Raw genomic sequence first — 63,066 nt, forward strand, 5'->3', positions numbered from 1 at the left:
AAATGTAAGAACTGGTTTTAAATTTGATATGAGAATATTATATATAATTAAATAAGATTTTAAGTTAGTATTTTATTAATAGTTGATAATTAGAAAATAAAACAAGGATATAAATACATTTTTTTTTGAATTTTATATGTTTGATTTAAGGTAAATAAATATATTAAATTAATTAATAATTTATTTAAAATATTAAAATTTAATTTATAAGTATGTAATAAATAAATATTTATAATTTTATAAATTATATTGTCATTATAAATTAAAAAATTTTAAAAAATTAAATTATAATTTTAAATCGAAATAAGTAGATGTTAATTATAAAAGTAAGTACATATAAATAAAGAATAACTAAATATATTATTATTATTATTATTGTTATTATTTGTAATATAAAATTATTATATATTATTATTATAGTACAAATATGAGATTGTATATTTGATGATGACTTAAATGAATTAATTTGTACAAGTTATACTGACAACATACATATACATTTCGGTAACTTACTCATCAGAACTTCACAGTTAAGCGTGCTTGACCTGGAGTAGTATAGGGATGGGTGACCTTCTGGGAAGTTTCCTAGAAATTGCACAAGTAAGGATAAAACATGCTAAACAGTGAAATATCGTGAAATAAAATCCTTGAAAGGCCAAATATGAGGATTGTTACATTAATAAATTTATTAAAATAAAAAAAAATTATAATTTCTGACAGGTAAAAAAAGGGTTGTAATATTAATTTAGAGGCAGTTGGTGCGACAGTTGATGAAAGGGTCGCAATGTTAATATAGAGGCATTTGGTGCGACAGTTGATGAAACGGTCGCAATTCCAATTTTGCGACGGTTTGTGCAACGGTTCTGATAACCGTCACAAAATTGCCTGGTGACGGACGATTCTGCGACGGTTCCCAAACCGTCGCAATGTTGTCTTTGCGGCAGTTCTAACCGTCGCAATGTAGGCCATATAACCGTCGCAAAATCGTCATTTTCTTGTAGTATTATAACCCCCTCATATATATATATATATATATATATATATATATGTGTGTGTGTGTGTGTGTGTGTGTGTATATATATATATATTAAATGTGACTTTTACTAAGTATTACACTTCTCAATAACTTTATATTAAATGTGAATTTGGTAAATCCAACTGTTAGATTAAAAGTTCATATCTCTTATAGATTATATCTGCTCAATAACTTTATATTAAATGTGAATTTGGTAAATCCAACTGTTAGATTGAAAGTTCATATCTCTTATAGATTATATATACAAAAATTTATATTAATCCACGATGATTTGATACTTCATTTTTATAAAATAAAATTGATGTAATATATTCATTTCAAAATACACTAAAATATGAACACTTTGATTACCTTCCGGTTGTTGTTCAATTTTAACAAAATTTGATATACACGTATAAAGTGATATGAACTTTCAATTTAACGGTTGGATTTACAAAATTCACATTTAATATAAAGTTATTGAGCGGCATAATACTTAGTAAAAGTTACACCGGTATAATTATAACCCTCTATATTATATATATATATATATATATATATATATATATATATATATGTATGTATATACACACACACACATATATATATATAGGGACGGATGCACGTTTGGAATAGTGGGACACTTGCCCCCACTACTATTTGACATATACATAATTTTTTATCTAAAAAAATAATATATTTTAAAAAATAAAAATTATATTCTAATAAAATAAATATATATATTCAGAAAAAATGTTTATTTATTTGATATCTGTCAAATTTTTGAAGGAAATTAATTCTCATGTGATAAAAAAAATTCTTAATAATGAATTAATTTTTTAAAAAAGTTTAATTATAATATATATTTATACCTTTAAAAGATATATAAAATTTTTAATACTACAAATATATATAAGAAATTAAAAATAAGAAATTAAAAATAAGAAATTAAAAATAAGAAATTAAAAATAAGAAATTAAAATAAGAAATTAAAAATAAGAATTAAAAATAAGAATTTCTGACGGATTTATATTTTCGTCAGAAATTTCTGATGGAAATATAAATTCGTCGAAAATTTCTGACGAAATTTTCCATCAAAAATTTTCCGTCAAAAATTTCTGACGGATTTATTTTTTTTCCGTCGGAAATTTTTGACGGAAAATTCTGTCAAAAATTTCTAATGGAAATATCTGTCGAAAATTTACATTTTTCTTGTAGTGTAAATCCCTTTTGAACTTCAAGTTTGTAGAAGTAGGAGGGCAAACTACATTGCTCTTTTCCATTTGGAATCTATTCAAAATCTCTAGAACATACTTCTTTTATGACACAAAAATTCTAGTTGTTGATTGTACTACCTTAATGTTAAGAAAATAACACATCAAACCCAAGTTTTCTATAACATTATACATTTTTATTAATTGATGTTCATTATGTTGAATTATATGTTGTGGTGTTTATCGTTATAAATTCTTGAGGAGTTTTAGGCATTAGGGGTTTCTTTGAACAAAGGTCTAGTTTGATCCCGAGGAAAAGGTATATTAGGTTTCTTTTAAGACTTGAGTTTCATAAGTTCATTCTTAAGAAATTTAGAGAGATAGTCTATAAAGAAGTGCTTTGGAGCTAGTGAGATTTCTCTTTGTGTTATTGACTTCTTTGAGCATTAGATCCTTCCCCAGAGTGTGACTATCTTGCTGTGTTTAGATTCAGTGTTGGATAAACTATAACTGAGATGTGAGGACCACGGTGTGGAGTTGCCTCATTGGATTTCTTTTCTTCCTTTTTTTCAGAGTGATCCTGAGGCAAGGGAAGCTAGAACTGAATCTTGGTTGGTTGTTGATGTTATATGTTGTTTGATTGCATCCAAATCATGGTTGTGTTGATGATTAAATGATGAATTTTGTGTGTTGTGGGGTTTTGAATGTTTGAAGAGGTATTAGGGAGATTTTGGGTAAATCTTCATTGATTCTTGGTTGCATATAATTGTTTTGGTGAGAAATGAAATGCTTATATTGTGTAGTGTTTATTTTTCCTTTGTATGCTTGGAATTTTTTAGTTTTAAGTGAATTTGAGTTAATTCATGAATTTGTTGACTGCAGATTTCTCCATCGCACTGGATGCAACTTCAAAGCTCTTTGCCTCACTCTTATTGAGCACAGGATTGGTAGCACTGGACGTGAGGTTGAGGGGAGTTCTTTAATTTGGTCATGTCAGGCATTGATTGAATGGTATCAGGCGTGATATGAGAGACAAGAACCTTTGACTTGGTGATGACAAGCCTAAGTTGAGTGGCACCCAATATGATTAAGATAGAAACTCTCTGCCTAAATATTGATTTCGAGCGTCAATGGAGTGACACCGAGCATAAGTCAAGCAAATGATCTCTACTTGAAATGAGGGCAGACATGGGTTTAACCACGCTAGGCGTGATTGCCATAAAGGCTCTCTACCTCATTCACACTAGGCACAAGTAGATTGGTGTTGGGCGTAAGCGAGCCCAATAGCTCTCTACCTCATTGATGTCAAGCATGGGGAGGATGGCATCATGATGGGATGCCTTTTGAAAATGTGTTGTTTTGTTGATAAAATGGTGAACATGTATAGGTTAGTTGAATCTAATACATGTTATAAGTTTATGTATATATGTTGTTAGTTCTTTATATATTGATGTGGGTTAATGTATATAGATGATTAGATTTTTGATAGTTGAATGTTGATAATTTGATGATTGGAAGAAGTTTTATTTGAATAAATATTTTATTCATTCGAATAAATAACATATTTATTTGAATAAAAATAATTTCTTAAACATTGTTTTATTCGAATAAAAGAACAATCATATTCAAATAAAACGAATATATAATAAAAAGAACAAAAACCATTCAAATAAAAGAGTCCCTATTTGAATATAAAACTCGTACATTCAGTCCCTATTCATTTCTATCGCCGAATCGTAGACTTTCAATTTTATTAATGACCACACACAACACATTTTGGCCAAAACACAATCAACAAATTTTGGTTTGACATTTTGATGAGATTCTTTTTCAAATAACACTCTTTGATATATTTGTATATTCATATGAAAGAGTTTTCGGAGATAGAAATATTAAAAAAAATTTAAATAATTTCACTCTCTCTTCCTTATTTCTCCTCATATTTGTGAAGAAATTTACAAACTGAACCTCACGTTCATAAATTTTTTTCATGAGCCATATCTTCTTAAACAAATGATAAAAAAAAAATCACCAAATATTTCTTCTCTCTCCACTCTAATTCTTTGGTGTTTTTCTTTTTAAACAAACACCATGTAAAATACATAAATAAATAAACATATATATATATATATATATATATTGATTTTTTAGTGTAATTAGAGTAGTATAAAAAATGTGTTAGATTTAAAATTTGTTGTCATCATTATAATATTTTTTTTATTGATAAGAATACTAATTTTTAAACATTAAAGTTAAGATAATGATAAGTTTCTCTTTTTCTAAAAAAAAAAAAAAAAAAAAAAAAAAAAAGAAAAATGATAAGCTCCTTTCACAAAAATATTGTTTGAGATTGAGACGCATGGAAATCAAATTTGGTACATGTATTGTGCCCGATATTGGGAGAATGGTGAGTGGGAAAAGGTAGAGACAAGAAAAGTAAAGAAGTGACCCTACATGGCAAACCCAAATTACAGTCCTTCATCCGTCTACATCTACTGTTACACTGTGGCGTGAGTCAATTCCCCAATATTTGGAGGTGAATATTTCAACTAGAATTCTACTTGTCATCCCTTTCAAATTGCACCTCATCATTTTGTTATTGAATTTAGATGATCCCAAGTGATGATTAACTTGGAATTTCTAGTGCACATCCAATACAGAAAGTGATGTCGACTGGACTGTTGTCAAAAAAAGTCTAGATTTCTTTAACTCAAACATTCTACATATATGCTCTTTCATTGTTGTTATCCTAGTTGATGTGAGCTTTATTATTTCTCTAACACTTTTTTCTTCTCAAATTCAATTAGGTTGGTTTATTTAATAAGATTTATTTGGGTAATTTAAAAAAAATTAGGAGCTAAAAAGAAAAAATAAAATATTTCATAAATAAATTAATTTATAAAAAAAATTATAAGCTTTTCCAAAATTTTAATTTTAACTTATAAAAAAATATTTTAATTTTTCCTTTTATAAATGTTTTTGAAAAAATTACCCAAACAAACTTATAATCTAATTGTAACTTGTGTAGTCTTTAGTCCATTTGTGTGGCCTACAAATTTGCTATTCTTTTTAATTCGGATGGGCTCTAATATGAGTTATTAGAGTCTAATATCAAGTTATAATTTTTCATATATGCTCAATTTAGAAAGAGGATGATGTGGTTTAACTATTTGAGTTACCATATATATATTGTCTTTAGAGAGGGGTGATAACGGTACATTTTGTAACACATTTTCTTTTTCGTAATTGATGCAATATTATTAGTTAAAATTAATTTAAAAATTACAAAAATCATAAAAAAAAAACTCACAAAAATAATAGTGAGATGTAAAACTATGTAATATTTAACAATTTTTTTTTGCAAATAATATAAATATATTCAAAATAATGCATTAAAAAAATGCGTGGTTAATATTTCTCTCACTAAGAATGTCTAAACATTTTGTATTCGGTCATCACACTTTGTATACCATTTATAGTTGTTATCCCTGTGGACGTGAGACTTACTTCAACTTAAATTTCCATTCCTCACTGCAAAGATATTAGTTGATACTACAAAACCGTGATTTTCCTTATCCTTGATTGATAGACATAAGTAACTTTTGAGAGTTATAAGTGATGTACGTAAGGAGAGTTTCATAGGGTTAGAGTGATAAAGAGAAATTTATTCTTTGGGTTAATATAACTTACTAACTACTAATATAAAAAAGTACTGGGTAGGAGAATTCTTAGACAAAAGATCTTACATTAGATTGGATAATAATAAAAACTTGAAAGACACTACAACATAAATGGACCATGATCTTTTTTTCAACGATTCAACACAACAAATCACAGTTAAAAGCAAATTATGGTGGACCTACACTAGTATCATTATTTGGAGTCAAGGGTGCACCACTTCTTGTGACCAGGAACCCAGTGTGGGCATTTTGGACTGAAGTAATTAGAAACGGTCTTGGAGTCAAGAAGCTCAACAATTGGAGCATATTTGACACAACGAGGTGTCTTATACTGGTTTATGGAGGCACCCTGGCTAAGAGCAAAGTCCATAACCTTGTCAAATGTTCCACTCTCCACTATCTTGAGTTCCAATGGTCCAATGATCTCTGACACCCTTCCTTGTCGATACACACTGTTGAGAGACCCTTCAATTGCAAAGCAACACTCCTCAAAAACAGAAGCGGGAATTGGGGTCTGAATTTGATCATTCTTATTGTTCATGCTAATTTCCCAGTATAGTACATAGTGGCCAGGGATAGTGGACGTGTCGGTGCAGCTTGTGTATTCGGTGAGTGATGCACCGAATTGTGCCAGATGGTTGGCTCCATTCTTCACAGCGTTTTGTAGCTCAACCTCGTCGGTCTTGTCGGAATCAATGCTCAAAACCACGTTCTTTCGGCACACGAAGTTGAATTGAGGAGCCTTGTTCTTGAATCCTGCCACACGGAGTATGTCACCAACGCGGTACCTATAAAGTCCTGCGTGTGGATCGATCGTGTATCATATATTATAGCATTAGAATTAAGCTAATTAATTTAATCAAACACAATAAAAACTTCATACATAAAAAAAATTGCAATGCTAATTTGTGGGAATATTTTTCTTGAAAAGTGTCGGGAAACAATCTTTAACCAATCAAGACAGTGACGGGCATATAAGTGGAGAGAAAAAAAGTTATTTTTGTCAAAAATTTCACTTTGGAGTGTGTTTGACAAAGGAAAATGTTGCATGGAAAGTATACTGTTACTCTACCCCCATAGAGAAAAAGAAATTTGAGAGAAATAATGAGTAATGATAGAATACACTTTTACTCTAGGTTTGTTTAGAGAAATTTCTTATAAAGTAATTTTAAAAAATATAGGGAGAAAAATTGAAATTATTTTTTTGTTATAAAATTAATTTATGTATATGAGTTAAAAAAATTTTAAAGAAGTTAATAGGAAAATTTTATTTTATTTTTCTTTCTAGTTTTCTCTCTTAAAAATGCTTATGAAACTTTTTTTCAAAAATACTTGTAATATTATATCTCTATTAATATTAATTACTTTTATTTTTATTACATCATATCACATATAAAATCTATAATTGTTTTCTCTCTCTCTGTTAATAGATATATATTTATATCTACTAATTTTTTAAGTGGTAAATATAATGAGTGGTATATGATGCAAGAAAAAAAAAAGTTTAAATATCTTTTTATTCATCTTCTTCAACTTTAACTTTCAATTTCTATAGTTCAAAATATTTCATCTTAGTTATAATAGATATTAGTTAATTTTGTTTTCTTTCAATTTTTATAATCTATTATCATAGAGGCTAAAATGTAAAAATTATAAAATTATATATAGAAACTTAAAAAAATGATATATATATATATAGAGAGATAAAATTAAATATTTTTAATTATACAAACAAAAAGGTTATAAAATTCATAAATCTATTCCAACCAAAATAAAGTTTAAAAGAAAGAAATGAGTGTTTCACATTTCACTCTTCACATAAAACTTTTTCCACAATAAACATTTTCTTAAAATGAAAAACTTTTTTTTTTCCTGAAATTGATGTGAATTGGAACTTTACCTGCATAGGTGGTGACCACAAGCTCATACTCTTGACCCAACTCAACATCCACAAGATCAACCAAACATTCCTTTGTCTTATCAAGCGGCAAGAACTCAAAGTATGCCATGGTGGGAAGGAGCGTGTAAGACACCTGAGTGGGTTGACACAAAGGGTTCAAGTTGAGGCCAAAGTAACACTCAGACGAAGCATACATGGTGCAAACAAGAGGCAAGCCACCGCTATAGTAATCCAACACCGAAATATACTGAGACATGGTCCCAGTAACAATAACATCAACATACTTAGTATTCGGCCACAACCTAGTAATGATCCCCTTCCACCACCCCTTCTTGCACTCACCCTCTACGAAATCCGCAAGCTCGGGGTTGGGTTTAAGAATCTTCATAACAGCCTCTCTAACTGAGGAGTCGGTGATTTCAGGGTCTATGGTCCCATGTCTTATGTCGTGGCACAACCTGAGCCAATGCCTCTCGAGGAACTTGATGGCACGGATGAAACCGGAGGCGAAAACTGCGCCAACGCGAAGAACTTGGTGGTTTAAAAAAAGTCCACATAGCATTTGAGAGTACATGCTTTGGTAAGAGTCTAGGCAGAGAATGGTTTCAATGGGGCTAGTGTAGTTTGTGTAGGGGTCGTGTGAGTGTGTTTTGGTGTTGTTGAAGTGTGAGCTTTTGTAGTAGCTGGTTAGAACTGGACGAGCCAGGAGTCCACCAGGGGTTTTGGATTCGGATTTTATGAACAGAAAGTACATTCCTTTGCCTTTGTCCAAACCAGGAACGAATTGAGACATCACTGGCATCAAGAGGCTGTAGAGCAGTGATCTCCTCTCTAGTTCGTCTTCTATGGTTGGCATCAACTTTCTCTCCCCACCAGAAGTTCCAGAGCTAAATTCAATCAATGGAATATAATGTTATTTCACTCACCCTTCTTAATAATATTTTTTCATCTTTATTTGTTGTCTTACTTGGGACATCTCTTTTATCTCTTCTTATTATTTATTTGGAAAAAACATATTTCAACACTCAAGATATTATAAAAAGATGAAAAATAAGTAATATAAGAATAAAACTTTGATATAATAAAAAGATGGTTCATGTTATTTTTTAAATTAGAATTATTGTTTTATTTTGTTAATATGTAAAAATGTATATTATTAAAATTAAAATAAATATAAATACATATTATTAAAGTAAAATTTTAATTTTTTAATTGAAAAATATAGTGCAAAACATTATATATAATATTGTAGTTTAAGTTTTGTCTTTAATGATCGAAGTGTGTGACAAAAAAAGAGAAAGAAAAGTTAGGAGTGAGTGGTGATAATGGAATGTTTTGTTGATTGAAGTGTCTAAAGATCACTATAAAACTTCTTGTTATATTACATAATTATTCAAATAATATGGATAATTACAAATTTATTTCATACATTTCATTCTCTTAAAATTTTCTTTTCTCTCAATTTTTTTTTCTTTGTCTCTCACCTCCCTATTCTCAAGTTGAACATTATTCAATAAATATTCATCACGAATTTTTATTTTCCCAACAAAAAATATCTGTGGACACATTATATAGTATTTGATAAAATAAAAAAAATAAGTATGCTAGAAGATATAATGAACGTGATAAAGAAAAGAGAAATAAAAAAATAATGGATGTCGATATTTAATTATAATTAATAAGTGTACAAATATCATTCTTGATAGGGTGGGCAAAATGAACTGAACTGAACTGAACTTATAAAAACTATACTGAACTTAAAAGTAGTTCTCATGAACTGAACTAAACTAAATATTAGTTCAGACGAACTGAACTGAACTATTTTTTTGTGTTATTGAACTAACTTAACTATATTATAAAAACTTGAACTGAACTACAATTTAAACTGCACTGAACTATTATGATATTTTGAATTGAACAATTTTGACTCATTGATCTATTAAAATAGGACATATTTGTCAACTTTACTTTATTTTCCATTTTATTTAAATTTTTCAAAGAAAAAATATAAAATTAAGTCAAACAAACTCAGTGAATTTTAACCCTAAAAATAAGTAGTCCAACATAGCTCAATTGATCCGTTAGGTTCGACAAAATAAAATTGATACAATTTTTTTTATCACTTTTTTTTCTTTCTAAAATTTTGGTTATTAGACTATCGAGTTAATCCATTAAAACATAACATGTTAGACACATTTAATTTTTATCCTTTTATAAAAATAGTTCAATTTTTATAATTCAGTTCAGTTTTATAGTTCAATACAGTTAATTTTCCAACAGTTCAGTTCAGTTCAGTTTTTTTAAACAGTTCAGTTCAATTTTTTTAAAAACAGTTCAACTTTTTATAGTACAGTTCAGTTCAGTTCACCACCAGTTCAGTTTTTTTTTGCCCACCTCTAATTCTTGATTTCACATATGCATGCATGTTCCAAAGACAACTTATTTCACATCAACTTTTTTTTTTGCACGTTCCTCTTACACTCCTTAAAAAAAAGCTTCTTTAGCTCTTCTATTGTCTCACGCTACTCTAGCAATATTTTATCTCATGAGATACGATATAAATGAAGGTAAAATAACTTATGCAAAATAAATGTTTTTAAAAAAAAAAAAAAAAAAAAGGGAATGTTCATTGTTCTTTCCTGCACCATATGACTCACATCACGTCATTTTTACAGTTTTTTAGTTAGTTTATACACTTAAATTATATTTCTCCCATATATATATATATATATATTCTTTTAACATCATTATTTTTTTTCTCTTTTAATCCTGTCTCGCGCCCAAAGAGTATTCACCTCTTATGGTGTGAAAAGTACATTTTTCTTAAAATAAAAAAATAATATCATTTATCGAGTACAAGAACCATAAGAATATGCGATCAAAATATTTCGGGAAAATATATTTGTACACTCCGGATGCTACTAGACACCTATAGAGAAAAAGAAAAAAGAGAGAAAAAAAATGTAGATAAAATAAGTGATATCATATCATTAAAAAAAATGAGATCATTGATATAATGTGTCTCAAATGATGAGGCGTCCAAAAAGCATTGTTATTTCTCAGTAAAAAAAAAATGATTACCAAGTGGAGTGTAAGATTTCAATTGTAAGAATGATAATAACAAATTAAATTAAAAATAGAAATGAAAGAAATTGAGGACGAGGAAGAACTTTATGATATAAATAGTATATACTGACCTAGTGAGGAACTCAGAAATAGGTTTGGAACATAGAATGGGGGAGGTATCACCATGAGCTATACGATCAATATCTGGCTTTAAATCCTCGTATGTTACCACAGGCATGATCTTCTTGAAAGTGTCACTGTCTGTGCACCCATCTAAGCCATGGCGTTGAAGGTACTCAACGTGTGCACTAGAAGAAAGGATCTCAGCGAGGACCCTTTTCTGAATTTCACCAGCGTTGCTCGTAACATCCTCAATGTATTTCAGTGCTTTCTTATTCTTTTGCTCAATGATGCTGCTAGTATTAGGAGCCTCAGGCATGGCTATAGATATAAATAGATATGGTATATGTAGCTACTTAGTGTTAAATATTAATAATAAGAACTATATAGTAAAAAGGTGTTGATGGGAAATGGGGAATAGAACTGGAATTGAAGCAACAATGTGGTGGAGAGCTGACTTGGGAATTTGGACTTAACAAGGACGAGTGGGTTGGAAAACAAATCCAAGTGAAAGGACATATATATAGGGAGCAAGGGAACGTGGTTAGAACTTTAAAACCACTTCAGAGTTGAGTCCAATGAAAACAAAATAAAATGAAACAGTAAACTTAAAAATGACATATCCAAGAAGGTTCGTGGAAGGGTAGGCCTAGGTTTAATGTTTTATTAACACTAGTACACAAAGGGTGTTTTACGTCGTGTATTTTGGGCCTTTTACGTCGGAAAAGGGTCCGACGTTAATACGGGAGTCGTAAATTTACGTCGCCTCTGGAAGACGACGTAAATTTACGTCGGTAATTTTTCCAGACCGACGTAAAAAGAGGCAAATTCATGCCCCAAATTTACGTCGGACATGGAGTTGTCCGACGTAAATTTACGTCGGGCCTTGCAATGACCGACGTAAATTTACGTCGGACAACGCCATGTCCGACGTAAATTTACGTCGGTCATTGCAAGGCCCGACGTAAATTGTGGCAGTTTTTTTTTTAAAAACGTTTGTAAATTGATATACCCAACACCTGCATATAAATATAATCCAGAATACCAAATCTAAACCAGGCAGTCCAGAATAGAAATTCAAATTGTATTTCAAAATTGAATGACAAAAGGAAAATAATATATAAATCTTAAAAAACATAAATTATGACAATGTAAATCCTATTATCCTAAAAAAGCTATAAAACATGTTTGTCAATGCTATCTAAATAACTAACTATCAAACTACAAACATAATATCTAACTAACTAAACTTAGAAAAAAAGTTGCTCATTGTTCTCTTATCTTGAGCATCTCATCTTCGGGCAATGGAGATGGATCTTGAAAGACCTGAAAGGGTAATTTAAGTGTCATTAATATGCAATGTTAATTATTCTAAAGGTAAATATAGTTAAATAATTTTTGATATGAATTACCTGCGCCCAAGAATCAATAATACCCGCAGAAACTATGGCTTTCATCCAATACATGATGTAATAGCCACATTCAAACGAGTCTTTTTGCTTATTACACTAAAATGAGAAACAAATAACTATTAATTCCAAAGTCAATAAATTTAAATATTATTGACTGTATGAATTAATTTGCTAACCTTAGGATATATGAAATGCAATGACTTTGATGATCTGGCTCTTCCACTTAATATATTAGCTCCAGACACGATTCTAATTAATTGAAATAAAAATAAATGTTAGCCAATATATATAATTACAGTGTTAAAACATAATGAAAAAATTTAGTTACCCATGTAATTGGCTTTTAATTTCCTGGCTTGGTTTTCGATGAAGTGAACAAAACCACACCACGGTATATTCCTTAGGAATGATTACCATTAACTGCCAATGAGACCTACATTGTATGACAAACAAATCAGTTAAAAAATTATCATGATTAAAAAATCAATTAAAAAACTAACCCGTCAATGTATGGAGCCATGTATATATGTCTTCTTGAGTCACTCATCCATGTTTGCATATATTGTTGGATCTGGACCTGAGTGTTTCCTGATTTTTGGATGGATTGAGGCTCAAAAAATCCATATACTTCTGCTTGTGCTTGCTCCACACTCAATTTGTTCATGTACCTAACACAAATAATTATTATAAGTTAAATGTAATTATTGTAAATTTAGACTCATAAAAGCAAATATGACTTACATGGCCCACAACTGTATGACAGATATATTTAACATGGAGTTTCCCCCAACAATCTCTAATGCATCAGACAGAGATATGTATAGTGGAACATCAGAGCTATCAACTCCAAAAACTCTAATGTCCCACTGCAATTGAATTGGTTGCTTCTTTAATCGTGGTAATTTGATTAGAAGCTTAGATATGGGATCATCCTCAGCTTCTGCGATATTAGCATCATGAACATGAGGTTCTCTCATGACCTCCTTACCACGATCGATAAAATCCTAAAGAAATAATCAAAATTAGTTAAACAATAATAGAATTATAAGAATCTAAAAGAGCAATAATATAATTACCTTTGCCCGTGCTGAAAGCGGCATGACCAAACATTTTGGCCAAGCTAAGAATGTGTCGGTTGCCTGCCCCACTAGTTGAACCTCTGTATTGGGCAAAGGCACTGGAGCAGCAGCATCTTGAACTTGGTCAACCACAACCCGTGTCCAGTCTGGCTGTAGAGGGACACCATGGATGGTTGAGCCACCCTCAAATACTCGGCCAATAGCCACTAACCGTGGGGGGTCATCCTCAACATATAACTCGCACTGGTTTGGTACATCAGTGTTTCTCTCAGTTGACTTCTTTTGCGTCTTTCCGAACACAATGTTAATGTTCTTCACCCGTTGATATACTTCTTCACCATTGCGCGGTGTCGAGGCAATTTCATCCTCTTGACTTCCATTGAATGCTTTCTTCAATCTACGGTATGGATGACTACGAACAAGAAACTTACGATGCCTAGTGTACGCAGTCTTTTGCCCATGTTTCAATTGGGTATAACTTGTGTTTTCTTCACATATAGGACATGCATAATGACCCTTCACACTATACCCACTCAGGTTACCATATGCTGGAAAATCATTTATTGTGCAAAATAACATTGCACGCATGGTAAATTTTTCTTCACGATATGCATCAAACACCTCCACTCCTGTGTCCCATAACATTTTCAAGTCATCAATCAATGGACTAAGATACACATCTATGTCATTTCCTGGTTGTCGGGGACTTGATATCATCATAGACAACATAATATATTTTCTCTTCATGCATAGCCAAGGAGGCAAATTATAAATGACCAACAAAACTGGCCATGAACTGTGTTTACTACTTAAGTTCCCATAAGGATTCATGCCATCTGTAGCTAAACCAATTCTCAAGTTTCTTGACTCTGCACCAAATTCTGGAAATGTTTCATCAATCCTCTTCCATTGCAGAGAATCAGCTGGATGTCGAAGAAAGTTGTCACATTTTCTACCATTTTCATGCCATGTGAGGTTTTTTGCATCTTCTTTAATGGCAAACAATCTTTTAAACCTAGGTATTATTGGCAAATACCATAAGACCTTAGCAGGGGGACCCTCTATTTCTTCCTCACCATTACTTCCATCAGTTTTCTTTTTGAACCGCGAAAATCCACATGTGGGACACACTTTCAGTGTAGCAAAATCATTTGTATATAATATGCAATCATTAGGGCACGCGTGTATCTTCTTATACTCCAAACCCATTGGACATAGTATCTTTTTTGCCTCATAGTTGCGATTAGGTAACGTGTTATCTTCTGGAAGCATCTCCTTCAATAACTCCAACAATTCTGTGAAACTTTTATCAGTCCAACCATTTCTTGCTTTTAAACTAAACAATTTTAAAGTTGCTGATAATCTTGTAAACATACTGCATCCTGGGTATAATGGTTGCTCAAAATCAGACTTTAAGGTATCATACACATGTGCTCTTTCAAAATTTTCTTCACCAACATCACGTATCATCTCTTCTAAGTTATCGTTCATCCCTTCAAAATTTTCAGTTGTTGACACTGTTGGAATGTCTAATATTTCTCCGTGCCATGTCCATACTGTATAACTCTTCACAATACCATATATAAACAGGTGATCACGTATTTCTCCAACTTCTTGACGTATCTGATTCAAACATCGAACACATGGACAATAATATGCCCCTTTGATGAGTTTCCCATTTTCTCTTGCAAATTGTAAGAACTCTTCAACTCCATTTCTGTACTCTTGACTAATGCGACTTGCATTCATCCAACTTCGATTCATTATCTATATATTAACACAAATTAACTATTGACTCAGTTATTCATAATTTTTTTAACCTAAACTACAACCCTAAAAAATCTATGGTAAACTAAAGGTCAATTACGTTCCAGATCAACAAATTACAACAAAAAAAATTCCAGCAGAACGGGCCGTTCTCCATGCAGAACGACCCGTACTGCTTGCAGAACGGCCCGTTCTGCAAGGAGAACGACCCGTTCTGCAAGGAGAACGGCCCGTTCTGCAAGGAGAACGGCCCGTTCTCCTTGCAGAACGGGCCGTTCCAGAGGAACAACTAGCAAAAAAAAAACAAATAAATTACGGGGACAACAAACTAACCTCAAACGACCAACGTGCTGACACTTACAAACTTGGATACGTTGAATGTAGCCGTAAACGCAGTGGGAGACTCAAGTAATTCAGAGGATTTCGTATAAACTGTGAGCGCGGGAATGAAAATGGGACTTTGGGGGTAATATTGGAGAACTATTACGTCGGACACGGCTTCACCGACGTAAATTTACGTCGGCCTTGGTGGACTCCGACGTAAATTTACGTCGGAATAGAGGTACCCGACGTAAATTGCCTAATTTACGTCGGTCTACGAGAGGTCCGACGTAAATTAGTCTCCACTTATTTACGAAACTGCCACCGCGTTTTTACAACGTCGGTGTTTGTGGTTTGCGACGTAAATTGGGTGACGTAAATACCCTTTTTTGCACTAGTGTAACTAATCATCAAACTAAACTTCATTTGGTTATCATTAATCAAAAGTTAAGAGAATGTTTGGCCATATATTTAAGAAATTTATAAATTAATTTTACCAAACACACTTTAAATTATCTACTTGAATAAATCATTTCTCAATGTTATAAATTAGTTTTACTCTACAAACCCTAAAAATTATTTGTGAATGTGAAATATAAAAACTAATTGCTGATCATGTGAGAGTAGACTAATTACAGTTACTCTATATATCACCACTTGGCACTATATTCCTAACATCGAGGGATACCATTGAAATTTCGTAGCTAGCTAGTTAGTAGGTAGGTAGGGAAAGGCTAACTCTAGGTTTTGAATTAGGGTATAGCCCATAGGAAACGGATAGGAAAGGAAGTCAAGAAAAGATGGAAGAAGGAAAATAAAAAATTGCATCCAAAGATGAAAGAGAGATATTTACAAAGGAAAAAATGAAATAAAAAAATAGAAAATGCGTTGCGAGTATAAAAAAAGAAAATTGAATGGAGTAAAGTAAGGGAAAGTACAGGTGCGTACTGGGTACAGGCGTGCAATTACTCCGCCGCTTGTTGGCTATACCGCCAGCGCTTTCCGTAACTTGATTCTACTTCTACTCCTACGCACGACTTTCTATTTCACCCCCTTCCATCCTTCTTCTACGTAATTAATTATAATATAACTACCATATTAAAATTTATTAACTATTATATATGTATAAATTTACTTGTATAGGATAATTTTTTTTTTTTGTTCTTCCCTCGAGTATCCACCACTGGTAGCAGTGACTAATTTTCTCGCTACGAGGGAGGCACCTCAAAGGGTGGGATAGCTGGCCCCAAGATTTAACGCGGCTGTATACACAAGGCAGGATTCGAACTCACCCCTGACCTTGCTTAAGCGTGGATCAACCCCTACCGCTGAACCACACGCTTGAGGTTAGGATAATCTTATTTTGACGCCCTTCATACTTGACTCGTACATAATAACAAGTTTCTAATTCTAATTCGCTAAAAAAAACAAATTATCTTGTAATCACATAATATTTATTATTAAAAATTATTTTTATTTATATTATAAATATATATAATATAAGTATAAGGTACACTCACACAAAACATTAATTATTGAATCTCATTTAAAATCAATAATTAAATTATATGTATAAATAATTATATATATATATAATAACATTTTTTTATATCACACTCAATTAAAAACTTTTATTATAGTCACTCTTCATTTGTAGGTGCATGGGTGATATTGATATACAATACAAATAACAATAATTTTGACTAAAATTTGTGACTCGCATGACCTTTTTTTTAGAAATGTGTACCTTTTTTAAAAAATTATTTTAATTAAAAGTTACCAGGTGTGCTCAATAGAGGAGGTTGGAGTAGTGTGAAAAAAAATTCTATATTCAAAAGTTTTTGCCGTTTTATAAAAAAGTTCTTTCTATTAAAAAATACTGTTTCATGGTATTTACTTTTTATTATGCTTTTAAAATTTGTATAATTTTTCAAAATGAAAATTCAGTGCAAATGATGTATAGCAATCAACTATATAATATGAATAAAAGGCAAGGAAATTGGTGAATATTAAAGTATTTGCAAACTAGGAATCTCTTTGGTAGGTTATAATATATGTAATATCACTATATATTCTCGCAGAGAATAGTAGCTTGTATTAACTTTAAAATGAAAAAAGTTCTCTAGTATTAAAGTTTTATGTAAAAAAACTAGAAAATAAAATTTTTAATTAATTATTTTTCATTTAAAATTAAAAATAATAATAATAAAAAATGGGATTCATTTTGATTGAAAATTGAGAGAGAGAAAAATGTTAACATTGAAAATGATATATCTCCCTTTTATTTTGTAAATTATCAAAGATCTCATATTAACATTGACGGATCCTCGTAGAGTATAGTGGGGGCACTTACCCCACTATCATTTGATACATACATATTTTTTTATTAAAAAAAATATATTTTAAAAAATAAAATTTATATTTTAATAAAATAAATATATATTTAAATTATAATATAAATTTATAGGAAATGTTTATTTATTTGATATTTGTCAAAAAAATTAAAAAGTTTAATTATAATATATATATATATATATTAATTCTCACATATATAATATAATATATTGAAAAAAGTTAATTTTTGAAAAAATAAAATTTGTAGCACATATTTATCTTTTGTGTTTTCTATTTATTGTATACGTTGATTAAAAAATCAAAATAAAAAATATTAAAAGATTTATGTTCTATTTAGAATTTTTAATATAAAATATATTTTAAAATAAATTGTCATCTAAAAATTTATATTAGATATTAAAAATATGTTTATATCATAAATAAATTAAACTTGATTTTTATAAAGTTTAACATATGTATTTGTATGTTTTTATTAATGTTAAATTATTATAAAGTAGGTTTTTGGGATTGTATTTCTAACCAAAATTTAAAAAATGTCTATGATAGATAAAAAATTTATATTTAGAATAATAATTTTTTAAAAAAATTAGGTTCAAACCTACTAAATTATAATATAATCTAGTTTGATCTAATTTATTTTCATATTTAATTATAATCATAGATATAAAAGCTTGTAAAAATAATTATGATATATTTATATTTTTAAAAGTTATATGTAAAATTTTTAATATTATAAATACATAAATACATATTGCCCCACTATCTAAAGTTTCTGGATCTGTTACTGCATATTAATAATATAATTAAAACATTGTATATATTATAAGTTGCTTTATGGAGTTGAGAATTGACCTCAAACCAATATTCTAAGATGATTTTGTGGAATTTTGTAAATTGAATTAAATCTAAATTTATATTCTAAGATATGTAAAACTTAAAGTTTAATTTTTGGCACATTAAAAATAGAAGAAAAAAAATTATTGTAATCTACCTTACGAAATTTTAATTTATGTAAATCATAGGTAGATGCACATTAAGTCCTTCGCTTCAGGATAATTTAGATTAAATGAGAAGGGAATATATTATTCCTTGCTCGATCACTTGGTAAACAAGTTCATGTTAATATAATTCGTAATGTAAAGTGATGAATAATTTAGTAACTAGGAAACCGATGATGATGAGGAAAAACTTTTAGAGTTAAGTTTAGGAGACGTGTTATCTTTTACAAAATATACAGGGAAAAAGACTTGTGCGTTGCACATCTACATTCAACTTTTTGTGTAATAGGATAGAACACATAGGTGCCATGCTTCTAAAGCTATGCTGCTTTTTCCTTAAGGACTTATCAGTTCTATTGCGTTAACAAATGAAAAAGATCAATGTATGTAATTTTTAGTTAACAAATGCTAGCCACATTCTCTTTGAGACTCTTCTGTTAATAGTGTATTTTCTTTATTATTATTCAAAAATTACAAATTTTGATAAGCATTATTACTAAAAATACATTTAATGAGATACTATATTCACAAAATTCAAAATTTCTGATAAATTAATAATAAAAAGAGTATAAAAAAGAATTTCATTAGTAACTTTCTTTTTAGTTTAATTTTCCAATGAAGATAGCGATAGATGATGAAGATAAAAGCTTTGGCATATGCCACTTCAAAGTTGTACCTTAATTGCTCAATTATATTCCAGCAACCACCACGGGTTATCCACGTGCCACTCCACACTCTTCCACTGAGTCAGGTTTACTTCAAAGTCTCTGTCTCTACATTACAATAAATTTGGCATACACTCACATAATAACATCACTAAAAATTACTTTCATCCACACAATAACTATAATATATATTAGTATATTATTAAAATATGTAAATATAGTGACACATAAAATATATTGTTAAATCTCATTCAAAATTAACACTAAAATTATGTGTAACTATATGTCAAATAAACATATACCTACATATATATTATATCTATAATGACATTTTTTATATATTACTATATGTAACATTTCTTATAGTGCTAACTAGCTTTTACCTTTTCGTTTTTGTAAGAGTTTAAAATCTATGCCCACTTCGTATAACTTGGACATTCATATCGATCATACAAAAATGATAATTGGAATGGTTTTTAAATAAATTATCAAAATTTGGTATAAAAAAAAAAGAGTTATTTTTAAAAAAATAACAAATTTAATTAATACAGAAGATGAGTTGTGATTGAAAGATATAAGAAAAATTTATTAAAAGAAATAATACCTATTTTAATAATTTTTACACTTAAAAATATAGTCTGACATGATTGTGTAAATACGTAACAATTGAAGATAATTGCATGTAATTATTGAGAGGGGGGGAATTTTTTTTTGATAACTTGCACGTCTTTTAAAACTTATTTCTTCCGAGATACGAGGATGTGATGAGAACAATAAGGTATTGACTCTAGTAATGGAGTCGTGGACTGTAGACGAAGAAACAATGGTCGATCTAGTTCTTCTTTACGAAGTACTTGAATGTCATTGATTTAAAAGGAGATATTCTAAAATACTAGAGCATAAAAAAAATGTATGGATAATGTAAATTAATTTAAAGTTATTCATGAGGAAAAATGTTGGGGAGACAGCTATATATTATCGTGTGGTCCAGCTATCACATATTCCAAGTTTTCTTTTTTCCAAACTACACTTTAATTAAACAATATTAGGAAAATCCACCAATTAGTCTTATTCGAATGGGGAAGTGTTTTATTTTCTGATCATGTGGTTATGAGCTTTTGTGGTGGAGTCACTATTACAAAATATATTTTTTAGCAACATTAATTTTTTTAAAATTATAAATAAATGCATGTTATTAATATAATTTTATGATATTTTATCAAATATATGATAAATTTATATTATTAAAGACTTTTAACAATGTTTTAAATATTAATAACAATATTTTTAAAAATGATATTAAAGTATTATTTTGTAACATTTTAATAATGTTAGTAATTAGATTATATCATCCCTTATACTTTATGATTCTTGTTTACAAGTCTTTTAAGATTTAAGATATTCTAAGATACTTTTTCACAAGATAAAATATTATAAGTTAGTCACCATCAAATCTAAATTATATATTAAAGTTTATTTTTCTTAAATTTAATTATATAATTATACATATTCTTTATACGTACTATTTCTTTTATTTGATGTAAGATTTTAATTTTGAGAATGAATTACAGATACGAGAAGTGTATTTTTTTTTATATATATCATTCTTTTATTTGATGTGAGACGTAATTTTGAAAGACACTTATAAAGAACAATATTGAGAAAAGAAAGTTATTTTGTCTATATTAACATTTTCTAGAAAAAATGTTGATAACCTATTAATTTAATTTATATTTTAATAAATATAAGTAGACAAATATTACTAAAGATATTAAATGTAGTAGTGAATATGTGATATATATTTTTTTTATAGATCACATGTATCTTTTATTAGAGTCAATCATATTCAAATAGGTTAAAATTATTATGAATGACAAAATTTACCTTCTAAATATTTAATACAATTACATATTCAAAATTTGAAATAACATGTTCATTGATATGATACAGAGATTAATTCACCAATCTCTCTAGAAACTATTTAGTATTTTTTTTAATAAAGAGTTATAACTCATTCTTATCCAAATAATCCTTTTTAAGGGAAGTTCATTTTTTCATATATCAACCATACAAAACATTCATTAATGTAGGAAACAAGTCATATCCACACAAATACAGAAGAAGATAAGCATAAAAGAAAACTAAATTTCCACACGGTTACTTCCAATAAAGTAATATTTTGGGTTGCAATTTCATGATTGTAATGAAAATCAAACTCTAGTACTTGATTAAAAAATATTAATAACAAATCAGTTGTACTAATGAAGTTGAAGTAAGTTATTGGTGGATTGCATTTTGCAATAATAAGAGAATAGTTTGGAATGAGAAAGAAATAAGAAATAGGAATCGAGCAACCTTAGCCGCCGGGGAAAGTGGGGTAACAAGGAAACAAGAAGGTGTTGACTTGGTGTGGTCCCTTGCGGGCATAGCTCGGGCTGTCTCCTTCGCGTGTGTTATGGTCACTTTCAACCTCCACGTGTTTCTTACCTCATAGACTCACCTACCTAGCTTGCTTAAACACCAAAAATGCCAGCTACTGTTAGGAACTAGGAGATCACTCTCGGGACTTTGATCAATTATAATGTAAGAATGTTTATTCCGAGATCTTCGTCTTATTCTTCATTTTACTGTTTCGGGTCCCTTAAAGACTTTATAATAACCTGCCATGGCCAATATTATTAGTACTTTTGCCTTCCTTTGCCTTGGGATTGGAAGGCTCATGGACTTTGTTGGATTTTTAGGCTTAGTGTTAGGTTTGAGTTCACAACAATTGGGCATTGAGCTCATAAAGTATCTCACGCTACAAGTTAATGATTAATTGTATAAAATTATTAGTCTTATTTCCATCCTTTTTATTCTCTATGCATAAACCAAATAACTTACATGTCTATATCTTAAAATAATGCACCAAAGGTCAATGATGTATAATATGTTTGATTATTAAGGATAAGATAAATGAATAATGTTACTTGTATAGCAAAAATTATATAATATTATTTTTGTGTTTATTTCTCTTTATCATTAATAAATATTATTTTCCATAATAAATGAAATGATAAAGAGAGATAAATACAAAAATAATATTGTACAAATTGTTATATAATTTTTGTTGTACATTTAGTATTACTTAAGATAAATACCTTGATTCATTATTGGTTCTTGATCTAAATATTTTTTAACAACCATTGCAATAAACACAAATAAAGAGAATTGGTGACATTGACGTACTTTCTCAAATAAATCTCATGTGTTCTCTCATTGGACCTCAATATCTGTTTAGACAGAAATGATAATTTTAAATTTTGAGATGAATAGGAGACTTCGTGTGGTTTCTTTATCAACCAAATCTCTTAAATTTTCTCATATGGGATCTTAACCTCTCTTAAGATGAGAATGATATTTTTAAATTTTGCGATGAAAATTAGTTATAATAATAAGAGGATAAATTTAATTTTATAATTAGTACGGGTTTAAACGTAAAATATTAGTTTATAAATATTTAAATATATTTTTAGTCTTTTAAATATGAGATAAAATTGTTTTTAGTCTCTAAAATTTAAAATATATCTTTTTATCCCCTAAAAATTTAAAAGAAAAACTTATTTTAATTTCTCAGAATCACTAATACTATCACATATAGTGACAAATTAAGTCAATTGTGATACACCAATTGAATTTAATATGATATTTTTTCATATCAATGACACTAAAAATAGATTTTTTTGCAACAAATTTAATAATAAGTGAATTTTATTTAACAGATTCACTAAAAATATTTGAGTGGAAGGACTTAAACAATATTCTTTAAATTAAAAGACTAAAAAAATTTAAATTTAAATTTGAGGAATTAAAATCAAATTTACTTCATATTTAAGAAATTGAAAATATATTTAATTAGTTCATAAATTTATTCATCCAAAATAATTTTTATATAAGTACTAATAAACCTATTATAAGTAAAATAAAAAAGATAGAAAATTAATTTATAAAAATAAAATATTCATAAATAATAGTTTATCTATAATTAAAATGATATCTTGAAATTTTGCAATAAAAATAATTAATATGATGATAAGAGAATAAATGCAATTTTATAACGTGGCATGGGTTTAAACATAAAACATTAGTTAAAGAATCAATTCATTCATATTCTTCTTTATATAAATACTAATAAACATAATATAGGTAAAATAAAAAATAGCAAATTAATTTAGAAAAATAAATTACTTAAAAAAAAGTGATAAACGATGAAACTTAAAAAATATAGATGAAATAAATAATGATAAAAGAAAACATCCTGTAGTTAAGAAATATAGGATTTATTTTTTTACAAATCCTTTATCGATTTTACTAGTTTTTGACTGATTTAGTTATTTGTTAGACTGATTTTGTGGTTCACCTATTTTTTGGTCCAATATTCAAAATATAAGGTCTTAGTATATTGGGATTAACTTTATTTTTGAAAATACTAGTGTATATGATAAGTTTATAGATCCCTAGTTAATATAGTGGGTTAAATATATATATATATATATAGGAAGATTTAAATGATACCGGTGTAATTTTTACTAAGTGTTACACCGCTCAATAACTTTTTATTTAATATGAATTTTGAAAATTCAACCATTAGATTGAAAGTTCTTTACTCTTAGATCATATATACAAAATTTTATATTAATCCAAGATGATTTGATACTTTATTCTTACAAAAAAAAATTGACGTAATATATTTATTTCAAAATATATTAAAATATGAACATTTTGATTACCTTCAAGTTGTTCAATTTTAACAAAATTTGATATATACATATAAAATTATATGAATTTTTAATCTAATATTTGAATTTTTAAAATTCATATTTAATATAAAATTATTGAACAGTGTAATACTTAACAAAAGTTAGACCGCTATCGTTTGAACCCTCCTCATATATATATGAAATTGACGAAGAGTAATATTGATGATTCAATCATAACAATCCTTGAATCTTAAAAAAAACAAATAGAATTGAAATTTTGAGTTTGATTGTTTAAACTTAAAAAGGAGTGTTTTTAAGCAATTTTTTTTCAAAAAAAAGTTATTTTTTAAAAAATAAATAGGAGTTATTTCTAAAAAAATATTACTTTTTTTAAATAAAAAAAATTTAGACAAACATGTCAAAAAGTAAAAAAAAAAAAAAAAAAAAGTGTTTATTTTATTTAAAAAATACTTTTATAAAAAAGATAAAAATTTTAGACAAATAAATCCTTTATCTTAAAATATTTATATTTAATGCATACTTCAATAACATCCATTGATGCATATTAATGAGGTAAAATTTCTATTCTTACAGAGAACAACTTCAACAGTACTTATTGTACTATATCTAAATTTTGTTCTTAATTGAATTTGTAAGAAATTATTACTGTTATTTTAATTTATTTTTTATTAAAAATATATTTATATCAATAAAAACTAATCTCAAAAGTGTTATGGAAAAAGGCTTTATATATATATATATATTATGACAACTCTTTCACACTATGTTTGGTAAAATAAAAAATAAAAGAATGGAAGTAAGTATGAAATAAAATAGAAATTGAAGTTATTTGATAGGAAAGAAGTATAAGAGTAGTATAAAGGAAATGAATTTTTTAATTGATTTATATTGAATATGATAAAAAAAAAAATTTGATATTATTAATTAAACTACTCAATTGTCTTTTAATAAACAAATCAAAGTATAAAAAAAAAGTTTTCAATTTAAAACACAATTGAACAGAGTCGATTATGTTTGAGTGAGATGGTAGCATAGCTGATGAGAGCAAAAACGCAAAACTAATCAACCTTTCCTCAAATCTTTTTGTTTTAGACGATAAAAAATCACTACCAATAATCTCCCTTCTCACGTGGATAAGTCCAGCACCCTTTGCTTATTTCTTTAGAAGTGTTAGGAGTCCTTAAATATATAAAGGTTCAATACTTAAATTGTTCAAATAATGAAGACTTGTTCTTTTAAAATAACATGCATATATATGCAACAATGCTGTATACAATCTGAGTTTGGAACTTTTCTCATTTAAAATTATGTTTTAAGGAAATGAGAATCATATTTGAATGTAGTTAATTATAGATCAGCATAGTGCAAAACTCGCAAATGCAACAAAGAAGCCTTTCAATTTTGTAAAATGCAGGTTAATTAAGTAGAATACTTTTTAAAATAAATAAATTTGGTGGCAGGATAATAAAAAATATGAAGTTTGGTTTCTTTCTTGGTTTTTTGATGTGTCCATGCACGTTGACAGAGACATCAACTGCTAACTAATGGCAAACGTTCTTGGCACCCACATGTTGGCCTGTAATTTTCTCATCAATAATGCGTTGGAGAACAGTAACATTTTCCTTTCAATTTTTTTTTGATAAAATTTTCCTTTCAAGTTATAGAATAAATTCAACTGGTTAATTGTTTCATTGATCATCCGAGATGTAACACCGTTTTCACTGTATATTGATTAAAACAAGATTCGTTATTCGTGGAGCTTGCCACTTGACAAGGCCAGTCTAATAAAAGATGAAAATTCCCATTTTTGGCTACACAACGTTTTAAAATAACAGTGCTTAATCTAATTATGACCACACTTCATTCTCATGTCTGCATCATCTTCTACATGGTACGTTTTTAACTGCATCATCTTTTTCTTTTCCTTGGCACACAGAACTTTGTGTGAATAAAGTTTGCGCAGCCTAGACATATTGTCTGCATAATCACATGATTTGCACTATTGCACTGCTTTCCATGTATGGTGCATGGAAAAATATAGGACCATTTACTTTAGTTGGCTCTATATAATTTCAGAGAAGGAACAACGTTAAATATGTTACATATGTATGACACATGAGTGTCTATTTCAAAAGTCTCATATTACTTGGTTCATGTAAAATTTGAATCTTTATATATAAAGTGTTCTTAACACTTTTAAAGAGATAAGTAAAGGGTATTGGATTCATGTCTATATACTAGGCGTCTGTCATATACGCATCAACAGAATATACACACTCATGTCAATGCAGAGAAAGATGGAGTTTCCAAAATGCAAATTGTCGGCATGACTCTCAATCTTCTTAATTGGAAGAAAATAAATGTACATTATGCCACCATTAACTACCATTGTTTGAATTGGTTGATGTTAATTATAAAATACTCCAATGGACAAGAAAATTAAAAGCACGAAGGATAAACAAAAAGGAAGCATGACTTTCATAATTTGATTCATTTTATTGATGACATTTTGAAAGTTATGAGATGACGCTTTATGCCCATGCTTTGGTGTTATCAGCATGACAGACACATGGGACCTTTGCTCTGGACCAACACTAGCTAGAGGCTAGAGCCAAAAGTACGTTTGAAATTCCATGTAAATTTCATAGTAAAGTGGAGCAGATTCATTGTATTCCCCATTACCTTTTGAAGCGGCGTTCCTCCTTTTTCCTTGAGAAAATTCCCAGAAGATTCACAAGGAAATTAAGGTGGGGAGCATCCCAACATTGACGCTGATGGAATCATGGAATTGAATAGCCAAAATAGATACCACGTGTTTTTGAATCCAAATGCAACAACAGGACTTGTAATTGTAAATGACCAAATTTTCCATTATAAACAATACTAACAATGTGTAGTGGAGTTGCAGATCTCTAACATTTATGACTTTGTTGACATAGTTTTGCTGAGAAGTCAAGGGGAAAAAAAGAGGCAAAAAAAGTGAGAAGCAAATCTAGTTAATGGAGGGTATCATAATGAAGAAGTTTAACATAAAGTGGACAGTATGATTACTATGATATATTGATATGAGGCTAGCAGGGCATGCTCCCCAGTTCCATAATCAATTTTTTTCATCAAAAAATGTTACAAATTAGTAAGCTTTGTTACACAATCTATTTTAGCTTTATTACTGGTCGATATCATGTGTTCAACAAATATCCCGCATGAAAAGTGGATTGTTAAGAAGATTTGAACTAACCGAACTTGACACTTGTAGTTAGCTTTGTAGAGAAGAGTTACATCTGATAAAAGCCATGAAACAGATTTGTTAAACACAATTGAGGTACCTGTTTGTACTTTGATAGTATGATACACGTTATTTCAAAAAGCACAGTAGTTTTTGTATTATTAAAATTTACAAAGAACCATCATTTCCTGTTGTTCACATTCATCCTCTCATTATTTGAAGTAATGGTGTGGTACAATAGTTCTTCTTGGAATGCCGCAAAGATCACGGAACAGAGATTCTAAAATGGGGGTTTGTTATTCAGTGTTGGTGCATGAATGATGATTTCTTTCACGTGTCCACTTGAAACAGGAAAGCATGGTTGGCAAGCCAATTGAAGAGATAACATCATATTACCAATTATGTGCACACGCTGAGATCGCCCAGACAGGGATCCGGTTTCTGAATTTTCCCCTTGGACCACAATATTGTTAAAATCTTTCACTCTACATTCAACTTCAATTTTTAGGAATTTATTATTTGAATAAACTTGTGTCACTTTGTCTTTTGATTCTTTTAAATCTTCCGACCAATTTTGTGAGTTATTGAGATTTATTTAAAAAATTGACCTTTCTCAAAAAAAAATTGTTTTTTTCATATATAATGAACAAATATTGTTTTTTAAGAAATAAGGTTATAGTTATGTAACCATCTCTAACATTTGGTTGCTTATCTTATTTTTGTGAGTCTTACAATATCTAGAGCCGTTAAAATGGGTCGAGAGCCGTGGACCAATTCGGCTCACCTTGAAAATGAGTCGGGCCAGGTAAAAAAAAATTGAAGTTTTATAGTACGTGGATATATCTCAACCCGGCCCACTTTGACCCAGCCCATCTGGGCTGAACCCGTGGTGGGCCGGGTAGCCCACCAACCTACCATTTTTTTTCAATAAAAATTTAAGTATGATTTGTAGTTAATTTTGTATGATAGGATATTGAAAATTTTTATTTTAGACTTTTATCATGATTTATATTTAATTTTGTATGATGAATTATGACTTATGACTATTAATAATGTTAATTTTATGACTATTATGTTAATTTATAATTAATTTAAAATTTTGAATTTTTTTGATAATTTTTTTTTAATTTTTGGTGGGCTGGTGGGCTAGCCCGTATAATCCACCAACCCGTGGTGTGCCGGGCCGGGCTAAATTTTTTTGAAAAAATCAAAAGTGAGCTGGGTTGAGTTGGTTCGTTTTTAAAGTGGATCAAGGTAAGCCGGTCCACATAGACTAAATTGACCCGTTTTGACAGCTATAACAATATCACATAAGTTTAAGAATTTTTTATTAAATTTTACTGTAATGCAAATGGATTCTTTAGTTTAATTTATGAGTCTTAATATCTTACTACATATCTTTCTTACTTTAACAACCATATTTTCTCTCTTGTAACACTTCTCTCAAAAAATATTTTTTTTATTCTAAGATCTTTAAGAATCATATTTAAACTACTCAATTAAGATATTCTCGTATCATCTACTCCGATGCAAGTTTTTTTTAAGCAACATATCTTATCAATAAGAATTTCAATAAATAATCTTCCTTGGAAATGTTCAAAATCTCTGTTGGTACCTCTCTTATAAGTTTACACTGTAATATTTTTTAAAATAATTAAGAGATGTTAAAGTAATACTTTTAAAATAATTAAAGAGTTAATATAAGGTTAAGAAAAGGGAAAATTTCAGGAAAAAAATTGATGAAATTTTCACTGTGTATTAGCACAATTTACTCGATTTGAAAAGCATATATTTTTTTAACAATTAAACAGTTTCGTTCATTGAATTAACCTATTTTTTTGGCCTAATAATACATGAAATTAATTTTAAAACGTACTCTTATAATCTTATTGTATAAAAGAAAAAAGCTACTGAAGAAAAAATATTTCCATCAATATTATGCGGTTTAAGTGAAAATAGTCTTTTGTCAAAAAAAAAAAAAAAAAAAAAAAAAGATGATGATGATGATGAAAATAGTCCATCATGTCTTCACTTGTATTCGATCTGGGCTTTGTTTACTGGTATTACTTGAGGCCTACCTCGTGGAGAGTCTTGTGGCCACCCTTAGATCCAGACCAAACATCAACAGATAAAGTGATCATTTGGCGAATTACCAAAATTAATTATTTAATTTCTTCTATTGTAACATATGCTTTTATGTAAAGTTTATAGTTGATATTTATCTGGATGTGTATCTTAATTACATTTTATAATTCAAAATTAATTTTACTAAATGAAAAAAATTAAAAAAAAAAATTTAATTGTATTTTTGATCTCTCAAATATTATAATTATATAATTTTGGTTCTGAAAGTTTTAATTGAGTAATTTTAATTTTTTTTTAAATTTTAATAATTTTAAAATTATTTAATATATATATATATATATATTATATTTTAAAATTATACAATTTTTTTATTTATTTAAATTTCAAATATTATAATTTTTCTTCATATATCAAATGATATTTATTATTATTAAATAAATAAAATTATATATACAATTAATATTATAATATTATTAACAAATTAATATCAATGATACTATTAACTAGTATATATATAGATAGTTAATAATTTTATATATATAAATTAGTATATATTAGTATTTTAAAAATATAAAATATATTAGATAAGATAAATATATTAAAAGAAAGTTAATTCAAATTATTGTTACACAATATCATTGGTTAGCGTTGTATCAAAAGAAAATTATTAGATTTTTAATGAGAAAGACAAAATTACATAATTATAATAGATTAAAATTGTTTAATTAAAAATTAAAAGATCAGAATCGCATAATTATTATATTTGTTTAATTAAATTTTAGAAAATTAAAGTGGTACAATTGCGATATATAAAGAGATAAAAGATGTGTTTAAGAAGAAAAAAAATGTATAGTTTTGGAAAGTTGTCTTTCTTTCTCTTTCTTTTTTTACTCTCTTATTGTTCACCTCTCTATTTCTCTCATTTTGCATTTTCTCTTTAGTCATCTCTTTAAGTTAAGAAAATGAAAATTATCAAACATGTAATTATTAATAAATAAATAAAAATAGGTACAAATTTTATTCATTTTTAAAACTCATAGAATTTTAACATTAAAGTAACTATTAATAAAACGAAAATATAGGCGAAACAAAGCTTAATATATATGGTCATCCTTTATATATAAACCACCTTTTAGCTATTACTTGGATGATAATATTTATAATTTTTTCTAAAAATATTTTGTTTTTGGTTAAATTATTCACTAAGTCCCTTTAACTATCTCTATTTTAAGTATAATCCCCACACGAGAAAGTAATAGGTTTTAGTCATTATACATGCATACAAGTTAAGCTTTTATCTGTATTGAAAGCACCCCAAGAAAGACCTTTTGACCTTACAAAATAGTTATAAAAACTTGCACTTTTTCGTACTAAAATTTCAATTTTGAACAACCACAAAGCCCGAACAAATAGTTAATTTAACAACAACAAAAAAACAATGTTAGCTATACTTTTTTGCATTTTGGTGTTTCTTCCGATCTTCCTTCGCGATCTTGTGAGTTGTCCTAGAATTAATTGTTATAGAAATGAGGTTGATGCAATAAAAAAACAGGGCAAGTGAACTGAATTATACCACAATTTTAAGAAAGGAGATCAGACTTATGAACAAACACCCCCCAAAAAATTAAAGGTAATAATGTACGAAAAGGTGTTGCTGCGTTAGAGAACCAACCTCAGCTATGAGATTTGCCAATCACGTTTGTTTGTTAAATAAAATGTTGGAGATTGCAGAAGCACAAGAACAGAGCATACATTTTTCTTGTTTCAAATTGTTCCAATATTGCCGACCACCTTGAATGTTTAATATTTGTAGCAGATCTGGTTGGCGCAAGACACAAAACAAAATTAAAATACGGGGAATTGGATATGAGGATGATGGGGTTATGAACTTCATGTTAAAGAATCAAAGGTTGTAAGCAAATTGACGTGTTCCAACGGCTATTTTCAAGTTGCAACTAATGAATGTGACAGGTTCTGCGAAAGTTCCACGCATCATTAAATTGAAGCCATAGACTCGTGGTTTAATCCAAATTGTACTTCTTCCCTGTGATTACTCAAAATCAAGGTTTAAGGTAGAAAATATTTTTAGAGAGTTAGCCCTGTCTAAGCTTGATATACACAAGTGCATTATATCAATAAATTATTTTTCAATTCTCATTAGCTCAATAAATTATTATTTAATAATTACTACTCATAATTTTTCACGATTAATTTTTCTTAATATTTAAATGATGTTTAACTAAAGTTACGACATGTGAATACAAATTAATTTTTAGTTGTAAATATAAGAATACTATATGGCCTATATCTATCGACAAAAAAAATCATATTCTTTTAATGTTGATCATGTGTCAAAAAAGGAATTAATAAAGAGACTAAAGATAAAAATTAAATTTAAGGTGTAAAAAATATTATAATTAATCATATGATATCATCGAGTGTATAGTTTATATCAATAAAATCTAGTTTAATTGGTTGATCAAATTATATGAGTATTGTAATAGATAAAAAAATCTAACTCAAAAAAAAAATCTACCACTAAATAAAAAAGACTACAAACATAAGTTGTTTTTTTTTATAGGATACAAGTATTTATCTTAATAAACCATTGTACTAAACATTATTATGGAGAACAAGACCCTTCTTCTAAATATAAACACATTTTTTAAGAAAAAAAAGTATTCTGATTTACATCAATTTACTGGTTTAATTAATCATCGGAATAGGTTAATTTACCCTAATATTTCGTTAAATATTTATTGACTTCTGGTGATGATTATGTTCTGACGAAATGAAATGAATTTGAAAGCTAAGTTACCCCGATGAAGCGGTTAACTGGGCAGAGAAATTTCCATGCTCTGGCTCCACTCTCGAGAAATGAACAGTTTAAGTTTACTAATACCAGAAAGAATGAGCAAAAGGCATCATCCTTGGTAAACATAAATTAGTGAGGAAATGTTTTATTTAAGTCGCACGCAAAAGGTAAAAGAAGATGAAAAGAAAGCAAGAAGAAGGTAAGCAAGAATGGAGTATGAATTATTTCCAACACTAACATGAAGAGATCGAAAAGAGTGTGTACAAAATAAGGAAAAGTGAGAATGATGAGCCTAGGTAGTAACATTAAACATTAAACATTAAACATTAAACAGAAGAATCATTATTATTATTATTGTTAAGATGAAATTGATGTTGGAGAGCCTCTTGAAGGAAAAGCCAAGAGTCGTCCATCAACTGAGGACTCAACCTGAACATCAAAACGCAAAACTCCATCTGCGTGAGAGCCCCATCTCCATCAAGGTCCCCTTCCCTGAGCATGCTGACAAGTTCATCCTCTTCCAAATCCTGGAGACCCAAAAGCGCAGCGTTTTGCCTCAAACTCTCCAACGTTATCACCCCTTTGCCTTTGTCCATCAACAACTCGAACCCGTTGCATAGCTCCTTTATCAGCCCCTCCCCACCGAGCTTGTTCGCCATCACGGGTAGCAAGTCCTCGAACCCTATGCCTTTCCCCATTCCAGCCATCACTCAATGCGATCGATGTGGGATCAATTCTTGTGTATATATATATATGTGCGTGTGTGTGTGTGTGAAGGGTGAAGGAGAAGAATAATGAGAAAGGTTCATGGAAAGAGTGGAAAGCATGTATTGTTAATTAATATATGGAAGCAATGATCCCTGCTTGGATGACAGCCAAAGAACAGCATCACCTTTGATTCTGCTTAAGGAACCTCTCTCTTTCCTAGAACCTTAATTCGGGTTCTTTCCGTCAATTCACTTTTCCTAACTATTCATCATTAATTTAATGCTTACTTACTCTAGTTACTACTACCATCCATCCTACATCAAAATAACATTTTTTATTTTTATTTCTAATTCTCGAAATATAATAACTCAAAAATAATAGGTCACTTCATCATCTTTAACTTTTGATTCTCATAATTAAAATTATTTTATTTTAGTTTTATACCTACAATTTTTATTTTTATAATTTTATGAAAAAAATAGTTCTTTTTATTTATTGCGATAGAAACTTTAAAAAAAAAAAGACATAATATATATAGAGATTAAAATAGAATACTTTAAACTATAAAATATAAAAATAAAATTTATAAAATTATTGGACTAAAAGAATAATTAAAACATTTTTAATATTAAAGAATGGATTTTTGACATCAATACTGCCGGATAGGGATGGTAATAGGACGGGTCGAATACAAGTTTCATGATACATGTCTTCGTTCCCATGACTCAAATTCATCCCCCTACATGTACCCGTACTCTTCGAGTATATTATTTTTTTTCAGCATCCCTGTCCCTGTAACGGATATACTCACCATACTCGTACTAGTCAAAAATTATTTTTGTTTTTGTAAAAAAAATACACTATCTTTTTAAATTATTTTTTCATTGTATTATAACAATAATAATTAGGTTATTTTTCTATCTCATATTCTAATCCATGGACTTCTTAATAATTAAACAACTATAAATATTTCACATTATAATAAATAATTACACATAATAAAATATTAATTTTTTTTAACACAATTAAATCGGGGATGGGGACGGGGACGGGGACGAGTACGAGGCGGGTAAGTATGTACTCATACTCGTTCCTATATCCATACTCAATTTAATATATTAGATTTTACCCGTATTCAGTCAAACCAGATATTTCCTGTTAAAATCGAGACAGATTCAAGTATTATCCATGAATACAAGTTTATTTGTCATCCTTACTGCTCGAGATCTTACTTTTACTAAATATTATTATATATATTTTTATTATAAAGTAGTGATTTTTTCTATAAAAAAAATAAGGATAAGATTTTAATATGAAAAACCTCTCTTTTTTTCTTATTTGAGAGAATCTGTTTCCCTTACATTGCTATTTAATTACAAATGGTTGAATATGATAAGTTTATTGGTTTTTATAATAATTATTTTAAAAGTTAGATTTATTTTAATTTTAATCGATTAATAATATGAATATTTTCATACCTACAATACATAGTAATTAAACAACTAAGAGTAGTATAATGATAGAAAGTTAGAGTAATAAGTATAAAATCTTAAATTCAAATTTAGTTTAGTTATTGTAATTTTTAATGGTAAAAGAAATACACAGCAATTAAATTGAAATAATAAAAGATATGGTTAGAGTCGTATAAAATGAATAATTCTAAATTTAATAATTTTTGTTATTTAGTAGATGAATTAAGTATTAAAATGAAAATTGGTGGGTTGGGAAATTGAATAGCTAAAGAAGGAAACAGCGTAGGAGTTAATGGGAAGAAATTTAGGTAGGCTTGTTGTGCAATGTTAGCATTTGTTGGAGAGTTCACATTGAAGTCAAAAGACGGAGGGGAAGGTGAACCAAAAAACTTGGGTCAAAATGCAGATACAGCCTCTGGTCACAGTTTTATTTAGAACACCCAACCAAGCTGAGGAATGCTTCATGGCTTAAAAAGAAAAGAAAACGATAAAGGAAATTGTCGTGTTTGGTTGGTTCCAAACGGACCAAGTCGGTGGATTCTATCTATAACTGGAATTGGGAAACTCCTGTTAAGTTTCCCCGCACCTACTTTTTGAACATCATATTGCACCCTTCCTAATTTTATTTAAATTGGAACCTTCCTTCCAAACCTATAATTCTTGACTCCAACTACACTCCTCTAATTCTAATCAATCTTTTTACCCCTTGCTACAACTCAAACTCTATTCGGATTCTTTCACCAAAAAATGAAATAAAAAAAAAAAGAGAAGATATTCTTTATTAATGAAAATTAGTAATCAATAAAGTCACGTATTTCGTATTATATTATAAAAAATGAAATAATATTATATTATTTATGTTCTTATTTATAAAATTAAACTTTAAATAATTATTTGTTTTTTTATATAAAGTTCAATTTCTATTATCTCATATTAATTAGTTTTAGACTACAATACATCTAATTAAAGTGTGTTTTCTTAATTTAATAAATGTATTAATTGTATAATTCTTTTAAAGATGTTCTCTAATTGGTTAAAAGAAAGATAAGTATTAATTAAGAGATAAGATCATAATTAAGACATGCACTTTAACTTATTAGATGATATGTGAGTATTAAATAAGAAAAAGAACTAATACAATGATAGTTTTAAAAATAATATATATATATATGCATGAAAAATTAATTATTATCAATTAAATTAAATATTTCTTTTCAATCATGGTAAATTATGTAATTCGTTCTTATATATAAAAACGGAGATAGTATTTTTTTAATTATGATTTTGGTGTAAAGTATCTAATAATTTTGTTGATAACTAAATTTTATTAAAGAACCTTGATAATTATTTTTGGTAGGGACTGCCAATCACGTTTAATATTATAAACCATTTGTATAAATTAAAAAATATATACATATTTACTTAACAAATACAATTTAATATTATTTTACTTCATTATTTTTTTTATAAAGAAATAAGCCGAATTAATTTTTTGTCTCGTTGGTTTTCGTCTTTCTATAGTTCATATTCTTTTTCTCATTATCTAACCTAAGCTCGTTTTAACCTTACTTGTTAAGATTTCTTTTGTCTTATTGGAGGTACATCGCACATTAGATGGTCTTATTTATTTTTTACCAACACTTTCCTGTTACACATTCTCTCGAGAGTCACACCAATATTCGAAACTTCTTCAAAATTTGAGTTTATTTTGGGGAGCTCTTATTTTTGGGATTGCATTATTTTAAGGTGTATGTGAGATCAAAAAAGAAAAATAGGAAGCAAAGGAAAGAGTATGAATGTGTCCCCAGGCTTCGCCTCCACCCATTGTGGTTTCTGAGAAATTGTGAGATGCCATTTTGGAGCATTTGAAAACTTCAGCTGAAATTGTTGATCCAACTGTTTACACGGCCAATTTTACTACTTTTTTTTTCTTTATTATTTTAATTGGTCTAAAAATTATTTAACAATCATCCGGTTATGCACGACTGTTTCACATTTATTTCTTTTTCTCCTCTTCAAATTTATTCTTTTCATATAATTGAACGATTAATAAGGAGCTACGTGAGTATGTAACTTGTACAAACAATTAAAAACTTGCAACGTCGACACCGTCTCATCAAAAGTGTATAGAAAACTATATTACAAAAGTTTATGTAAAAAAAAAAAAACTATTTACGAAAGTATTTTTGACTTAAATTTGGAGATCAGAACACAAAGAAACCAAATAGAAAAAAAAAATAATAAAGAGAACGCTTTGTAATGGAACGAGTGTGTAAAATTCATGGAGATCTTTAGTTATTAAAAAAAAAAAAGTAAACCTTACAAAAAAAAAATCATATCGTATCTAATCTAAAATTTTATGACATTAAATATATTGGTCATTACAATTTATACGATTTTGTATTCTCTTAGGTCGAGAATCGACCGACCTATGTGTAACGATGAAAGTTTTTTTGTCCTCCTTAAGACTTGAGATTGATGAGTTTTTTATCCTCCTAGATTGAGATCGGCTTAATTATGTATGACTATAGTCTCTTATAGACTTCATTAATCGATTAACTTATGCATCTAATTCATTGACTAATTTATATTGAGGTTCAATCAATCTATGTATTACAATTGGATTTCCAATTGACTACCTTGTGCATCTCGTCCACGGACCGACCAATCAATCTGTGTATTACAATTCATGTTATTAATGCATTATGGAAAGTTGTTTTTTTATGCTGAAAAAGAAAAGTCTTTTCTCAAGTAATAAAATTTATTTTTGGATAAATACTAATACAGACAGAACACTTGCTTTTAACTATTGACAATCACAATTTTGTTGTCATCGTGTCAAAGTCTAAAATATAAATTAAAATAACAAAATAAATAAGGTAACTCATTTTATATACAATATAGAATCATAGATTATCATAATCAGACTATATAAACGGTAATAATAAAAAAATTCTCTTTTACTATTGTTTAGTTCTATTCATAGTTCACTATGCCATGAAATGCCAAGACCCACAAATATAAATGTCTTTATTGAATGGTTGACCAATACGCCAATCTCAGAAGGGCTGGTTGACCAATAGGCTAGTCTCTCTGTCTTGGAGTTTTCCTTTCCAATAGTAAGCAAGAAATGCAAGGCATAATAAATAAAAACTTAAATATAATTTTGTTTAGCTTAAATATAATTTTGTTGGTGTAATTTATGTTTTAGTGCCTTTAATTTTTTATAAAATTTTAAAAATAATTCATGCGTGTCATCATCTTTTGTTAAAAAAAATCAAAAATCTTATGTGACTAACATAATAAATATTATATTTATTATATTTTATTTCATATTATCTTGTAAGTAAATTGGTTTTAGACAAAAATTTTTAAAACCTATTTCAATATTGTCACTTTGTCAATACTTTTCACTCGTACCTTTTTTAGACCGTGGAATGTTGCATTATGGTTATCATTGGTGGTGAAGTAGGACCACCAAACTCTTTTCTCTCATGAGGTGTCCAACTCATCAATGTTGCAACAATAGCAGTAGGTGGTAACAATCTTGGTAGTCTTAAACTAATCGACACATTCTTCTTGATCATGTAGGAGGCAGCATTGGCAATGTATTGATAAAGTGGTGGACACTCTTGTAATGCATGAGCTTCTACACGATGGAGGAGTAACCAAGGTCGATAGTCCAACTTCGCCACCAACGATAGTTATGAAGTGAGGTCGAACTCCTCCCTGGTAGATGGCGGTTAGTGGCATGTGACAATCTTGTAGAGGTAGTGGTCATCAAGGAAAAACTTGATGTCATTGTTGAGATCATGAATTGTAAGAAATTGTTCCTCATCGAGGGATTGAGGTTTGGATTCAGAGGGTTGGGGTTGTAGAGTTGAACTTGGATTAGAGAGGGAAAGTGTGATCATCATGAGAGTGAAGGTGAGAGTTTGGGTGTGTTTGAGTGTATTGAAGTGTATTTTAAAACTTTCTAAAAAGAATTTAAAATATATTATATATTATGTTTGACATGTATGAATTTTTTTAACAATAATTGATGATAAAGATTATTTTTAAAATATTATAGAAAGTTAGAAATAAAATAATGACAAAAAAATTTATAGGAACTAAAAGTGGGGAAAAAAAAAGGTAAATTATGGGGATGAGAATTATATTAAACCATAAATAGATAATTTAATTTTTATGTATTATTGATGTAAAAAAATTATACTACTAAAAAATTAGAAATTATAATAAAAAAAACTTTTAAGGTAATTTTAAGTTAATAATCTTAATTTTATGTCAATTTGATATTGAATAATAATACAAAATTATTTAACAGATGCATATACTTTTACTCAAAAATAAATAAATAAACATGTCAGAAAAGACTCTTGTTTAGGCCTTTTGTCAATTCCACAAAGGCATTTGCGATTATGACAGTGATGGAAAGAAATTGATCCAATCCATCCAAATGTGAAATTAAAAGGAAGTTGCCTGATTGACCATTTCAAGTTGCCCAAGTTAGAGGAATGGATAATGAGACAGTAGCAAGCAACAATAAGGAAATCTCTTGGACATGCCCTACATATTTTGACCAAGGATAAAACCAAGACCAAATATTCTTCCTTAAGTTAATCACCACTAGAAAACCTTTCAAATCACAATTTTCTACCTGCCATCTTTTATAGTGACTGTCAATTCATTACGTAAAAAAGTTTCTAGTTTACTTGAAGTAGATGCTCTAATTGAAGGGCATCTCCTTAATTATAACAAAGGCTGGTTCCTTAGGACTTTGAAGAGTGTTGGATTGGCTACCAAGCATGAAAACCACATTTGACACGGTGGGATGTTCATTTGGATCCTCTTGTAAGCACAAGAGCCCTATATTCACACATTTCAAGCATTCATCCGCATTGCATGTTTGGCAGAGTGAAATGTATTAGGAGCTATGTAGTGTTTGTTGCATATCCTAGAAGCAGTCACTATACTTACATATCCTAGAAGACTCAATTCATGTTCAGCATAATAAAATCTAGTGTTCCTTTTTCTACTAAAATCCTCAATCTCGAGTACTACCACACCAAAGCTAAAGACATCATACTTCACTGAAAAATGTCCATCAATTGCATATTCTGGAGACATATATCCACTAAATCACAAAAGATATGAAATATAGAGAAAATAAAATACTTAGCTTATATCATTTTATAAAGTGGGATAGTAAAAATATTTCTATAATGACACTTAAAAGCACTGAACTATGCTTTGATCATGTTTGAGTAAATTTTTCAATAAACACTTCTAGGAAAAATAAATTAAAACGGTACAATGAATTAAGTTTTAGGTAGGATTTAATTTAATTATAACTCATTCATTGTGACACTAAAACCCATTTAGCAAATATGTGAAATGAGACTATCTGTTTGATAATATAAATATGCATAAGATTTAGAGGTAGTTCAACAAACTGTCATTGTTAGGGCCATATGCAATCAAGGTTCAAAATCATTGCCTGTAACCGATATGCTTCAGATTTTTGCTGCTAGGATCATTATGTACACATTCTCATTTCTTAATTTTAGGCCACAAGCGCAGACACGGAAGCATCTTGAAAAATATAGTGCCTGCTGTATATATGCAAATGCAACACTAGAATAATGATTTACAATATGATTGATTTAAGAAAACCAGAAGTGATAGTAAGGTCAAATTCATTCATTTTTGTCAATTTTATCTTTTTCCATCTGGGTCCCCTTTGCTTACTTTTTTCTACATCCTCTTACAACTGGATTTAATTTATAATATATTGAGAGCGTCAATACAGGTCTCTTGTTTTTATTCCAATGGATCTCTAAAACTTCATAGCTGATGCTGAATAATAGTATAAATTTGGCCCACTTTGTTGGGAATTACATATTTATGTCAAATAACTTTCAGAGAAGAAAAGAGAAATATCCATTTTAATTAGTTTGTAAAAATACAAGCGTTGTTCTTTCAAGAACCAAAAATAGAAATTGTCTTCATGATAACTTCAAAAAGAAATAAAATTGATAGTATTAGTCTTATCGTAAATAATATGAAGTAATTTATAGGAAATAATCTAATGATAACTGATTAATTTATAATTTAATGTTCAATAAATATGTTTTTAATTAATTTATGTGTGCATAATGATTATATATTTATTATGTTTCATAAAGTGTTATATATATCTAGATATACATTTTTAAAATTGTATTGGTCTCACAAATCATTTAATGAATATATTCTCACTTTTAGTGTGTGTTTGAAATATAGTTAGAGAACCATCGAACATGCACAAAACTAAAAAAAAAAAACAATATTGACGATTTAAAAAAAAGGTGAATTACATTCAATGGAACGGTAACTCAAACATACTTATAATAGTAACACCATCTAAACTTGTAATTTTTAACAAATAAAAAAAAATATATTAATAAGATAGTATTAGAGAGAGTGTGTGTTATTAGTATTTCCCTACGAAATATGATATGTAATACACATACATACCATATTTGATACATCACACATAGGGATGGCAAAATGGGCCATGGCCTGCGGGCCGACCTGTTGGCCCGCCAATCGGGCCAATCATTTCAACTCGCCAACCTGTTAAGCCCGCCCCGCCAAGCCCGCCAACCCGCCAGGCCAAATAACGGGCCGGCCCGCCACAACTCGCCGGCCCGCATATTTTTTTTTTTTAATTTAATTATTTTTATGTTTATTTTATTTTGATGTAGAAGATGAGGATGAAGATGATTAAGAAAAAAAGTAGAGATAACTTCTTTCAAGAAAGCTTCTAATATTCTTAAAATAAAAATTTAAAGTTAATTAATTGTATTTAAACTTGTTTTGTGGACTATCAAAAAATTTAGTTTATAAATAATTTGTAAGTTTATAATTTGGTTTTGATTTTGGTGTAAATGGATTAATTTCTATTTGATTTTGTTTTAAGTTTGTAATTTGTTTTTGTTGAACATATATTAAGTACAATATGTATGCATTTTTAATTTCATATGATTATATTTATTTATTTGTAGCAAAAAAAAATTTATTTGACCATAAAATATTTTTTTTTTCCATTTTTTTTATTTTTTATTTTTGTAAGCGGGCTGGCGGGCGGGGCGGGCCAGCATCTCCAGCCTGTTTTACATTGGCGGGCCAATGGCGGGCCGGGCCAAAACGGGTCGGGCTGGCCCGTTTTGCCATCCCTAATCACACATGTATCACATTTGTGCTTCATAACTATAAAGAAAACAATAGCAGGTGCAAGAGAATATCTATAACGTCAGTGCCTAGTTAATGTATACATCTCAACTTGAAATGGATTGGAGTGTAAAGGAGAAAGTTGGAGTGTGCAAAAAAATTAAATTGATCCATAATCGATCCGATCCGTATTGAAAAATCTGATTCATTTTAAAAAAAAATCCGAACTGAACCACTTTATAAAATCGGTTCAGTTATCTGATCCATTTTTACAAAGTGAATCGGTTCGTTTCGATTTGGTTTAAAAAAAAAATGATCCATATATGATCAAAAAGTAGTTAATTACACTGCACTGAACCGATCCAATTTCAAAAATATCGATCCATATTTTAAAAAAATCAAACCGATCCACTTTATAAAAATGGATCGTTAACTGGTCCACTTTTATAAAACGGTTCGGTTCGGTTCGGTTCGAAATTTTCAAGAAACTGATCCATAAACACCCCTACGAGAAAGAGTTATGAAGAAAAGGAGAAAGGTAGAAGATTATTTGTGTGTGAGAAAGAGAGAATGGGGAGAAAGTTAGATGGAAGAGAAAGAAAGAAAAGAACAATAATCCTTTTTTTAAAACATTGGCTCAATTAATAATTCTTATTAAAATAAGTTTCTTTTTTTTTTTTTTACTTTTTCTTGTAAATTTTACAAGTAGTTTATGAAATAAATCATCATTGATTTGTTTTTTTACATGGATTGATTAGTTTATTTTAGTCGACAACTAGTATATGTTTTGTTAAATAACTTATTTAAATATTTATTTGATTATAAAGATTAATTAACTTCACCAAAATTTTAAAAAAAATTATAAACTAGTAGTATTATTTTATAAGTTTGAATTTTTTAATTTTTTTTGAAAAAATAACAATTGGGTGTCCACATAAATTATTATTGGGTGATGATATATACACCTCCTATTTTTTATAAATACACCTCCAATCTTTTTTTAAAATAAAATTCTTAAAATATCATTCTAACTAAATATGATTATGTTGATGGAAACGTTAATTTTAGCATTCCCGAAAGTATTTTCCGGAATAGTAAAATTATTGTTCCGGAAAGCATTTTCCGGAAGTATATTTCTTATATAATTCCGGAAAGTTCTTTCTGGAACATTAAATTTAGTATTCCGGAAAATATTTTCCGGAATTATGTAACAAGCACACTTCTGGAAAATACTTTCTAGAATAAAAAATTTATTATTCCTAAATATACTTTCTGGAACAAAAACTTTATTATTCTGAAAAACACTTTCCAGAACAAATGGTGAGAATAATTACTTGGAAGAAAAAATGCATATGATTTGACACATTTTCCTTCGATATTGAACTCACTTACAACTTATAACAAAACTAAAAAGGGAAGAGGATAATGCAGAAATTGAAAAGGGAAGAAGGAAGGTATGGAGATGCGGAGAAAAAAGTAAAGAAGAAGAAACAGAGAGCACAAAGAAGAAAGAATAACGGTGAGAAGGGAGGTGTGAATCTGAAAAATTATAAGTTAGAAAAATAATAAATCCGGAAGTGTGCTTGTTACATAATTATGAAAAATATTTTCCGAAATACTAAATTTAATGTTCCGGAAAGAACTTTCCGGAATTATATAAGAAACACACTTTCGGAAAATGCTTTCCGGAATAATAATTTTGCTATTCTGGAAAATACTTTCCGGAATGCTAAAATTAACGTTTCCATGAATATAATTGTATTTAGTTAAAAGGATATTTTAGGAATTTTATTTAAAAAAAAAAAGAGATTGGAGGTGTATTTATAAAAAATAGAAGGTGTATATATTATCACTCTGAATATAATTGTATTTAGTTAGAAGGATATTTTAGAAATTTTATTTTAAAAAAAAGAAATTGGAGGTGTATTTATAAAAAATAGGAGGTGTATATATCATCAACCATTATTATTTAAACTGTTTATCCAAAGCACAAGTCCACGTAAATTTTGTCCATTACCGATTAAAATGGTAACTAACAAATCACTCTCCTTGCAGTCTAATGTTATTGGATTGGGCTAGCCACAAAATAGCCCACCCAAAAAGAATGAAGAACTAAGAAAAAATAACGACGTTAACTATTTGTAACATGACACAAATGTAAACCCGGTTTCGCGCCCATCTAAGCTCAGCAGGCCCAATCTTAAGACTCAACTATGAATATCCTCTAAATTATTACTTCTAAGTCCATTGCTTAATTTTTCAAACTGTTTATAAATAATAAAAAGTTTAAATATATTTTTAGTCATTTAAATTTAAGATAAATTTATTTTTGATCTTTCAAATTTAAAATCGTTGTATTTAGTTCTTATAATTTTCAAAAAAAAAATTTTGGTCCCTCAAATCATCGATAACGTATCTGAAAGTAATAAATAAGATGATTATGTAATATCAATTAAATTTAATGTGATACTTTTACTAACAGAGACACCAATAAGTGAATTTTATGCAATAATATTTGATAAATTTCTTAACAAAATTTGAATGTAAAGATTAAGATAAGTTTTTTTGAAATTAGAGAGATTAAAAACAATAATTTTAAATTTGAAGGATGAAAAATAAATTTATCCTAAATTTAAAAGACTAAATACATATTTAAATCATAATAAAATATAATGATTAAAAAAAATTAAAATAAGAAGAGAAATAATGGACATGAAACTTTTTATTCATGACATGGTGGTCCTAAGAAAAATTCTTCCAGGTATTGGTTACACTATTTTTTTTCCCCCTATCTTAAATAGGGATTTTGAGCGAAACTCGTTTAGCGATTTAAACATAAAACAAGTTAACTTTTTTAGAAAAAAATAATCTTTTTTAAAAAAAATCTGCTAAGATTAGTCTGTTGATGGGAGGTCTGGCTGCTTTTCATCACTCTTTACATTGTATATCTACAAGTAGTTTTTCTTTTTCCTTCTAAAAGTTAGGTAAATAACCTTTAAATTTTTTTTTGTTTCTCTTTATATTCCCTGGCTTCTCTAATTATTTTGATCACTCTCTTTATGCTCTTTCTCTTTCTTTGTTTTCTCCTTTCTCTTTCTTTATTTTCTCTTAAAATTAAGGATGTTCAAAAAAATTGTAAAAGCTTCATGATCTCTTACCCAAATAAAATGTCTATTTAGAGCAATATTATATTCTCTTTATCCTATAACAATAACAAGTGTTATTTTAGATTATTTTACATATTAAAAAATTACAAATAAATAAAACAAAATAATAATTTTATAAAATTAATCTTATAATTGATATATATTTTTTATTAAAAATGATGTAATGTAAAAATTATTTTTTATATGATATTATTAGTGGTATTAATAAAAAATAGATAATTAATGTTATATTAAAAAATAATATAACACTTGTTTTAAAATTAGTCACTTATATTATACAAAACTCCTTTGACAATGTACATAAAATCTCAAATTTTAAATACATTCATGTTATATGCATAAAAACATTTCAAAGCGAAGTTGAACAGAAAAACCAAATAAAAAGAGAGTACTCGTGATACTTTTTTTTGTGTAAAAGAAAGAAAATAGACATAAATAAAATGGTGCCAAAACAAAAGAAAGAAGCCGATGTCATATACTCGTATTTGATGTCGGTCCATTTTGGCAGCAGTTGCCGTTTCCCCACTCGCGATGAGCGCGTGAGATGCGGTAACAAGAAGCGAAATCAAAATCTCGCAAATCCCACTCGATGGAGTGAATGAGATTCTGCCACGTAATGAAATGAGAATCTGGAACATGCTTACGTGGCATGCATTAGATGCATCACCGTTCGGCATTAATTTGTTCCGATCCAAGAAAATATCACGACACCAGCAAGAAATGAATCATTAAAAATGTAGGAAAAGTTTATTTATGACGAGGATAACTATATCCTCCCGAAACGAAATATTATCCGAAATCTTAAAATATTAATATTTTTTAATAAATTTATTATTAAAGTATTATTTAATTTAATAATTTATGATTTAAATTAATTTTTTAAGCATTTGAAATACATTTCGAATTATATTGTAGGAGGATGTATAATTTTTTATTTATGATTATTGATTATTGATTATTGATTGTTGATTATTGATTATTGATTATTGATAACGTATTTACAGACCATGGAAAAAAAGTTGTGTTCCCTCAGAAGCGTACACCTGGCATGCCTGACACCACAAAACCACACATTCATTTGCTTTGCTTTTGCAGGTCCTTTCATACATTCCACACTGCCCTAGGTATGTCTATCCTCTCATTTTACTATTATCACCCTAAACCATGCTACCTTTTCTTTTCACCTCCTTACACCAATACATTTTACCTTTTCTTTTCTAACTCTCTCTTTATATATATAATACGTGTGATTAGAAACTAATACCAAAAAGTTTATTGGTATTTTTTTATTTATCCATTTTTTATTTGGCCAAATCTATTTATGGTTGTTTAAATCATACTCACCGAATGCCTACAAATTGTCTCAATTTGGTAAATCTTTTAAAATAATGCACTAAGTTGGTAATTCAAAAGTTTAAAAGGCTAACACTATCCTATTCTATTTCATAATCATATGTACATTGTATTATTATAAGGGTTTATTAAAGTTGGAGCCTTAGTCAAAAAATTATTATGCTACCAACAACTACTCTATAAACTAATGTGCATAGTAAAGGAGAAAATAAACAAAAGGAGAGGAAATATGTACAAGAGAAATAAAGAAAAAATATATGACATAAAATTGAAATTCAAGGTGTTTAAATAGAAAAATAGAAAAAAGTAATAATTTTGAATATATCTAAAAAATATATATAAAACAATTATATAAACTTTTAATAGAATTTGTATATGAAATATGAGTATATTAATTTTATTTATTGATAATAAAAGTGTGTGTCAGGGATAGAAATAGTACAGGTTAAGTCAAACTTTAAATATATAAATTGAGTATGTTTTACAAAATTAAAGTTTAAATCTAATATATTATTTATCATAATTTTTTATTTATAAGTTTAGTCCAACCTATTAGTCTATTTGAATTATCAATGTTAATTAGGTTAATAAATTTAATTTTTAAAAACTAATAAAATTATTTTAAAATATGATTTACTCAATATTGTTAAAATTTAAATTTTTAAAAAAATATAGAAGAAAAATTGAATCATTTTCTATTGAAGGAATAATTTATGTGTAATCATATATATTAATGTACACTTATGCACAAGTTATAAGCTTATAAACCTATAATAAGAAAATTATATAAAAAACTTTAATGTTGATAATTTATTTTTGTTTTATAAATTTATTTTTTAATATATATATATATATTATATTATATAAATAAATAGGTCGATCTTTTAGGCTTAACAAACTTTTATATAAGTTAAAATCTGATTTTTTTATATAAATAAGTTTTTTTAAAAGTATAAACTTTATATAAGTCAAATTAGTCTTTAAAGAGACTAGGTCATAAACTCTTGTTTAAGGTCTGACTTATTCTGATCCGAACAATGCCTCTAATATATAGGCAACCAACATATACAAACTAGTAAAAATAACATTAAAACTACATATTAGATTTTATCTTTTATGAACCATAAAAATAAAAATTTAAATGCATGATCACAAGGTTTATTTTATTTACTTATTTTGTCAAAAAACTTCTTATCTCTTATCTTGTCAACAAACTTTTGTTGTTACTTTATTACTCCCCCTCAAGTTGAACTATAAGGGTTATGAACATCCAACTTGAAAGATAATTTAGAAAATTGTTTACTACTTAGAGACTTCGTGAAAATATCAGCTTCTTGTTGTTTTGTTGGAATATAGATAGTAGAAAATTGTGTCTACTTACAGGTATTATAAGATAAAATGACAATCAACTTCCAAGATGAAGAGTAACTTGGTTGTCATCGGTGAATCACAATCAACTTGCAAATATTACAACAAACTTTATGACCAAATGATTTCATTAATGACGAAAGCCATTGCATGGTACTTTGCTTCACTAAAAAAACAAAACACAATTGTTTGCTTCTTGGTTTTTAAGGAATAGGAGTTGATCCAAGCTTCATAAGTATCTTAAGAGTGATTTTTGCGTGAGTAAGCAAGAAATCCAATCTAAATCACAATAGTCAACAAGTTAAAGATCATTATCCTTTAGCAGTATGATCCCCTATCCTAGTGATGATTTTAAATAGCGCAAAACTTGCATAGTAGCATCCTAATGCTCCTACTTTCGGAATTTGCATGAATTGGCTCAAAATATGCACTAAGTATATGATTTTTGGGCGAGTGATAGTGAGAAAGATAAGGCATCCCACAAGTCTACAGTGCTTTGATTTCTCATACCATAACTTCTTGCCACTCAGGATGACTCGTAGCTTAAAAATACGACTTAGGCTCTTCATGAGAAATAAGCTTGATTCATCCTCATTTGATGGTTTAGATTTAGGGTTTAGATAATATAACACTCTTAATGAATATTGTTATGTAAAAGAGATTATCAATCAAACAAACTCATTTTTAAAAAAAAATAAGGAGGTTATAAGGTGTGACGAACCACTGTCTAAGAGTCATTCTTCTCCTTGCAAAATCCCAATATAAAAAGCTGAGTTTGATAAAATTTTCTCATCTTTGGAGGCATAATTCTTCTCCAACTTCTCCCAAAGAAAGGAAAATTATGTGAGAGCAACTACCTCATACCCACTATGATGTTAAAAAAAATTTTACAAATTTTTCTCTACCAAACCTGTGATACATTATTTTTTATCATTACCACCAAACCTGTTATTATTACAGTATTAGTTATTACTGTACCATTTCTCTTGCTTCTCTCTTGTACCGTATCTCAACCCACCAAACACAGAATAAAGTAAAAAAAAAAAAAATTTGACACATAAATTAATTATGTAAGGGTAAAACACAAAAGTATAGAGAATTACCAAAGAGAAAGAAAAAAAAGTGAGAAATATGTTGAATAGAAATAAGAAAGAGTAAAAAAACAAGCAATAAGAAAGATGAATAAAAATAAAAAAAAAACTATAAATGAAGCTACTTGATTTAAAAAATAGAGTGTTAATGACGTATTACTAACGGTGATTTTTCTCTTTTAACAGCATACTTGTTCAATCGATTTACTGTATCCTTGATTTTGTAGGAAACATGAAACGGTAGAGACTAGAGAGAGAAGAGAGGGGCAGTTTGGGACTCCGATGAGAAACTAGAAATTGATATTAATTTTATAAATTTGGCCGACAATTAAAGGCTCTTTCTTCTTATTTCTCATCCCCACTGGAGAGAGAAATTAAAACACCAACCTTGCGAGATGAAGGCCAACTGCGAGCTATGCAAGGCTCCGGCCAGGATCTTCTGCGACTCCGACCAGGCAACCTTGTGCTGGTCCTGCGACGCCAAGGTTCACACCGCCAACTTCCTAGTCGCCAGACACTCCCGCACCCTCCTCTGCCGCACCTGCCTCTCTCCCACGCCGTGGAATGCCTCCGGCGCCACCCTCCCCTCCGCCGCCACCCTCTGCCACCTCTGCGCCGCCAATGACCACCAATTCGACAACCAGGTCGTGCCATGGTCCTCCTCCGCCCCGCCGCCGAGCTCCTCCAGCAGCGAATGCTCCTCCTTCACCGCCAGCAAAAACCACCACCAACATGCTTTCGTCTCCGAATCCGAAACGACAGCAACATCCTCGTCCAAACGACACCGCAAGGACGACAATGATGATCCTCGTCCCCAGGTTTTTTTTTTTTTTTTTTTTTTTTTGTTTCGGACCAGGAATTATTATTTTTTTGTTATTTATTTATTTGTTTATTTATTTTGTTGCGTGAAAGCAGGAGCGTGAGAAGGGTTGGGCGTCAAAACGTAGGTGCCGTGGGAGGGAGAATCGTCGTGGTTGATCGATAATACGACGGCGTTTGGTGTTGTGGAAAGTGAGGGTTTCTCAGCCGCACGATCCACCAAGATATTTTAGCTCTTTCATCATTAACTTCTAATCTAACCGTTTACAACACTTGCTGGTTTCTGACCATAGGTTTATGAATTGTGTATTCACGTCCACTTTTCCTTATTCTAATGTAGACTTTCTTGCCTTTTATTTATATCAAGTTAATTAGTGAGATAATGCTATTGCGATGAGTATGAAAAGGCATTCATTATATTAGTGGGAAATTATTTTGTGTCGATTAATTAAAGTCGAAAGTGATTAGCAGTGGTTATTAGAGACGTTGCTGAACTTGTGGCTGTGTGATGGGGATGTTCAATTTCTCTTTCCCTATAAGGCTGTGTGAGATTTGATATGCGTGTCATGTTCTACAACCTCACAACCAAGACTAACTGTGGAAACAAAAAAGCTCTAGAATAATGCAAGGTGCATGTACTGCTACTACATCACTGCATATTTATGTTAGCGTGTAAGTTTCAAATAAAAAATAAATAGTGCAAAATAAAGAAAGTTTTCAAATAAAAAACAAATAGTGCAACAAAATAAAGAAAGGCTGGAAGTGGTTGTTTGTTATTGAATGATATAAACTACATATGGAGGGATTTAAATGCCATGAAGTGCATCACTTTATAGTATCGTGTGCATGAGATGATAGAATGAAAAAGGAAATATACACAGATGAGGAAAAACAAATTATAATTGAGTGATAAAATGGTTCGATTGTGAATCCTCATTCTACCAGTTTAGTGTTGTGATGAGTAAGTATGTCTTATTAAGGTAGCTTACTATCTTAAGTTGGGGTGTCTTATATGCATAATTGTCGCCAAGTATATCACAATATCATTTTATTTTATTTTACAAATGTAAATAAACAATATGATGTTTAATGTATTATCAAAATAGTAAGAATGTGTTTTACAATAGTTTTCAAATGAAAAATACTAAAAGAATTCTTAATGAGTTAATAATCATTACATGTTATGTTATTGTACCACTATGCTGAAACTAGTTGTAGAGGATTAGAACAGTATACGTAAGATTTTAAATTCTTCGAATTCTATTGTTCGTTTATAAATTTTATAGATAAGAAAAATCGTTACATGTTGTATACGTAAAACAATTGACTAAAGTAACATCAATTTGAGAGAGAAAAAATTAAGGATACAAACGAGAATACTTTATTTTTAAGTAAATGAAAAATATATCCTTAATACGACAACACATTTTTTACTAAATGGTTCACACAAATATACGTGTACGGAGTGCAATTATTCGTTTGCTGTTGAAAAAATCGACTAAATGCATGCTTGTATGCTTTGTTTGGTTAGCATGATTTTGGACGAAAAGTAAGCCTCTCCTTGGTATTTCTAATATTACTTCTTTTTATATTTTCTCTTATTATTGTTAAGCAAGACAAATTCCATTTTATTTTATTTTATATATTTATTATATATATTTTTTTTTTACTTTATTTTTCATTTTTTTTTCACAGTCAAAGTTTAAGTAAGAAAAAATGAGATAAAAGTTTGTTGGACAAGTTAAAAAAAAAAGAACTCTACTCATGTATAGAGAGGGATAGCAAAATAAATGGGTCGATCCAACCCATTTTAATCTATCTCATCACAACTCATTAAAAAAATACGAAACAAGTTGATATGCTTGATTAAAGTAGGTAAAAAGTCTTGTAGACACTATTGATAGATCGGTCAAAGTCAGTTATTTATTTATTTTTGTTAATTTAAATTGACAAATTTAATTTTCTTAATGGTAATTGAGAAATTTAATCAAGGGATTCATGACATAAAATTTTCCTTCAACTTCAAGAATATAACACAAATAATAAATTACAAATTGCAAAAAGTCTTTCTTTTTCAATAAAAATTACTACAAATAGTCTCTTAATAGAAAAATTATAATAGTCCTTAAGAATTACAATACAAGTATGACATACACCATAAGCTAGCATGTCAACCCACCATTTGACCTGAAAGATTGACGAATTAAAATATCCATTTTAGTTCGCTAATTTTTGGCAGTTTGATGGGCTAATTCACATGTTGTTGTTCACTTTGTCACCTCTAATTGAGAGTCTATAGAGAAGGAAAAAAATATATATTAACAATGCAAAATAATTTTTACATTGTCATTCAATAAAAAAAATTATTATGTATTACATTTGTTGACTCTTACAAAATAACTAAAATTTATGTTAACAATGATATCAATCAATGTATAAATTAAAAAAAATGTAACACCCGTTAAAATAAATTAAATAACATATTTTAGTCTTTTGTTTAGATTATATAAAATGTTATGTATTAATAGTAAATATTTCTATAATATATATATATATATATATATATATATATATTAATTTCTACTATAAACAACTTAAAAATATTTTTTTATTTTTTTCTTCTTAAAATCTTGGTTTGGTTGGACTTCTTTTTTTTCTTGTTCCCATGTTTCATAATTTCACAACTTTTTATTGAATTTTTAAAATTATACATTTTGTTATTTTATCAATTAACCATTTACCTTATTAGTTAACTACAAATGTAATATTTTGATTACTGATATAATATATTGATCGTTAATATAAAATTTGATTATGTGATATATAAATGATAACATGTATAATATGTCATGTAATTAATTAATGTGTTATGTCAGTAGTTAATTAATAATGTCAGACAATCAACTAATAAATGATAAAATGTGTTAACAATTTTAAATTGTGTGATAATATATATAATTTTAAAATTTTGGTGCAAAATCTATAAGAATAAAAAACATAGGTGAGAAAAAAAAATTGCAATTGAGACTAAAATATGTTATTATTTTTAAAATTTTGGTGCAAAATCTATAAGAATAAAAAACATAGGTGAGAAAAAAAAAATTGCAATTGAGACTAAAATATGTTATTATTCTACAAAGCAGTAGTAAAATGATTCATTCAAGGGTTTACATGTGTTGTACAACTTTTGTTAAATTTTAAAGAATTGGATATTTTCGTGATTAAGACTATGTTCAACAGCTTTTCTTAATTTAGGGTTAGGGCGTTGAGGTTGTGGACGAGGGAGGTTTTCTGGATCATGAACCAGCATAGGAGTTAATTTAACTAGATTAGTGAAAGCGTGTAGGAATAATTAAGCTATAGTTATATGAGAATTTTGAAAATTGTGACTTGTGGGTTATGTAACCGAGGCACATGCAGATGTGAAAATAATGAATATAGTAGTAACAGGGTGGTTGTGTAAGTGGGGTGAGTTTCTTTCATGTGGCAGAGATTTGATAGAGAGGTGTGGGGAGTAGGAGTGTGGTTTGTGGCTTGTGGCTGTGGTTCCATTCCACCCCATGCATGCTTTTGTTTCGTGTCCATTTTATTTTCATCCGATAGACACACAGGAATACGATGGATTCGTGGATCCATCCCTCTCTCTCTACGTTAATTTTTTTTTTTTACTCATTTATGCTTTTGAATTATTATTATTCATCTGGTCAAATTGTGAGCAAGTACTTTGTAATGTAAAATAAAATGATTGGGAATTCTATTAATTCAAAAAGAAGTCACATATCGAATATATATATATATATAAGTAATATAACAATATTAGTATAACTTTTACTAAATATTATATTATTTAATGATCGAAAATTGTTTACTTTTAGATTATATATACAAAATTTTATATTAATTTAAGATGATTTAATATTTCATTCTTATAAAATAAAATTGACATAATATATTTATTTTAAAATATACTAATATATAACACTTTGATTACTTTTAAGTTATTGTTCAATTTTAATAAAATTTGATATAAATATATAAAGTAATATGAACTTTCAATTTATTTAATATAAAATTATTGAGCGATATAATACTAAGTAAAAGTTACATTGGTATTATTATAACCGATGTTCATATATATATATATATATATATATATATATGTATATATTGAGAACCGGGAAGTTACCACACATATACACATGTTTCTACATTAATGAAATATTGTCCGCTTTAGATTCAAGCCCTCACAGTTTTGTTTTTGAACATTACCAAAAAAGATCTCTCTACCAATAGAGACAACTGTGGATATATAAATCCATATCCAATTTTTTATTTGAACGATGTGAGACTTTACTTGCATCCCAACAATATATATATATATATATATATATATATATATATATATATATATTTCTACTAATACATTCTTATAAGTCAATATACATTAAAAATATTTTGTTCAAGTAGATAAAATTATACTGCATATTTCAGTTATATGAAAGGTATGCTTCATTTAGGCTATCAGCACTAAAATTTCGAGAATATCCATGTCTGTATCAGAAGAAAATGATATCACAAAATAGTTGTGAAATCAACACCATTCAAATTGTCAGGGACATCAATTCAGAACTACAACATTCCATCAATATTCAGGGGCATTTTGATACATGTAAATGATTCCCAATACCCACCAACCCAATAAGCAAAATGCAATTTTGCAAGAGGGGATGAACCACGATGCACAATAGAAAGATTAATACTAAAAAAAAATTAAGTACAATTTATAGTAACACAATATTCACTATTATAAATTATTTTTATTTATATTATATATAATATATGTTATTATATTATTAAAAAATATAAATATATATTATAGTTTAAAAAGTGTATTTGAGATTATTTACTTATTTTTATAAAAATAACTTTTAAAATTTCTTCTAATACTAATATGTATCCAAACATACTCATATACTATGTTTTACTTATATGGATGAAGGACAAAACAAGTAAATTCAAAAACTCTCAAGAATGAGCACGTAATCAGGAACACGACTATACACCTTCTAGAAAGGAGACAAGCCGAACATAATAAAAGATGAAATTCTATTAATATAATAAACAATAATAAAAAAAATTAATCACCTATATACTGTCAGTGTAAAGTTTTATATATCGATAATTAATCATTTTTTTAAATTATTTTTTATTTTTATTTAATTAAATAAATAAATAACATAATATTATTAAAAGATATCAGTGTAAAAAAAAAATTTATATTAATAATATATAAATAATTAACTTTAAAAAAAAATAACTTCACTCCAAAACTCATCGAAAACTGAAGTAGATTGCAAAAATATCAAAGTCTTGAAATATATAAAAACCGTATTTTGTATATAATCTACAAGATTTTCAATACTCTTAAAATAAGCGACCCATTATTTAAGTCGGTCTATTTATATCAATTTAATTTAATTATTTCACTTAATTTCTAAATCACTTAATTTCGGTGAATTCTATCAACAAATTATAATAAATTCAGCAAAAGTGATATATATTTCTCAAAATTATTATTTTTAATAAATATTAATTTAAATTAAAAAATAATAATATTATGATAATGTGAATTATGTGATAGGCATTCCAGTCTGACCTAAAATCATTCCCATGATAAACAGAGCCAGACTAAAGAAACACCATTTTTTTTACCCAATTTAAATTTGACATGTTTAGCAGTCTAGGGTTAGCCAATAATAGCGAAAGTTGTTGGTTCGTACTGATGGCTGTTTATTCTGAAGTTATTATTATTATTATTATTATTATTATTATTATTATTATTATTATTATTATTATTATTATTATTATTATTATTATTATTATTATTATGATGATGATGATATATATAGAAAAAATGAATGGAAGATGCTTCTTTGGTTCCTTGGTGGCGTAGCCTAGCAGGGTAGGGAAACAGAAGAAGAAGAAGAAGAAGCTCTTTCTCTATACAACAGTGCTCCTTCTTTCATCCCTTCAAAGAGGTCACATCTCTCCTCTTCTCCTTCTATCTTTTTTCTCCAACTAATATATATCACATGCTCTCTTATTTCATTCCTGATGCAACCTCGGATATTGCTAAATCCCACGATTTATGAAAAGGAATAATTCAATTTGTTTTTATTATATTGGATTCGAAGATGCGATTTTGTACCACCCCATTGGTGTGTCATTCTGATTAAATTAATGGGCATGGTCAAAGAGTACGCTTGATTCCCGTTTCTATGTTTTTATTTGGGGTTTGATTTTTCATCTATTTGATTTCTCAGATTTGATTTGTTGGGAATCCAAGATGGTGAAAGTAATATTAGAAATTTAAGCTAATTTAGAGTTTGGAAAAGAAGAAACTGTTTTCAAGCATGAATGTGTAGATGGGGTCTATTGTATTTGTTCCCGTGAGCTAGGTAAAGAATAAAACTCAGAAGCTATATTGCAGGGTACATGTGAATATGGTTTCTATAGGTTTTATCTTCAAGTTGGAATCACGAATATGTATGCATAATTTTTCCCTATACCTGTTGAGCGAGGGTGCTTTCTATTTATTTGGTTTTTTTGAATGTTTGATCCTGTTCTTGTAGTTTTACTTACTGTGGATGTTACATATCAGATCAACCTTTAATCTTGATTATCTTTTATTTACCAGGACTGCATCTCTTATGCGTGTCTGTGTCTCTGTCTGGATTCTGCTGGTTGGAAAGGAATTTCTTTCACTCTGGCCGCTATAACAAAGTCAAACTATTCTCGCACCTCTAGGAGGGTGTGGGGCGACGAAGAGGGAGTTATTGGGCTTTGTGTTTTGAGAAGATCAAAGTCATCAGATATATGGAGATTGTGCCGTGTTTCAGTGGGCTTGTCGCTTGATTATGGCTAAGGGTGGCTTTTGCTGCGTTGCCAGAAGCTCTTTCTAGTTTGCTACTGAATCTCTGCAAATTTAGCATCTTTGATCAGGCTTCTGGAAAATTGATGCACAGTGTAGATTGTAATTGATATTTGTTTTTCTGCCTTAAGGAAAGTTTTATGTTTAGATGTAGCTGTCAACTTCGTTGCAGCAATGTTTAGGTTTTCTTGTTTCCATGGTAATGTCCAAGTCAACAAAACAAAGGTAAGCAGAAGATGTATCGATTGCTTAGTATTACTTGTTGATATGATATCACACGACCTATTTTAACTTTGCTTTCCTCTTCAATCAGAAAACAGTTCAACCTTCTACTGAAGCAATGGTGAAGTCTTTGCAAGATGTTACCCAAAATCGTGGCTGTAAAGATTCATCTAATCCTCCAAGCTCAAATTCATCCCTTTCAAAAGGACAAGGACAGAAGGAAATAAATGTCATTGAGAATCATATTAGCAATTGGGATTCAGTTGAGCGCAGTTGTAGGTCGGAGGATATGAATAGCAAGTTTTCATTTGAATCTGACAGAAAAGTTCACCAAACTGGGGGTCTTAAGAAGAGCCAGTCTCTTCAAAGTGGGCTTGACCAAGTCATAAGGGAAAGTGACGAAGATCTGGGGTTGTCTTGTGATGGTGCCAAAAGCCAGAATGAGTCAACAACTTCAATTTGCAGAAAGTCTCGTGATGCAAACACCATTGATCAGTATGGAAATAATCCAAACTTCGAGTTTCAAGCCAGTTCAGGTCTTGCAAATGATAGCTCAATTTTTTCAATAGGAGATCCAATACCTTCGGAGAAAGATATCCGTGAAATTTCTGATACTCCATTATCTGGTGAGTTTGCTGGCAACATTGCTGACCAGACTCCTGTTCCTGGTACCCTATCTCTAAGGAAGTCACGCTCTTTACCCAATATCAAAGCTTCTATACTTTCTTCTGAAAAAGATGCTTTTAAATGTGCATTTCTGTTGTCAAGATCTTCGGATGATCTTCATACTTTATGCATGAGGCAGAAAGAGGTATACACCAATGAGTTTGATGATCAAATAAGGAGAGATCAAGAAAAAGAGATTGACATAGGAAAAACTGAAGATGGTCAAATGGAAAGTTTGTTTGATGACGGTTTTGATTCTTATCTGCTTTCTGCTTCAGCAAAAGACTGGGTAATGCCAATTACAGATGATACAAGTGATGTCAAAACCCTTCAAGGAGATTCCCCAGCTGACGGTGTGGGTGAGTTTGCTAACAAGGATTTCAAGATTAAGCGCATTGAGGATTGGGTAATAGGTCTGCAGCACTGTGTACCACCTGTGGAGGAAACAAATGAATCGCCTGAAGCTATTGAACCTTCAGCTGATGTTAACACAGTAAATGGTGTGACTGCTGCTAGTGTGGATCATAAGGTCACTCCAGGAATGGATGCAGCTAAAAGATATATATCTTCTCTCAGTGCTAATGCCACTGGAGCTCAGCTGGCAAATCATGGGTTGGTTGTGATCCCCTTTTTGAGTGCATTTGTGAGTTTGAAAGTGCTCAATTTAGCTGGAAATGCTATAGGTTAGTAATATAATTTACTTAGGGTATGTTTGAATAAACTTTTCTAGAAACACTTTTGGAAGAAAAAAATAAGATAAAAAAAATGAAGTAAACTTCTCCATAAACTAAAACTAGCTTATGCATAAGCTAATTTGCTACTTTTTTTGGAGAAATTATATAAAAGAATTTCTACAAGTTCGTTTATGAATAAACTAATTTTAGCTTATGTAGAAGCTTGTTTTATTTTACTTTTCTAGAAGTGCTACTGAAAAAGTTTATCGATTTAGATCCTTTTTCGTTATTTTTAATATGTGATGGTCTTTCCTGTTGCCAGGAAACTAACGAGACTTAATTATCTTGTGTTGATTCTCCTTTTCAGTGAGGATAACTGCTGGTGCTCTTCCTCGTGGACTTCACGCATTAAATTTGTCTAGAAACAAGATACCTACTATAGAAGGATTACGCGAACTTACAAGGCTTCGTGTTCTAGACCTCAGTTACAACCGAATATTAAGAATTGGACATGGTAAAACAAATTCTGGATTACATCTCAGGTTTCTTATTCATAATATGAAAAATGCTAGCACACACACCCTAACACTTTTTTGCTTATATTCTCTTTACTATCGATTGAAAATTACAAATTTTGGTGGGTTGTATAACTAAGTTAGGAGAGACTCGTTAAATGAGATGTGAGACTTATAAAATTTGTGATTTTCAATAAATTTTGGTCAAGAATAAGGAGAATGTTGCTAGCTTTCCTCTTATAGTTTTTTTGTGGAAATGATTTTTGATGCCATTATCCTATTGACATCCAAATATGGATTGCTGAAATTCTCTCCATTTTTCCCCTTTCTGTTTTGGTTTATCTTTTCCTCATTTGCAAAGGCCTTGCATCCTGCTCATCTCTAAAGGAGCTGTACCTGGCTGGAAACAAGATCGGTGAAGTAGAGGGTCTGCACCGCCTCTTGAAACTAAGTATCCTGGATCTCCGCTTTAACAAAATTTCAACAGCCAAATGTCTAGGCCAACTTGCAGCCAACTACAATTCTTTGCAAGCCATCAACTTGGATGGAAACCCAGCCCAGAAAAATGTTGGAGATGAACATATGAAGAAATATCTGCAAGGCCTTCTTCCCCATCTTGTCTACTACAACCGGCAGCCTATCAAAGTAAGCACTTTGAAGGATGGCACAGAACGTTCAGTTCGATTAGGAATGAATTCCCATCAGTTTGATCGCGGCCTTAGAGCAGATCGCAAGACCACCAGGAAGAGCAGCCAAGGTGTTGCAGCCACACGGAGGGCGTTGACCACTTCAACTCATGTTCGCAGAAGTGTGGACTCACCAAAACTGTCCAAAGGCAAGCAAGCTCTCCTGCCACCAACTGGAACCAAAGTACCAACCCAAAGTCGCCATCATTTTGAAGCTCCCAGCAAAGTGTCAAATATGATGTCATCCATGCGCAAGAGTCGCAGTGAGGGAAATTTTGGAGTTATGTGAGAGGCTGTTCCATCGTAAATTGGTTCGTACATCACCTTTGTTTCAGTATGCATCTATTTACTTTGTTATTTCTTAATGTTTTCTGTTAGCAGAGTTTTTTCCCTCTCTTTTCATTAAGTTTGGTGTGCTAGATATTGATACATTGATTTGTGGGTTGTATGGCCCAATAAGCTGTTTTCGGCCACAGTATTTCTTTTTCATTATAGGTTGTGTTATGTACGTTCAAAACATCGTTTTCAATTTGTCTGGAGATAAAGTTTGCTGCAATTACAAATTTACAATAAATTTTCACAATTCTATTATGTGGGGATTTCATTGACCCCAGGTGAGTTGGGGTTGAAGTTAAGCAACTCTATCATAACTACTAAGTGGACCAGTGTAATTAAGACAAGTTGCTTGGACCCACTTATTTGCTCCACCTTGATAACTCGTCCATGGGATCAGGCATTAAAGTTTAGTGCAGATCACAATTATGAACTATTATGTTTTGTTGGACATAACTATAATGGACAATTATGAATTTCGTGTTATTTTATTGCATTATATTACATTTATTTGATTCATGATAATGTATTATAGAGTATTTGACTATTTGTACCAAGGTAATTTAGTAAGATAATTTTTTTGTAATTGTGATATTAAGTTTATATTTGGAGAATCTATGTTATTTATTTATTTGGAGGATCAACTCATATCTGTTTTTTTAACATTTTTTTTATAACTTTTGATGGATCAATCCGATCTACAACCTGCAACTCACCGAGATTAGGTAGGTTGAGATTTTCAATCCAATTTCAAAATGAGCCTTATCCAACTCATTTGTTGGGTTAAGGGCGAATTAGGTTGAACTAGTCTGTATTGACATCCTTATTTGAGACAAACAATTTTTTTTATTTGTTAAGTAAAATGTTGCGTTTAATTTTGATCAAAATTAGTTTTAGTCTCAGTTTAAAAATGATAATGATTAATGATTTTGATCTTTGTAATTTTAATATTCAGTGAATTTTGTATCAATATACAAAAAATAAAAAAAAATCAAAGTTAGGGTGTGAACCAAAATACGAGGATGATTTTTTTTTAAGGGGACCAAAATCATTATATTTAAAAATATAGAAATTAAGATTAATTTTGATCGAAATTTGAGAAACATAAAATGCATTTTACACTTGGTAATTTTTTTACACCCTTGTTAATCACTTTTGCTTTTCTCTCGGCATATAAATTCTACTAGAGAAACCTCTAATTATTAATAGTTTCTGAAGATGATGCAGATCAAAACCCTACAGGAAATCATCCTTATTCATACAAACAATAATTAATTGTGTGTCTCTTCTTTTATCCTATCATTTTATTACACTTTAAACTTCTCTCTCCTTTTTTCTTTTCCTTTTAGGTTGTAAGATTTATTGCGCAGTTTATTGTATAAGTATACTTTCATATTTTACTAAATATACAAATGGCAACTAACCAACTTCACAAACGTGTAATTGACCCCAATAGTTGACTTCTAAATTCAGCACAGTATTTTGTTTGGTATATCACGAGGCTCTTTCACCTTGAAATGCTGAGATCAATTTCTGTCAAATATGATCAAACACGTATGAAATCCATATATGATTTTTGTATGAAAAATGCTATTTGTACATCTTATGAAACAATTTACACAACTAAGGAAGAAAGAGAGAAATATGAAATGTAATAAATGATGCGATAAAAAAAAATAAATACAAAATATGTTGCAATATAAACTGTACAAGTTGTATGAATAACACATCTTTTTTTTTTTTTGTATATGAATAAATTTGTGAGAAGCCATGGAAGAAACAATAAACAGCAGAAGAAATTCTGAAAAAGTTTAGAAAATAGTAATAAGCACTTTGCCATCATTTTTTAAAATCTTTTGTAAAAATAATGAATTATAATTTGTGGGTATTATCTTATTATCTCAAGTTACTTAAACATGTTGCTAGGGGTTATATTTCTAGTTATATGTGTGAATGAAATATATTTTGTTGGGAGAGACAACACATTTTGCTAATTTCTATATCTGGAGAAAAATTAGTCTTTTATCTATGTTTATACTTCATTACTACCGATAAAGGTGATACTATGTGTAGATACAGTAATGTAATGTATGCTGCATATTGATGATTCTGAATGAGTTAAACTATTTTTTAATGTTTTAGAAACTGCACTAATGGTTTTCGAATTTTAATGGTTTAATTATAACTTAATATTCTTGTTATAAAAAAATATATTCTTAAATTTATACCAGTAAAATTAAAATAATCTATAACATTAATAAAGGATACTCTTATTTATTTCAATGTTTTTTTGGATTTTTTAAATCTTTTTAATTAATTTACTCCATTATTCTATTCTTTTAAAGTTAAATGAATTGTGTTTTTTCTTTTATTTTTTTAATAGCAGAGATATAAAGTTTGTTTGTTTTTTTTTTCTTAGTTATTAATAAATTCGATAGATTTAAATGTGTAGTTTTTGGATGAGATATTTTCATTATTCAATGATGAATTACTTCCATTGTTTGTTGGGTAGTAACGTTATTTGAGTCCTCTTGTAACGTGCTCATCCATAATGTTGCTCCACTATGTTTCACCTTATTAGCTTCCATCTCCGCGTGGCTCGATTGCGAACCGTTGGTTAGGTTGGGCCACAATCAAAGGGCAGAACGCACCTTCAATTGTTGCATTGTTGCTCCACCGCCATCTCTTAACATTGAAATATTTTTTTTATTAATTTTTATAATTTTATTCACTTTTCCTTTTATTTTTTATAATTTAAAATATTCATTTTTAATTCTTGTATTTAGTTTTTAATTCCTATAATTTAAATTAGACATATTTTTTAGTGTTTATCCTCACAATTTTTTAATCCTTTAAGTTCATGTCCTTAATTTTTGTGTTGTAATGTTGTCTTTTTTGGTAGAGGTGTTTAATTTTGTAAGGATAAAAAATAAAAAGATCACAAAGGTATAAAAGAAGTATCAAGTATTACAAAATAGACTTCTATCACATGAATACAATTAAAAAAAAAGATAGAAATTAAAAAGATTAAAAAAATTATAAACATAAAAACTAAAAAAATTTATCTAAAATTATAGGAATTAAAATAATTTATTTTAAATTATAAAAATTTAAAATAAAGTAAGTGAAATTATAAAAGAATATATTTTAATTTTTTTTAATCGATTGATCAATATAAATGTTTACCGGACGAATCTGGGTAACATGACGTTGATAGATGATGTAAATATTTATTTGTCATTGTTGCACACTATAATAAAATAGATTTTTAGTAACATTTAATATGATTTTTAGTGGCAATAAAAATTGTTACAAAATCTTTTACCAGCATTTATTCTAAATTGTAAAAACCCTTATAATAGTCGAAA

General features: G+C 29.0%; 5 protein-coding genes across 6 annotated transcripts; 2 read left to right on the forward strand and 3 right to left on the reverse strand.

The window, feature by feature from the left end:
• Positions 1-5,869: 5,869 nt before the first annotated feature.
• Positions 5,870-11,502, reverse strand: LOC109812770 (indole-3-acetic acid-amido synthetase GH3.6). The gene is made up of 3 exons (XM_020376816.3): positions 11,007-11,502; positions 7,810-8,696; positions 5,870-6,707 (listed from the first exon to the last, which is right to left on the reverse strand). Exons 1-3 carry the CDS (start codon positions 11,312-11,314, stop codon positions 6,103-6,105), a joined length of 1,800 nt encoding a protein of 599 aa, XP_020232405.1. The 5' UTR covers positions 11,315-11,502; the 3' UTR covers positions 5,870-6,102.
• A 464-nt stretch (positions 11,503-11,966) lies between these two features.
• LOC145950937 (uncharacterized) lies at positions 11,967-15,466 on the reverse strand. 2 transcript variants are annotated; one of them, XR_014428761.1, is made up of 3 exons: positions 13,484-15,466; positions 12,408-13,411; positions 11,967-12,321 (listed from the first exon to the last, which is right to left on the reverse strand). XR_014428761.1 is itself a non-coding variant. In XM_083062890.1 (2 exons), the coding sequence occupies exons 1-2, from the start codon at positions 15,248-15,250 to the stop codon at positions 13,145-13,147; spliced, it is 2,034 nt and encodes a 677-aa protein (XP_082919016.1). In that variant the 5' UTR covers positions 15,251-15,466; the 3' UTR covers positions 11,967-13,144. The 2 variants fall into 2 exon arrangements, 1 of the variants encoding a protein (XP_082919016.1); XM_083062890.1 differs by having other exon boundaries at positions 11,967-13,411.
• Positions 15,467-32,678: 17,212 nt separating this feature from the next.
• LOC109812777 (calcium-binding protein PBP1) lies at positions 32,679-33,371 on the reverse strand. Its single transcript, XM_020376826.3, has one exon. The coding sequence runs from the start codon at positions 33,183-33,185 to the stop codon at positions 32,805-32,807; it is 381 nt and encodes a 126-aa protein (XP_020232415.1). The 5' UTR covers positions 33,186-33,371; the 3' UTR covers positions 32,679-32,804.
• A 15,740-nt stretch (positions 33,372-49,111) lies between these two features.
• LOC109812768 (B-box domain protein 31) lies at positions 49,112-50,077 on the forward strand. Its single transcript, XM_020376811.3, has 2 exons — positions 49,112-49,670; positions 49,768-50,077. Exons 1-2 carry the CDS (start codon positions 49,248-49,250, stop codon positions 49,828-49,830), a joined length of 486 nt encoding a protein of 161 aa, XP_020232400.1. The 5' UTR covers positions 49,112-49,247; the 3' UTR covers positions 49,831-50,077.
• Positions 50,078-55,555: 5,478 nt separating this feature from the next.
• Positions 55,556-59,956, forward strand: LOC109812763 (Outer arm dynein light chain 1 protein). The gene is made up of 5 exons (XM_020376805.3): positions 55,556-55,709; positions 56,369-56,827; positions 56,916-58,173; positions 58,532-58,678; positions 59,041-59,956. Exons 2-5 carry the CDS (start codon positions 56,777-56,779, stop codon positions 59,652-59,654), a joined length of 2,070 nt encoding a protein of 689 aa, XP_020232394.1. The 5' UTR covers positions 55,556-55,709; positions 56,369-56,776; the 3' UTR covers positions 59,655-59,956.
• The last annotated feature ends 3,110 nt before the right edge of the window (positions 59,957-63,066 follow it).

The sequence above is a fragment of the Cajanus cajan genome, chromosome 8, assembly GCF_000230855.2.
Source record: "Cajanus cajan strain Asha chromosome 8, NIPB_CcT2T_4, whole genome shotgun sequence".
NCBI lineage: Eukaryota > Viridiplantae > Streptophyta > Magnoliopsida > Fabales > Fabaceae > Cajanus > Cajanus cajan.

Bases quoted from the DNA above. Each gene is read 5' to 3' on its own strand.
- LOC145950937 (XM_083062890.1), bottom strand. From the start codon at position 15,250: ATGAATCGAAGTTGGATGAATGCAAGTCGCATTAGTCAAGAGTACAGA. The intron at 13,412-13,483 runs GTAATTATATTA...TTATTTCTTTAG, and splicing joins CGCTTTCAGCACGGGCAAAG to GATTTTATCGATCGTGGTAA.
- LOC109812763 (XM_020376805.3), top strand. From the start codon at position 56,777: ATGTTTAGGTTTTCTTGTTTCCATGGTAATGTCCAAGTCAACAAAACA. The intron at 58,174-58,531 runs GTTAGTAATATA...TCTCCTTTTCAG, and splicing joins TTTAGCTGGAAATGCTATAG to TGAGGATAACTGCTGGTGCT. The intron at 58,679-59,040 runs GTAAAACAAATT...TCATTTGCAAAG, and splicing joins AATATTAAGAATTGGACATG to GCCTTGCATCCTGCTCATCT.
- LOC109812770 (XM_020376816.3), bottom strand. From the start codon at position 11,314: ATGCCTGAGGCTCCTAATACTAGCAGCATCATTGAGCAAAAGAATAAG. The intron at 8,697-11,006 runs GTCAGTATATAC...GATTGAATTTAG, and splicing joins ATTTCTGAGTTCCTCACTAG to CTCTGGAACTTCTGGTGGGG. The intron at 6,708-7,809 runs GTAAAGTTCCAA...ATCCACACGCAG, and splicing joins TGTGGTCACCACCTATGCAG to GACTTTATAGGTACCGCGTT.
- LOC109812777 (XM_020376826.3), bottom strand. From the start codon at position 33,185: ATGGCTGGAATGGGGAAAGGCATAGGGTTCGAGGACTTGCTACCCGTG.
- LOC109812768 (XM_020376811.3), top strand. From the start codon at position 49,248: ATGAAGGCCAACTGCGAGCTATGCAAGGCTCCGGCCAGGATCTTCTGC. The intron at 49,671-49,767 runs GTTTTTTTTTTT...GCGTGAAAGCAG, and splicing joins ATGATGATCCTCGTCCCCAG to GAGCGTGAGAAGGGTTGGGC.